Source organism: Macrobrachium rosenbergii, chromosome 55 (genome assembly GCF_040412425.1).
Source record: "Macrobrachium rosenbergii isolate ZJJX-2024 chromosome 55, ASM4041242v1, whole genome shotgun sequence".
Classification (NCBI taxonomy): Eukaryota; Metazoa; Arthropoda; class Malacostraca; order Decapoda; family Palaemonidae; genus Macrobrachium; species Macrobrachium rosenbergii.
Genome location: NC_089795.1, coordinates 44,710,539 through 44,782,627, shown reverse-complemented (window position 1 = coordinate 44,782,627; position 72,089 = coordinate 44,710,539).

Here is a 72,089-nt window from a genome sequence, read left to right as displayed (position 1 = left end):
TCTTCGCTTGAACTTCTGAGGTTGCAATTGCACAACCTCTTCAGGGAGACGGTTCCACAGTCCAACGGCCCAAGGAATACTAAGCAAGGGATCACTAGACAATACTTCAGTTAAATAGGCATTTCAGTGCATTAACGACAGAGGCTGCCATACACAATAAATCTGGCCACTCCAGTTTATACACCGTTCTTATTCGACTTTTTGACCTTGTTCCATATTCCTGAAATGTCAAGCAAAATGAGGAGGAATTTTTTAGGAAAACAACTATAAAAGCAAAAGCAATTTTATAGCTGCACTTGTTTTCACGCGTAAAAACAAATGACGGAATAAGAGCATACTGCAAAGTAAGTAAATAAATAAATAAGTACATAAATAAATAGATAAATTAATTAATTTTTTTATTTATCTATTTGAATAACTAAATAAATTAATAAATACACAAATAAATAATTAAATGAATAATTTATTAATTAATTACGTGAGTAAATAAATAAGTAAATGAACAAATTAATAGATATGGAAAATGGCGACCTCAGTTATCATTCTATGCAGATGCCAAATGGACTGGCACCGTCATGCCTGTATGTGACCCATAACCGATGGCACTCAATGAAACCTGGGTTGGGAGTGTGGGAATTTTATTTTTTTTTGGGGAGTTCAAGGTAGGGCTGGGGAAGAAAGTAAGAAAAAAAAAAATCCAAATCTATCAGAGATGACTCAAAAAACTGAATTGAAAGGGAATGATAACAAAATTATTGCAAATACAGACCACGAAATGAGAATGCAGTTTTTCATATTTTTTTATTATTTATTTATCATATCTTTTTCATTCTGCATACATTATTGTTGAGCAGTTAAGAAGAATAGATAAGAAAAAATCTCAGTGAAAGACGGAAACAGCCCTGGAAGAAACGTTTTCTCGTAGAAATTATTGTTATTATTATTCAGAAGATGAACCCTCAGTCATATGGAACAAGCCCACCAAAGGGACCATTGACTTGAAATTCAAGCTTCAAAGAATATGGTGTTCGTTAGAGAGAAGTAACAGAAGGTAATGGGAAATACAAAAGTACAGAAAATGGCAATTTCCACAAATATCGAAACTTTTAACGAATCTCTAAAATCGGAATACCAGTTTCCATGCAAACCGACTCGTTCGCAACGAACGTGACCAGACATGGAACCCTTGGCTAAGAGCACTTGTTGTCTGAGCGAAGGATTAGTGATATTCCATTCTGGAAATCTAGTTTTAATGCTTATTCACTGTCCCAGTGCTATACTCACTTGCTGTGAATGAGATTGAAAGGTTTGATTTGTCTAAAATATTTCTCTTATTATTATAATCGTAGTGCTAAGAATTACGTGGAGTAAATGGATGATAAACATTTTAAAATAGCACATTCGAAACTTATAAACATTTACAGATTTTTAAACACAATTTAAAACTATTGATGGATATACCCACCGTTGCCATACCAAAGATTATTGACGGTCAAGTGGATTATAAATATGATAACGAAAATGGTCTTGCAAAACCAAGTGTCTTGTTCATTCAGATTGACTAAAAATTGATTGATGTTTTGTGAATTCTTTAAATTTGGGTAGATCATCTTAGGCGTCACTCACGAATTTTGATTTCCTAAAGGCTTGGACGCTGGGAAGGAGAGAGAGAGAGAGAGAGAGAGAGAGAGAGAGAGAGAGAGAGAGAGAGAGAGAGAGAGAGTATCTAGGAATTTTTTTACCTGGGTAGGCTGAGGGCATTCTAGATAGTCATGGCTGCCCCATTTTTAATCGTATTGTTGTGTGATTTTTGCTAAACAGTGATCACTACCGTCTGTTCATTTTTATTCTCCGTCTCCTTTTCCCCCTCAGCTACGATAACAGTTCACATAAGTAAGAAAACTAAATAAAAACTAGTTATTAAAAAGAAAGAAAAGTTCTCTATTTGTAAAAGACGCACAAGTTAGCTGCGCTGAAATATCTGAAAGAGAATTGAGCTGAGAAGTGAGGCTGAGAGAGGAAGGCTATTTCAGTAACGCAGATCTTCAGCGGTGAAAATGCAAGGTGAGGTGGAGTTGCAAAGGTCGTTGGAAGTAAAGGTATAATGGTATGTCTGCCAGTTGCGCTCTCTCTCTCTCACTCTCTCTAAATAGAATTTATGTATATATATATATATATATATATATATATATATATATATATATATATATATTATATATATATATATATATATATATATATATATATATATAATATAGACAGATAGATAGATAGAGAATTTCCATTTCACTCTTTTGGTTACAAAATCATGATACTGAACGCTAGACAACTAATGCCTCACAGAGCAAAATGACTCATTAGTTCCCTCATGGAAACTAAGAGAAACGGACAAGTGAAAACAACTTTTGACACAACCTTTGAAACCTTTAATGAGCAGGTAAAGGATATCATCCTGTCAGTTAACAAACTGACTCCATCTGTCGTTCTTCGAAACTAGTTATGTAGGAATATATTTGCTTATTTGATAGTTTTTAAACTCTGACTAATAGCTTAATTCCTGTGGTACTTGGAATTACGGAAGCCTTGCCAAGGTAAATGACATTTATATTAGATGGTGTTCTTACTGATGGCCCTGTCTCTTGATGAGGATGGCCAAACAGGTTATTAGATTTTACTCAGAAACACAGTAATTAAAGTTCCCGGTAATCTGGGACACATCACTTTAGAAATATGTGTCAGGTGGCCTCAGTATGTAATGATGTATTATGTATTAAAATATATATAAATAATAAAAATATTTATTTATATTTAATCTGTTGATAGTTACAAAGTGTTCCAAAGTATAAATAACTGACGTAGGTTGTTTACGCAAATTAGCTGCGCAATATGACGTGTGTGGTTTATTTAATCAACACATATTTTTTTAACGAATAGACAAAGATTTTATAAGGAAATATATACAATAATATTTCAAGACAGACAGACAGACAGAAAGACAGACAGACAGACAGACAGACAGACAAACAGACAGACAGACAGACAGACAGACAGACAGACACTTAAATACCTTACCAAACATTTATTGTCTCCACTAATGATGATAAAACTAATTTGTTTTTGACTTTCATAATTTATCATTTTTTATTTTTTTTTTTTGACTAAAAGATTTATTTACATTTACTGATAATTATTCGACAATATCATTTGTCCTTAAAACTTGCCAGTAAGAGTTTTTTTTTTCCTTTTGAAGAAATCACTTGAGAATAAAAAAAATTTTTATTTAGAATTAGGTCTCGAAATTTTGAATAAAAAAAATAGTGTTTGAGATCTTGAGAATTTTACTGTCTGAAATCACTTGACAATACCGTTGTAGAATGTCTCAGAAATCACTGGATTTGGCACTGTCTCAAAATCACTTGAGAAATTAGATAGTTTTTAGAGAAATCATTTCAGAATTCACTGTCTGAAAAGATTAGATAGTACTGTCTGAAATCACCTGAGAATTACTGGTAATTACGTTGTCTCGAAAGTCACTGTCGAAATATTTTGAGAATTAGGTAGTAATGTCTCGAAATCACTTCAGAAATAGGTAGTACTAAATCCGAGAAATGTACTGTCGAAATCACTTCATAATTAGACAAACAAAACAACGCATAGTACTGTCTCAAATAAAATTGGGTAGAAATCCTTCAGATTTGGTAGTACTGTCGGAATGACGATAGACCTAAAGATGCTTTTAATATCGTGTAGAAACGATTAGGTAAACTATTAGGTAAATACACGTGAATGAAGATTTTGCTATCACTGGCAAAATTCCTTTCATTTTTATATTTGTGTTTTTGACTTTCGTTAGCTCATTCATATCGTCAATCTGATTTACTGGCTGCGCTCTATGAGCAAGAGTCCGTGCTGTCAAAAGGCCAACTTAATTTAAACATATAGTTAATATGTTTGATGTTTTAATACAAACTGAACACAAAGAAACCATTCGTTATGATGTGCAGTAACGTAAATTTATATATAAAGGATTAGCTAATAAATACAAGATTATTTAAAAAAAAAAATCCTCGTACCTTACTACATCTATTAAATAAATATGATATATTCTCCCGTCGGAGGAACCAAAAGCCTTGGACCCTCCATAATCCGCACCTAAGCGGGGTGCTCCTCCGGAGGCCACATATCACACGGAAAGAAGATTATCATTCTTTTAGTATTCATAGGCACCGCCACAAGAAAAAAAGAATCCAAATATGACGGAGGAAGGTAATTTTCCAGAATCTGCAGCGACACGAATTCCTATTCGATTCAAAGTTATATTATGATATTTGCTTTTTCCTTCAAATCATAATAACATTTTTTGGTTTCTGCCTGAGCTTTCCTCCTTCAGAATATATCATTCGATATCCTAATTATTTGTATTATGCGCTAACAAAATGCTGAGCAAGGTTCCATAGCGTTCAAAGCTACGTAGAGAATCGTTTTAACTCTCTAATTCATATATTACAATGTGCTTCTTATTTACAGAAGGATCGTTTCACATATCCAGTAATGCACTTTTACCGCATAATTTAGAGATGAGTCATATTACGCGAACCCCTTTTCGATCCTAAAATCTTTCTGTGTCCTGTAGGATCGTTTTCCACTTGTATTGTATATTTCCGGAATAAATCCTTTTGTGTAACTCCCTCCTCGATCCTGGAATGATTCGTCTTGCACACACACACAAATTTTTCTATATATTTTTATTCTTTCTGTGACTTTTGACTTTTCATTTGTCATTTGTTAGGCATCATTTGATCTCCATGAAAATGGGCTCTGTGTGTCGTAAGAATTACTAAAAAACATTATGTTACCCTTTTGCTTTTGATAATGATTATCTAAAGAATCTGTCTATATGGATACGAAATACCAAGAAACAAGAGAATTATGTTACCCTTTTTATTTTTAGTTAATAGGTTAGTAGATCACGGGTTCTGATACCGTTGTGGATACGAAATGCAAAACAGTAGGGATTAGGCAAAAGGCCCTTTTCAGATTTTAGAAAGTTGCAAGGGGGTTATTGTAGATCACGTGTTTACTATTACCGTTTGATTATGATGTACAGTTAATGCAGCCTGGTAAAGGGTTGTATCAGAAAGAAGGCAAGTGGTTTTCCTGATTCAAGCAGATTTTACACACACGATATGTTTGCAAGGGAAATCGTTGTTGCCACTACTACGATTACCTAGTTGATTTGTATATTATATATACAATAAAAATTCCAAATGGATATTGAAATGAAAGAGGTAGAAGTCGGGCTGTTATGCATGCAGTGATATATATAAATTTATATATATATACACACATATATATATATATATATATATATATATATATATGTTATATATATATATATATATATATATATATATATATATATATAGATATATATATATATATATATACATATATATATATATATATATATATATATATATATATATATATATATATATATATGTGTGTGTGTGTGTGTGTGTGTGTGTGTCTTCGTGAAATCATGTAGACAACAATAAGATTGTAAAAGTAAAAGGATATTCTTACTTGGTTGATAAAAAAAAAGAACTTATAAGTAACAAACAAAACAAAAGTACACAAAAACAAATATGATTATCATTAAAAAAAAAAACAGTGCATGCGCATCAAGTACTGGATTTCATGCACAACCTTGAAACTGTACACGCAACCTCTGCTTACTCTCCAGTCACTGCGAGCCGCATTTACAGTGCCGAGCAGTTACCTGATACCATTAACGCTTTGGTCATACGACCTGTTAATTACTGTGATTTATGACACTCACTGTCTATGCTGAAGGACACGTGAAATTTCTCTCTCATTAGATAGTTTTGTCCCAGCGAAAAGTTAGGATTTTGATCAGTACCAGATAGGTTATATATATTATATATATATATATATATATATATATATATATATATATATATATATATATATATATATATATATATATATATATATATATATTTGTTGTGTTAGATGTGAGGGATAAATTTTTAATGACAGATATGGGTAAATGAAATTGGTAATACTATATCTCTCCTCTCTCTCTCTCTCTCTCTCTCTCTCTCTCTCTCTCTCTCTCTCTCTCTTTTTCTCAATTCCAAACCTTAAAAATGAAATGATTAAACTAGAACGAGAGGCAGAACATTTAAAGACGTTAAAGGCTCTCAATATTCAGGCAAATTGAAATGAGATCCGGAATAATGGAAATGCTTTAAGTTTAGAAAAACCATTTGATGCTTTTTAAGATCTCCTTTCTGTTTCTTCTTCGAAGTCTATTTATCCATCGGGTTTTTTATTTGTTTTCGTTCTACGCTAAACATGTCGGTTATTTGTATTATATTTGTACACACATTATACTGGGATCATATATGTATGTATATATATTTTATTTATATATATATATGAGTATGTGCTTATATGTATATAGATATAATAAAATAATATGATATGGTTTTAGTTTAAGAAAATAAATACACAAAAGTTTATTCGATTATATGTGTGTATACAAATTATATAAAATAATGTATATATATATTTATTTATACGAAAACAAATAATATATATGGATATATATATGTGTATATATATATATATATGTATATATATATATATGTATTGTATATATATATATATATATATATATATATATATATATATATATATATATATATATATATATATATATATATATGTATACATATATATCATCATTTGCAATCTCAGTTCACAACTGTTTCTGAATATGCTGTCCGGTCCAGTGCAAATTGAGATGTATGCTAGTTTTGCACCAGCCCGTTTTTTTTTTTTTTTTTTTTTGCCATGCCCTAGGTTAGGTTAGGTTAGGTTAGTTTAAATTCCCTTAAAAATTTGGGTGTGGGAAACACAATGAGATTATTTTCAAGAAAATTTTATGGTTAGTTTTTAAGATATGGCGTCAGCTTTTTCAGGGAAAGGTCTTGGTACTGTACTTGGTTACATCTCGGGAAAATGCGTCCCGGGTCCTTGGGATCCTGTTCCTTTTTGAGTTACTTAAAAGGAAGTTTTGCTGGAAGCAACATTATAAGTAATACGAAAAAATAATAACCCAAGTTTTCTTACCTGTATTTTTTCCAGTGTGCGTCGCTGTGTTACTTCTGAAATGTCATTAACATACAAAAATCTTAAAACGACGGTCAGAAAAATTCTTAGTCCAATATAAAGGTAAAGAGACAGTGAGAAAATTTTATTAAAGTGACTTTTTCGAGGCATAAAAGTTTAAAATTTAATTAAATTTAATTTAATTTTCAAGAATATATTATGTTACAAAAGGAGAACTTTCATGAAATTTATAAATGTTGCAAAAAACATACAAATAAACAGCCCAGGTTTGGGATCAATAATTGCAATATTTCTCCGCTTCTGTGATTACGGCTTATTTGCAATAGCTTTACCGTTGGACTCAATTTTCAATACCCGGGAACGATGCAGCATATTGAATGTTACTAAAAGAGTGTGGTTAAGGAATGCCATCCTTAGATATCCTATTGTCGTGAATAATTCCTTCTACCTGATATAACACCTACTTCTCTTGTATTCATAAATCATAAGGCTATAGTAGCAAGCGATGCTCCTGTATTACGGTAATTGCTGTTATTAGAAATTCCTTCCCAAATGATTAAACACGAACGGCATACTTATTGATATGAATGAAAGTAGAACAGTGTCAAATAAATAACTGATGACACTGAGTACGAGTAATATCTGAAGCTGAAATGCATTGCTTGGTTCCAAGTTGATAATTCATATAGGTATGAATCACTAGTCGTGTATGAGACCCATAGGGCAATTTGATAATTATAGGGCAACGTAAATAGACAGGAAAAGGCAGTAGAAACCTTATATATTCATCGTCATTAGAGCAGCCCAGTAAGAACCAACCTCAGTTCACTTTTCTATTTGCAATCAAGATTATTTTTCTCTCCAGGATACTTTTCCCCTTCCCTCTCTACTCTCTATTTCCCAAACAAGAGAAGGAAACCAGATAACAATTTAGCGTAAAGCAACAGCAGATTACCCGGGTGGTAAAAATGAAACGGAATAAAGATACCATAATTGGAAAGGGCAAGGGGAAAGCATTGGAAAGCAGACGCCGTGACAGCATTGGAAAAAAGTTGAGGCAATTTTGAGAAAGAGGGAATTTGCTGCGTGGTCTTCAATTGTTCAGTTTCTCCTGAGTAGCGAAAACTGACTCTCTTTCTTGAGCAAAACATTGTCTCCTCAAACTTACGGCTGATTCAGTCTTGACTCTCTAATTAAGGAAACAGCAACTTCCGTTATAATATCATTTCTCTCGAATTTCATGTTTAAAGGGTAAGTGAACTTACAGCTGGGAGATTCAGAACACTAAAATGCAGATTTGCTGTCCTACTATTTTTATTTCTTGTAATTACACTCAGAGGCATAAATTGTAATTCAAACGCTCACAGACACAACACTCCAGCATTCACACACACACACACACACATATATATATATATATATATATATATATATATATATATATATATATATATATATATATATATATATATATATATGTGTGTGTGTGTGTGTGTGTGTGTGCGTGCGTGTCTGTGCGCTTTGTGTGTGTGTATGTGTGTGTACAAGAACAAAATGTTTTTCTCACAGCGTTTCTTTCACATAAATACGAATATATTTTCCTTTCAGCACTACTGTATGTACCCTGCAGCAAATGCTATCCGACCTGTTCTCTGTCTGTCTGTCTGTCTGCTTGTCTGTGTGTCTGTCAGTCTCCTACAGCAAGGGTAGTGGTCCCCAGGGTAAATTGCCGCAACTACTACAACATTTTTCGAAAACTGAAAAGACGAATGGGCCGAAACAGAGAAAATTCTATTTGGGACGCTTCCTTCCACACAAGGCTCTAAAACTATTATTGTCTCCATAAAGCACTTCCTTCTTTTATGCGTGTTTCTGTGTTTTTTGTTTCTGGGGGTTTCGTTTGTGCAGACAGAACAAATTATTTCTCCTCTCAGACCTATCGAAGGACAAACTCGTTGTCCTGCTTGACAAACATAGAACTCCGGCATTATAACTATTGTGATGAAAAACGAGCAGTTGGCTTTTGGGTATTGTTGTGTACACTGTAAACGAACACAACCAAATTATTTGTAAATCAACCTCAGACCTAACGAAGTGTTCTAAATCGCCAAACTTATAAATGTCTCTCTTGTCATCAAAATGACTTGACAAACATAGAACTTCCGACATTATATTTATTTATATTTTAAAAGCAAAACGAGCGTTCCTAAACATGACAATTCTTACATTCAAGTCCAGTACAAATCTTGACTAAATTAGGGTTCAACACAACCAACGTCTATAATAATTGTAAATCAACGTCGCTCAAAGGTATAAAGAGGCTTTATTAACCTTCAGAATGGGCTTTAAAACTTATCAAAACGCATGGGTCATTTCACCAAAAATTTGTCATCAAAATGTCAATCGTTAAAGCAAAACGTTTCCATAAAAGTCGACTGATCATAACTTACTCAACACGCCAATATTTATTTATTTATTTATTTGTTAGATTTATCTGTTTTCCATTTAATAATGATCTCTTTTTCTGCATTTCCAAAAAGTTTTTATTACATTCAAAAGACCTTTCTAATGAACACCATATTCTTTGAAGCTTGAATTGCAAGTCAGGAAAGACTTTATTGTGATCTTGTTCTATTTGATTAGGGTTCATCATCTGAAAAATAATAATAATGAAAATAATGAAAATAATAAAAGAAAATTAAATAATAATAAAAATAATAATAATAATAATCTTGAAATTACAGTTCAGAAGAATTTTTCGAAAATCTGCAATGAAATGAAAAGCTTTAGTGAAAGTCTTCACAGCAAGATTAATGGGCAAAAATACAGAAGACTAAATGCTCGGATACAGAGACTGATGAAAAGACTGAGAAAGAGCCGTCCATTTGTCTCTCAGCGAAAAAAGCACGTGAATTAGGAAAGTGGTAAGGGAAGGAGAAGGTGAATTCCAGTGTTTCTCCACCATGGAGGGGAAAGTCAGATAACCAGGAAGAAACATGATTTAGGTACGTTGATCTGGGATTTAAGTATTCCTCCATTAAAAACTCAAACGTTTGATACAAGAACGGTGACTTTTTACGTTTACCCAGATATTTATCCACTGTCAGACAGACAGATATTCCTCCATCAGAACAAACAGGGAACCAAGACAGATATTCCTCCACAGGAAGGGACAAACAGACTCCATCAGACAGACAGACAGATTCCTCCATCAGGAAGGGAACAATCAGATATTCCTCCATCAGGAAGGGAACAGAGATCAGAGATTCCTAAGCTAAACCTAAGCACAAAATAAGGTGCGAAATTGGTCTTACTTGTGAAGATATCTCCTCAGAGAAGGTGAATTAACATCCGTGCGCGCTCTGTTTTTGTGACAGACAGACAGACAGATCCTGATACGTTAATCTGTGTTGGATCATTTCACACAAACATAAAATCTTCATGGGACTATTGTCAGATTAGGAATTGGTACTTTAATATAAATATATCCCTAATTTCCTGGAAGAAAACTCAAATCTCTGCGATAATTCTTCTTGTTTTGTTTGTATGACTTATATCTTATTTTCTTTGTTTGCGAAATGACACGTTATTGAGAGAAAAAGAAAAATACTTTTATATAATATATAATAATAGAAATACGTAAAACGATCAGCTTAAAGACGAAAGTGATGAAAAATGAACGGAATGGAGGGTGATCCAGCGTGTGAAAGGAGAGCACGCATGAGGTGGAAAGAACAGCGACAGGACATCGTACAATGAATGAAAGGGTTAATTATGAAAAAAACCAGACCCCAATTTCTCTCTTACTCATCTTTCGAATCGTCAGGAAGGATATGAAACTGGCATTCCAAAGAAGAGTAAGATAAAAAAAGAGTAAGAAAGAGAAAGAAAGAAGAAGAAATAATAAGAGTTCAAGGAAGAGATAACTATGCTCTTTGGCGGTATGAAAAATGAATAAATTTAATTTAGGATTAAGAGGCAGAATTTTATAAAATACGTAACCTAGAAATACAGAATACGGAAAATACATTCCAAAAGAAAGAAAGAATTATCTTCGTTGGTTTCTGCAGAAGAAAAAGAGAAACAAATGCGACATGTTTGAAACATGGATGACAGGTTTTATAAAGTAGGTATAATAAAATACGAAACCTAGACATGCGAAATTCGGAAGATACACTCCAAAAGAGAGAAAAAGAGTTATCTGCGTTGGTTTCTGAAGAAGAAAAAAAGAAACATAATGAGAAAACAGATTTAGAGTTACTAGAATGACGTAGTTTTTTTATAAGTAGATATTATAAAGGACATAGCTAAACGTAATACAGAATTCTGAAAATAACTAGGACAAACTCATGAATTTATGATTAAGTGACCTGCGGAATATTTATCTGTGGTCAGACCATGATAAGCTTTTCAATATATTTCGTGGTTGATTGAGAAATACTTCTTTTTTTCCAGATAAATAAGGAGTCATTTATTTACAAAAGACCTGGTTTCGAGTTTTCGCGTAAGATCTGTGCGTTTTATATTCAATTATTTCAATAATATTTTTTGTTGCATGTTCGGAAATACGTTTGAGGACGCCTCATTTACTATCGATGAAATGAGAAATATAATCGTTAAGATAATCTTCGTTGATAAGAAAGACAAGATATAATCGTTAAGATAATCTTCGTTGAGGAATAAAAACAAGATATCTTCTATAAGAAAAGACGAGATAGAGAGAGAGAGAGAGAGAGAGAGAAGAGTGCAATCTTCAAGATAAATCTTCGTTGATAAAGGAAAAGACAAAATACATTCTATTTAGACAGAGAGAGAGAGAGAGAGAAGAAGGGAGTAGAGGGTGCGATAGTTGAGATAATCTTCGTTGATGATAAGAAAAGACAAATATATTCTACACATTTAGAGAGAGAGAGAGGAGAGAGAGAGAGAGAGAGAGAGAGAGAGAGAGAGAGAGAGGTAAAAACGTGCCCCCTACTTAGGAATTGTCTTTTGTCACCAGTGTCCCTTCCCTTTAGTACTTGATCGAACTTTCCTTAAAATTCTTGAAGTTTTTATTCTAAAAGTTTTTTAGAAAATTATTTTTTTACTTGCAGAAAGTTCCGTTAATGATGCGTTGATGGGACTAAAAACTGTAATTACAGTCGTAATTATGGAGAGAGAGAGAGGGAGAGAGAGAGAGAGAGAGAGAGAGAGAGAGAGAGAGAGAGAGAGAGAGAGAGAGAGAGAGAGAGAGAGAGAGAGATTTGGTATTCACAGACTTACACTGACGCAATAAAATTCGAATTAGCAAGAAACTGCTTTGTTTACACAATTTTTTTTTTAGGGATGATTATTCGATCTGCATGTCTGTCTGTCTGATGATCTCATTTTATCTGTCATATTTCTCCTTTCATAAACAGTTTTTTTTGAGGTTTTGCGGTAATTGTTTCGTTATTTTCCCCATTATTGAGTTCATGGGGTTTTCGAAAACGTTGAACTTTAAAGGTTCCAAACTGCATTATGTGAAGTTAAACCACTGTTCATGGTTTTCGTACAAACCTAACCTCACATACTTAACAATAATTACCACCTCACCCATTCTAACGGTTTGTATCATTTTATCGGTTTGTCTTTCTGTCAGCACATCTATTTGGCTGTTTATCTATCTATCTATCTACCTATCTATCTATCTAAGATATTCCTTTTGAGCTCCTGATTTATCACAGGTAATCTAACAGTAAGGTATAGTCTGTGGTCTTACATAAAGAAGCAACCTTCTCTCTCTCTCTCTCTCTCTCTCTCTCTCTCTCTCTCTCTCTCTCTCTCAGTTCGTTCTCACTGTCCCCAGCGTACATATCAAATGTCAACGACAGCTGGAAAGGTATTGTCATATTTTTTGTGATGCAAAAAGTATTTTTGGTGGTGGTGGGAGGGGGTGGGGGGGTGGGACGTTATTGATGGAAGTCTTCAACTCCCTGGTCTTGGGGGCGCGGGGGTGGGGTGGCAGTGAAAGTCTTAAGACAACTTTCTAACCTTGAACTTTTAGAGTGACTCTCACTATAAAAGACAGAAATTTAAATCTAGTTATATTAAGTTCTGGCACGTGTCTTGTGTGTTTGAGAAAGAATGGTTAAATGATTTATCAGAGAAATAGCAGCTGAATGAAGATCATTTGTCCTCACATTTGAAACTATATGTTTGAATTGAGATCATTATCATCCCTTCGAAATGATATTGATGAAGAGCGATAATTGCACTCTCATTCCAGTTTTTATCACGAATAAAGATTACTATCCTGTCATTCTAAATTATATTTATGAATAGAGATAAGCTTCCTCCCTTCGAAATGATATTCATGAATAGAGATGATTATACTTTCTCTGAAATTATATTTATGAATGGGGATAATTACCCAGTCTTCGAAATGATATTTGAAGAGTGATGATTATCCTCTCATTAGAAATTATATTTATCCCGATATCACGAGATATGTCACCTGGGGTATGACTCTGCAAAAACCAAATGAAACTGAAATGAATATCAGTGTTCTTTCAAATTGTGAAATAGGCTAAGAATATGGAATGTTATATTATGCCCTTAACGAATGCGACATACTAGACTTACTAATAATTGATAAATCTGGTGATAAACCTTATTGTAAAAATGCATTCTTGGCCTAATTTCTCTGGCTTGGAAAACTCAGAAATGGGTACCTTCCTGAGACTGGTAGTGAGGATGGCATGTACATTCTTCCTGTGTTATTGGAGGTGGCATTTTGCACATTACATTGTAGGTGGCATTTTTAAATTCATTTCAAGCCAATCTCTTTGCAGATGAATGATTTTTACGTCAAAAGCCTTTTTGTAGAAGATGGAAGTGAATTATTTTTTACTTTTATCTAAGTCTTATTAGTGGTCCTTAGGCCTTCTTTTAATTCGAACTGGGTAAAAAATAATGATACTGGTATCAATGACCAATAATGTTGTGATGCCTGATGAACTCAAATGCATCAATAATGCATCAATATACAACATCTCTCCCTCTTTATTTTATTATTTATGAGTTTTGTTGTACTACATCATTCCTTCAACTTAGAATATTAATGCCTTTATAACTAACACAAAAGAACCAGCTACACCTTCATAGTTAGTATATTTGTAACTAGTACCAAATCGACTGGTAAAGTTCTTTTATATCCATCATAAATTTTAAATCATATTTGCCTTCGAAAAAAATTGTTCCTACCTTCATCTTTCTCGTTAAATAATTCAATCAAAACTTGCTTGACGACCTTATTTACGTCTCCGGAACTGATAGGCCTAACGCATGCAAATTGGGAATTGTGTTTCCCAAGACTGATAAGGCCTACCTCACATCAGATTGGAATTCTGTTGTCTGGCTTTTGGGGAGGGGGAGAATGATACCAAACGCCTCCGCTCTCAAGATTTATATATCCATGGAAAATCCAACTACAAACTACTGATAATAATTATGTTACTGTCGAAAATGTGAATTATAGGCATTGTGTGTATATTATAGGCATATATATATATATATATACATATATATATATATATATATATATATATATATATATATATATATATATATATATATATTATATATATATATATATATATATATTTATATATATATATATATATATATATATATATATATATATATATATATATATATATATATATATATATATATATATAGAGAGAGAGATATAGAGAGAGAGAGAGAGAGAGAGAGAGAGTTTTCAGGGCGCATTCATGACAGTTTCTTAGGCCTTAAGTTTTTATTAAAGGATAATTTCAGTGTATCTGTCACATATATGAGGATACAATAAGAAATATATGAGGGTTTTACGACAGACAGACAGACAGACAGACAGACAGACAGACAGACAGACAGACAGACAGACAGACAGACAGACAGAGGGTACAATGCTGGCGTGAATATAATTATCTTGTCAAATGAGGTTTAACAAGGGGTAATTATTAGTTGTGAGAACATAGAGAAAACAATAAATTATTTGTTCATTGCAACTGTCACTTTATGTAACGATAAACAAAAGTAGATAAAATATTCCTTATTAATTTATTTGATTTATACTCATAATTCCTTATTTTTCTTCACCATAAATTTCCAGTGTTGTTTTGTTGTTATTTTGGATCTGAGATTTTAATTATCTCAAAATTTTAAACCACAAATTCCCATCAAATGGGTGATTGATTTATGGTTACTAAAACTGGCATCAAAATTCCCATTAAAAAAAATTCCCAACTATAATAAAATTCTTAATGATATAGCATAATTCTATCCAAACTCTCAGCAAATTACTTAGAAATTGAATTAAGTCAAGTAAAACCAACTTCCTCTAACCTAACACGGTACATGTTATTGCAAAAGCTACCATTCAGTTAATGACTTATTATCAGGAGCTTATTAGCAATTGCCACAAGGAAGTGAATCAAAACGGGGGTTGGGGGGACTGGGGGAGGAGGGGGGGAGGTCATATCTTTCATTTTCGTCGGGGGTAGAATCCATTGATCGTCGCAGAATGACACAATTGCTCCGGCTCACTACATTGAAAAGCTATTAATAAAAAATTATCGTCACGGAACATTATCATTATTATCACCAATTAAACCCGCGTTCGTTTCATTTGGGGTAGATGGAGAGGAAGCATTCGTTAAACTGCTAGTTGATATTAAATTGCTAGTAGGAAGTGAATTGCTAATAGGCATTAAATTGCAATTAGGCACTGAATTGCTAGTGGGCATTAAATTGTTGGTAGGTAATAAATTGCTAACAGTTATTAAAATGCTAGTTGACATTAAATTGCTATTAGGTTTCAAATTGCTAGTAGTCATTAAATAGCCAGTGGGTATTAATTCCTAATACGCATTAAACTGTGAGGCATTATATTGCTAGTAGACATTGAACTGTAAGTAGACATTAGATTGCTAGTAGGAATTAAATTGCTAGTAGGCATTAAACTTCTGGTAGGCATTAAAATGCTAGTAGTTATTGAATTGCTGATAGGCATTAAATTTCTAGTAGGAATTAAATTGCTTGTAGGCATTAAATTGCCAATAGGCATTAAATTGCTAGTATTCATTGAATTGCTAGTTGGCATATGCTAAGTAGGATGAGAATGGAAGAGAAAAAGGGATATACAAATGTGTCTATATATATATATATATATATATATATATATATATATATATATATATATATATTATATATATATATATATATATATATATATATATATATATATATATATATATATATTATATTATAATGATAAGTCTTATGATATGTGTGTATTCTATAAAAGTAATATGTTTTCTGTATTTTTATATATTTTCTTTTATATTCCTCATGTGTTGTGAAATATAACGAGGTGAGTTTGTAATATGTGTTTTTTTGTCCAATGCTTATATATTTTCTCTTGTGTTTGTCATGTATTGACTGTAAGAACTTTGAAAATAGTATTTATGGGAGTGCTAAGTGTCAGGTCTTAAAAGGGTTGGCTGGTTGTGTGATAAGGTAAGATACGTCTTCCTGTAGGTATTGTGTACATCACTTAATGTTTATTCAGGTGGGTGACCACAGGAAATGCTGTATGCAGAGAGAGGTTGATAACCATGGCCAGTTTAAAAGTTTATTCTTTATACAAGTGTTAAGACAGGAAATACTCTATTAGCTAAAGAGTTGTGGGATGACAGGTTCAGATAGCTGCGATCCAGAAGCCTATGTGTTTATACAAATGTTCAAACAGGAAACTGTCAATCATTCAGATAAGAGGCAGGCCCATATAGTTCTCTGAGCCAGAGAATACTTTCCTTATCTTTTTCCCCTCTTCAGGGGAAGAAGCTGTGTTTATTCCTTTCTTTCCCAGCAGAAGAAACTCAGTTTATTCTGTTTCTTCCAGGGTGACCACTGTCTACAAATGCCTAATGATAAACCAGATTTAACCTCAGAGCAGATTTTGGTAGTATAAAGTCAGTTCAGGTAGAGACTTGGGAAAAGTTCAGGTCTCTCTCTCTCTCTCTCTCTCTCTCTCTCTCTCTCTCTTTCTCTCTCTCTCCATCTCTGTAGAAAAGTGTAAGATTGTGATCACTCTCCCAAACATATAAGTTGTTGGAAACTGTTAATAATATTTAATGCTCCCTTGGTAGAATCTGATATAAGAGAGAGTTAACAATAACAGGCCTTAGGTAAAAATGTTATTGCTGTAGCAAAAAGGAAAAAGGATAGTGTAATGGTAAGCAGAAACTTGTATAAGGTAAAGTGGTTTTTACTTAATTTTTATCATGGTCATGGTAAAAAGGTAGATATAATCTTTAAACAGATTTTGCCTTAGTGAAATTATTGTTGATAAACTTTTTGTGCATTTTTCATATGTTCTTGTTTTTACATTTCTTTGTGTGTTCTTGTGTTTACAATTTCATAGTGTTACCCAAATGTTTGTGTTGCTGATTTCACATATATTTAGTTAATACATTATATGGGTTGATACTTTAATATTGCATACTTGTTTTGATTTCATTTGTTAAGATTTCTTTTTCAAATCTGGAGTAAATCTTAATAGTTTGAATTTTGCTTAGTTAACGTAATTTCTTGATAAATTAAAGTTTTGTGAATTAATCTTATGTTGTTTTCAAGTAATGGTAAATTTATTCAGATTGTGAATTCTAATTATAACTTTTGAAGTTAGAAATAAATTTTTGTATTTAAAGTTTTAAAAGCACAGTGTTTAATTTTTGATCACCAGTGAATAGGGTTATTTGTGTAGCCTATGCAGAAGGCAAGTGACAGACATGTTTTGTTCTCCTTTCCTATATGGAAGTGAATGAAGACCAGGGAAACAATTATAGTTGTTTGATGGAGTGATGCCCTTTCCCCTCTAGTATATTCATTGTTTAACAGTTTTACCTCACTTATAACTGGATAAACTTAGATTGATTTTTCAAATGATAAACAAGTTTTATGGGATCACTGTTACCTTCAGAGTCTTCAGTCGTAATATTATTGTTATGAGGTTTCAGGTATCTGGCTGAAGTGAGGTAAATTTTTGGATTTAATAGTTATGTAATAACCAGGTGCTTGATCACTTCGTGACAATATATATATTTCTATATTTACACACACACATATACATATATATATATATATGTGTGTATATAATATATATGTGTGTGTGTGTGTGTGTGTGTGTGTGTATTTATATAATGTAGCTCCCTAAGATAAACAGTCTCCAGTCTTCCAGCCCTCTATACGTAAGTGTGTGTGTGTGATAAACAGACAGACAGAGACAGAGAGGAACAGAGCAAGTTTGCTTGGTCATAAAATCATTATTTTTAACTTTTCCTAACGACCATGCTCTCACTTATACCAGTAAATGCTACAGTAATAAATACGAGATTTCTTAAAGCATATCTAATAATAAATTAGGAAATCATGTCATGTCTCAATAAATGCAGTCCTGCAAAAAATAAATATAAAAAGATTTAAAAAATCAGGATATAACTCTTCAGTGGTTTCATGTTTCCGCCATTTCATTTCTCGTTTCATTTCCATTCTGGGACGTCCAGCCTTTTCAATCGAAAAAAAATAATTTCCGATTCATTGCGGAAATGTTTGAATAAAACCAACTGGATGCTACTGCGGATTGGGGATTGGGAGTGAAAGAGACAGAGAGAAAAATAAAATTCACTCATCACTGTTTAGTCCCTTTTGATTCAGGTACTGTTAAAAATTTAGGATACATACATATATATATATATATATATATATATATATATATATATATAATATATATATATATATATATATATTTATGTATATGTATATTATATATATATACATGTACATATACATATAGCATATACTGTATATCCCCTTTTTCAATTCCATTCTTGTCCTACTCAGTGATGCCTACTAGCAATTTAATGCCCACATGCAATTTAATAATTACTGGAAATTTGATCCTATTATCAGTTTAATACATACTAGCAATTCAGTACAGCTAGCAATTTAATTATTGGTAACAGTCAAATAACTACTAGCAGGTTAATGTCTACTAGCTATTTAATAACTACGAGCAATTTAATGCCTACTAGCAATTTAATAACTAATAGCAATGTATTACTTACAAGTAATTTAATACCTACCAGCTGTTTAATGCATACCAGCAAATAAATCCTACTAGCAATTTTAATAGCTACTAGCCATTTAAAGCCTACTAGCAATTTAATGCCTACTAGCAATTCAATAACTAAAAGCAATACCTACTACCAATTTAATGCCTACAAGCAATTTAATACCAGCTAGCAATTTAATGCCCAGAGCAATTTAATACCTATTATCAACTTAATGCCTATTAGCAATTTCTTAACTACTTTCAATTAATTGCCTACTAGCAATAAAGCCTACTGTTAATTTAATAGCTTCTGGACATGTAATATCTTCTAGCAATTTAATAACTACCAGCAATATAATACACACTTGCAACCTATTAACTACTTGCATTCCTACTAGCAATCTAACACCTACCAACAATATAATTACAACTAGCAATTCAATACCTACTAGCAATTTAATAACTTCTAGCGAGTTAATGCCTACTAGCAATTTCATACATAGTATCAATATAATGATTACTAATCATGTAACACCTTTTAGTAATTTAATAGCTATCAGCATTTTGATGCCTACTTGCAATTTAATATCCACTAGCAATTTCATACTTATTAGCAATTTAATACCTACAAATAATTTAATGCCCATTCACAAATTGATTACTTCTATCATTTTAAAGCTACTAGCAATTACCTATTAGCAGTTTAATTCTTAACGGAAATTTTATACTTACTAGCAATTTAATGCTAGCTGGCAATTTAATACCTACTACCAATTTCATTACCACTATTTTATAACTACCTGCTATTTAATACCTACTAGCCATTTAATACATGCTGGTAATGTAATGCCAACTAGCAATTATAATGTCAACTAGCAATTTATTAACAACTAGCAATTAAATAACCACTAGCATTTTAAAAACATAATAACAATTTAATAACTATTAGGAATTTAATGCCTAATTGCAATTTACTGCCTACAAGCAATTTAATAACTACTAGCAATTTTCTACCCACTAGCAATTAGTGCCCAATAGCAATTTAGTAACTATTAGCAATTTAATACCTACCAACGTTTTGATGCATAAAAGCAAATCAGTGCCTACCAGCAATTTAATAACAACTAGCAATTTATTGCCTACTGGCTATTTAATTCCTAATAGCAATTTATTGCCTGCTAGCAACGTAACAGTTGCCAGTAATTTAATACCTCCTAGCAATTTAATAACTATTAGTAATTCAATGTTTACCAGCAATTATAATGTCTACTAGCAATTTACTACTTACTAACAATTTAACACCAACCAACAATTTAATGCCTACTAGCACTTTAATACCAACTAACAGTTTAACGCCTTGCAATTGAATGCTTCCTCTCCCTCTACCCCCAAATTAAACTAACTCGGATTTAATTGGTGATATTAATGATAATGTTCCGTGATGGTCATTTTAAATTCCCAGCCTTCGAATGGAGTGAGCCGGAGCAATTATGTCATTCGCCGATGATCAATGGATTTTATCCCCGGTGAAAGTGAAAAGTATGGTCCCCCTCCCCCCAATCCCCATCCCACCCGGTTTTAATTTTATTCACTGTGGCAATTGCTAATGAGCTCCTAATATTAAGTCATTAAACGAATGGTAGATTTGTAATGTTGCTGTATTAGATTAGAGGGAGCTGGCTATACAGTAGTGACTTATTTAAATTTTTAATTCTATTACTGAGATGTAATACTGTTTCAGGAGTTTGTATAGAATTATTTTACATCAATAAGAATTTTATTATAGTTGGGAATTTTATATAATTCGGATGCCCGTTATTCCCAAGATATAGTGAATTCGATATTGAACATTATTCGGGGGTTAGTGGTAGTGAATATAGAAATTCAGGCTTCTATAAGTAAACGAAAAAGGAAAATATGCCTTTTTTGTGCTTGATAAACATTACGCTCGCTTCAGAACGTGAAAATTTATAGTGTTACGCCAATATTAAACAAAAGTAATACTGAGACAACTATGATTCTACCAAAAAAAAAAAAAATTCACCTCAACGAAGCCATTATCAGAGAATTGTAAATTAGATGATATTTCCTTTTGCCTTCGACACTGACAGATTGCTGAAAGTCGGCAGCAAACTCCTGGAAACCAAATGAAGGAGAAGAAAATTCGAGCCTAATTCTGCTCCCAGCAGATGATGTATCGCCTGGAACTCACCTGTCGGAGGAAAAATGAGAAAAACAACTGGAGGAGGGAAAATGACGACATTTTGGGGGATTTTTAAGTTGGTTTTGCATTTCAGATCAGAACGAAGTTGGAGTTAGATTCTAGTTACTGATGATAAGGAGTTTCCCTCTCTCTCTCTCTCTCGAAGTCTTCTGTTGGTCAGGAATGATGATGCTAAGCTAGAAAATTAGGAAGCTGGCAGATGTGACTCAACTAATAAGGGTCTCTCTCTCTCTCTCTCTCTCTCTCTCTCTCTCTCTCTCTCTCTCTCTCAAATTCTTCCATTGGTCAGGAATGTTAATGCTGAACCAGAAAATTAGAAATGTTAGAGGAAGTGGCTGGAATAATAGGAGCTTTTGTCATTCTCTCTCTCTCTCTCTCTCTCTCTCTCTCTCTCTCTCTCTCTCTCTCTCTCTCTCTCTCTCTCTCTCTCTCTCACTTGCACGCACACACGCGCGTGCATACTACACTCGATTATCTTTAGCTCAGGAATTTCCGTAAAATTCCCAGTGTTTTTATCTGGGTGACGTCTTCCGAATTCTTCAATTGGCCCAATAGGAAGAAAATGATGACAGGGAGTGGAAGTGATTGGACTGATAAGAGTCTTTGGGTCCTTCTGGGTCTTTATGTTTCATCTTCAGATCCTCCAGGTTGAAGAGGAAAATAATTATCTCCTTTTACCTTTTGCGAACGTTTAGTAGGTGTACGCTTTCTCTTTAATCTCTCTCTCTCTTCACACGAAGGTGTGGATTCATTAAGTGATAATGAAAGAATTAGGAGAGGAAAGGTAAATGTGAAGTCACTGAGAGATTTTTCAGTTAGGAAAAGGAATGATAGCGTTATAGATCTATAGAATTATAGAAGGGGACGAAGGTAGAATTAGTATAGGAAGCATAAATACATTAAAGTGAAAAAATTACTTCGAGAGGCTTCTGTCTTGTAAAGAGCCAAAGTTTTTTTTTTAATATTATTTAAAGCATAAATCTCAAGTGCAGGGGAAAAAGTAATAATCCCCTTGTTTTGAGGGAAGGTGCTAATCTCATGAGGGAACAGGAGAGATTTGACATAGATTTATTGTATGTAAAAGACTATGCACACTTTATGAATGATGGTATATGAGTGATAACAGAGGCTATAATATAAGTCAAGTTAATTATTTAGGCAATGTAGGGATGTGTTAACTAATTGAATAGGGAAACCGCCTTATCAGAGCTTTAAGAATTATTTTTTATAACAAAATTATTCAACATGGGGTGCAATTGATAACTGACTCCAAGTGTGCACATTTTACTTAATATCGTAAAGTTGAGTTTATCAATTTTCTATTCCAAGGAAACTGCAAAGTCACTCACCATTTTTTGTCGTTCAGAATCTCACCAATGATTTTACTGTTCCTGAATAAGGTCATTCCATTTCTAACAAGCAAGGTTCGCGTTTTCTGTAATGTAAGGGTAGAATTTCTTTCACCAGTTTGCTAAAACGTCATCTGTATTTTTTTCTGCTCTGTAAATTTATCTGAAAGAATGGCAGATAAGGGGGAATTCCCTTTGGGGATACAAAGCCTCTAGACCTAAGCAATTCAGAATAATCGTACCTTAAATTATTAAAGCCAAAAAGGGGAAAGGAGGGAAAACGGGAAATAAAAAGACACCATCAGAAAATTGATGGAAATTGACGGAAATTTGCAAAAAGTTGCGAAAATTTACTACTACATGAGCATAGATCCTTACTGGAATGTCCTTGTGACTGAGCGTTTCACTCAACCTCTGAAATCGCCCCCCTCCCCTCCCCTCCCCTCCCCAAAATATCGAGGGGTCCAGGCTGGGAGTTGGTCGAAGAGATGAATGACTTAGAAGATGGAAGCTGCGGGGCATTAGCATAAGAATGCAGCCACACAGTATCCTATAGGCCACTGGGTTTCCCTATAACTTTACATAGTGGCACAGAAAGACGCCAAAGGCACTCGAAAGCGTTCTTTGATTGAGGCACCTTCAGCCTTGAGAAAATATTTTGATGCTTCTTATATTCTGTCTCTTTCTTGTATAATTTATTACTCACTTATTTTCTGTTGTTACTTTTTTCAGTTTTCATTTGATCATTCATTAATTATTTGTCACGTATTATTTATTAATATTTATTGTTTATTCCTTCTCCTTTTCTCAGAAAATTAATGTTCTGTTCCTTATCCAACATTTTCTTTTACCTGGTCTTTCCTTTCACATAACTCTTCTTCTCTTCATTATCAATATATTTGTCCTCTTTTCTTGGCTCTTCTTAGAAATTCTTGTTCATCATTCTCTATCCCTCAACAATTCTCTTGCTGTTATAAATTCTCTCGGTCTGTCAGTAATTCTTCATAATTTTCTTTTACCATCCTGAGAAAAGCATTTCTCTCCTCACCACATTTCGTCGCTGTTGACTTTCTTTTGCCTCTGCTCGTCTTCTTCTTCTTCTTCTTCTTCTTCTTCTTCTTCTTCTTCTTCTTCTAAAGAAGACGCTGCGATCAAAGAGCCACTTCGTTTTCCTCATCATTCCTGACTTGTCACCGCCAACTGAAGGCGACGACAGCATCGTCTGTCTTCATCTTGACAGACAAGTAAGAGCACAAGGTGATTTAGCTTATAGTCAAGACATACTCTTGCAGATAAGTTTTGAGGTATGTTGGGGGGGGAGGGTTCTGTTATCTTCAGAGTGTGTTAAGTGTTAGAAATGGACAAGTCTATCCTCACTTGGAAAGAGGAAAAATGTTACATGTTAGAGTTTTAAATGTATATATATATGTTACATAATGTGTGGCGAGTTTTAAATATATTGATATATAGTCTTTATATTTATCTTATATATATATATATATATATATATATATATATATATATATATATATATATATATATATAATACCTTTGCTGCAGAGATTGAACCACGAAACACTTTTCCTCTGTGTATAAAAATAAACCTACCCAAGGTGTATGGTCGAGTCATTGTCATTAAAAGATACTTAAGATAAACCTGCCAGAGTTGAATTCCAAATTCAAGACACTTACTTATTCGTAGACCCGTCATTGCAGGCTTGGATTAAATTGCAATTGTGTGGTCTTACAATCAGGATATATGCACGCTTTAGTTAAACTTCATTTATATAAGTTTTGCATTTATTATTTCTAAAGAAAACTTTGGATTATGAATTCACTCTGTTAGCAGTAAAAAATTACAATTGTGAGGGAGAAAAATCACCCAGTGAAAATAACAAGTAACAACAATAACAGTAATAATGAGAAAATAACAAAGCAGTATTTCACACAAGGATGAGAAGCAAGTGAAAAAACCAACACAAGATAACACATTAGGTTTTAACACTTACTACTTTGGCTGTGGAGTAAGAAAGCCAAAAGGGAGTAAAACAGATAAATAAATAAATGAGAAATCAGTTAATAATAGATAAAATAAATAAATAAATAAAAGTGAATGAATAGATAAAATATATAAATAAAAAATGAGTGAATCAGTAGACAAAATAAACAAATGAATAAATAAAAAGTTTAATGAATAAATCAATCAATCAATCAATCAATCAATCAGTGAAATGAATAAACAGACAGACAGACAGACATCTATTAACAAAAAAGCGAACTCCAGACCTTCCATTTTCTGCACCTTATCGATTTTTTTGTTCCCGGAAGTCTTAATTCTTATCTCTTATACAGTAATTAGTGAATATTTATGTGCTCATCTCCGAAAAAGGTAAATATCCTCGCTAATTAACGATATCTTTTACTGGTTAGTGGAGAAATTGGAGTCAATTAAGCTCGCAGAGCTCATTATACCTCATTTACCTATTTACTGTCTTATCGCCGGGTTCATTATCGTTGTCAGAACCAACATTATTTGGAAATAATTCCTAATTTCCCCCATTTCCTTATTTCCCAGATATCCTTTGCTGTCTGTTCTTGTGATTGAGCCAACACCCAATAGGTGGCAGCATGATCGCGGTATAGAGAATATCATCCGGTAGGGTTAGGTTAACTCGGCCTTATGCCAGCCCGAGCTCTTAACCAAAGAATTTGTTCGTTACCATATGCTAAAAAGAATAACATACCCTTTTATACAAAAACAACTTCTCCCACTGTTACAGTTATTTTAATGTATGAGGTGCCTTAAAAACAAATTTAAAAACGTTTGCTTGGTATCATATGATACAAAAAAATTGATATATCCTTTTTCACAACAATAACTTTTTCCAGTGCTAAGTTATTTTTCAAAGTGATATACAAATATTTAGGCCACAATATACAGTATAAATGTTATGATAATAGGGCCATCACCTAAAGTCTATACAGGCTACAGTAAATAAATGTTATAATAACAGGGACATCACCTAAAGTCTAGATATACAGGTTACATATAGCAATGTTATATTAGTAGGGCCATCACCTTTAACGGTATAGAGTCTCAATAATTCTCAGTCCGCCCACTGTCATACAGAAGTGCAAAGATTTTCTTGCAGCGAGGGCGCATCAGATATTGCCTGAAGAAAAGACCCAACACAATATATTAAAGCCAATCCGCCATTTGCGTGACGAAGGCGCATTCTGTCGCCTGAGGACCTGAAAGAGAGAGAAAGTGCTTTTGATATCACGTCACGACTCCATTATCTGACAGGATGATATATGGTTATTATGCCTTTTATGCAGTCGGGTTTGTTATTATTTCTATACGTTCTTGTGCAGTATTCGGGTTTTTTTTTATCATGAAATCAATAAGTCATCACGGTCTAAGTGATAATTGTGGTTGTGAGTTATGGTTGTAGTTGTAGTACTAGATGTTGTTATTGCTTTTGTAGTAAAGCAGGCGAGTTGATATGCGAGCCTTTTGTGTTGGAAGTAATCAAACAAGGTCTTTAAAACCTTTAACTCCATTTTGATTTTCTCTAAAATTTTATGATTTTCCTAATGGCTGCTTTATGTTGACATTGTATGACCTTGAACAACTCTTGCAAACTTCAGAGAATTGCTTCATAATCAAAATCAACCTATTTAGAAAGCTATAAACAAAACGGATTAAGGACTTCTAAGAAAAGCCAAAGATCGGATAAATTAAGAACTGTTTTTCGTCATAGACGAAGACAGGAAAATCTTAAAGACGAAAACAAAAGACAAATGACATTGCTGGCGTTAGCGCGTCTATGTCTAGCAGACGAAGCTCTTTACTGGATGAGACAATATCAAGTTACTACCTGGTCAAGGGTAGGGCCCTGGGGCCTTGCTGAATACCTGTAGGAAGGGTGGGGGAGGGAAAGAGCATCCCTCTGATTTACTGTAGTCATTATGTGGCGTTTGGACTAACGTTAGTGAAGGAGGGATTAAAGATGCAAGGGGATCCTGGTAGAGCTCTGGTCATTATGTGAAGGTGATGGCGAAGTACTTCTAGGTTCATGTAACTTCATAAGGGTGGGAACGTGATAAAGTGTCTGCTTCTTCGGAGGTAAAACGACTGAGAGAGAGAGAGAGAGGGGGCGGGGAGGGTGCTTTGAAAACCACCGTCGTTCGAAAACCTCTGTTAAAAAACCACAGTAAATACACGATACTGTACACCAAAATGTACAACTGTCCCTGGCTTATGCAGAGAGAGAGAGAGAGAGAGAGAGAGCTTTGAGAACCAAGGTCGTTCGAAAACCTCTGTTAAAAACACAAACACACGACACTGTATACACCAACATGCTCAACCGTGTTCTCGACTTGTCAAGAAACTCACTAAAGAGGGTAGCTGGCAGTAATGCAGTTTGGTACTTACTGAGAAATACTTTTCAAGAACATTCTGAAATATGGTTTTTTATGGTTTGCATAATGAAAGTTTCAGTGACTTCAGGAACTCTCTGAAGTATTCGTGGCGGCTTGCTGCGGCAGAGAAAATAGAGCCACTTTTAGATTCGAACAATCATAACTTTTAATGATTCGACTATCCTTGCACTTATTTACCTTTTAGAAAACAGTTTTTAGAGCATTTTAAAGACAGTTTTTAAGATATTTTAAACACAATTTTCTGAGCATTTCAAAGACAATTCTTAGAGCTTCTTAGATTATGATTATGTGCGTACGTACTGTGTATTTTCCAGACGTAAAGACCAGAGGGAAAGGTGCTTTGAAGCCTTTGGGACATGATGAACAAGTCACCGGACAGATCAGTTAAATAACTTGAGAGATGAATCACCTTGAGCTCTTACCATTTTAGTAAATCACAAGGCACTTATTTATAAACTTCACAGTCTTGGAGTGGGTGGATATGTTTTAGGATTACTTCAAGATATCCTTACAGGTAGGCAGCAGTGAGTTGCTGTGGACGGGATCTTTAGTGAACCAAGACCTACTGTGTCTGGAGTTCCACAGGGCAGTGTTCTTGGTCCACTGTTATTTTCAGTGTATAAAGTGATATGGTTGTTGGCTTGGAAAACAAGATTGTTCAGTATGCTTATGATGCAACACTTGGGGGTGTAGTAAAGTCTCCACTCATGAGAAATGAAGCTGAGGGCAGCTTCATTTCTCATTTCTCAACCAGGACTTGGACCGGATCAGGGAATGGTGCAGTCGGCGGGGTATGAGGCTGAACACTATTGCTGAGTGAGTCTGAAGTTTTAACTTTCTAGGTGTAACTTTGACTCACATCTAACTTTTAAGAAACATCTAATGAAAATTTCATCAAATGCCGCACGAAAGTTAGGTATTGTTTGTAAGGCCTCATATATTTATAACAGTGATAAAATCAGTGCAGCCTGTTTTAGGTAATCTGTACTTTCTTTACTTGAATACTGCTATCCAGTGTGGATGTCTGCTTCTACCAGAGATTTATCTCTTTTAGATAGAGTGGTTCGTGGTAGTAGGTTTCTGTTTTCTAATAGTAGTAGTTATGACTTGGACCATCGACGGATGGTCTCTTGCTTGTCACTTTTTCGTTAAGTCGTATTTCAACAGAGATCTTTCACATTCACAATTGATCCCTGATCCCCTTTACCTGCCGAGAGCAACCAGATTCACTGAACAGCAGCACCAATATGCAGTAAATGTGCCTCGCTGTCGAACTTCTCAATTCCAGAGGTTCTTTATTCCTCACATCATTGGACTGTGGAACAGCCTCCCAGTGGATGTCGTTAAGCTGGAACTTCAGAGGTTCAAACGAAAATGCCATGCATTACTACCCTAACACTATTCTTATTGCATTTTAATAGATTTTTGTCTATTTATCTATCTATTAATTTACTTTTTTTTCTTTTTTAATAAGTTGTATCTCTGCTTTCTGTATCTCCCATTACTTCCTCTTACTTCTTCCAAATAAACACCATATTCTTTGGAAGGCTGAATTTCAAGTTAGTGGCCCCTGTGGGCTTGTTACATATGAATAGGTTTCATCTACTGAATAATAATAATAATAATAATAATAATAATAATAATAATAATAATAATAATAATAATAATAATAATAATAATAATAATAGGAGGCGAGGAAAGCTTTAGCGATCTCGGTACAGAAGATTCTGGCGACTAAGCCCTGTAAATTTTCCAAAATGTTTGAATGGCTTGACCTCTTTCGTATATTAAAAATCCACAATTATATAAACAGACTGTATTATCTGTGAAACTTATAAACAAGGACTTTCGAACACCTGAACGGTGATCCTCCTCAATGTTTATGTTTAACATGAACACTTTTGTGTTTAACTTATGAATTCCCTATCTCTTATAGTTCAAAAGTTTGGCCAAGGTTAACAGTGTATATGCATAGTCAGACAAACAAACCCACAGACAGACAAAAGGCAATGTAGGATGATGTGCTAACAGAGAAACAGACTCAACATCATCCTTCATGCAACTCTGTTGTAGGATGTTCTACAGTACATTCATATCAACTGTAGTTTCATTGACATCCTATCAGTCATGTAGGAGACTTTGCGATGACAAGGGAAGCGCGACAGAGTTCGAAGTTCTCCCTTAGATCACATCTATGAATAATCCTGTACCTTTGTAACATGGTTGATTGAAGGCCCTTTCATCTTGTAGCAGGTTTTGGGATGACAAGGTTAAATGGGAAGGATCCATGACGGACATACAGACAGACAAACAGAGGGAAGAGATGGGCATGCCGACAGATTAGCAAATAAATAGAAGTAAAACTGTAGCTCCCAAGACTTTGCAAATAGAGAACTAAACTCCTCATGAACAGATTAGATAAATACGAATGGAAACTAGATTCTTGGTTGCCAAGGATTTCAATAAACACAAGTATGATTCAGGGAGTGCTTTGTATACCCGTGGCTACATCGGTGTATGAATTATGTATATTAATGAATACTGTAGGGCAAATACGAGCCTTGTTTGTTAAAATATATTGGTTTCTTTATGGGAAACAGCTTTAACCACAGGGCTAGAAAGGAGAGAGGGAGAGAGAGAGAGAGAGAGAGGGGAGGTGAGAGTGAAATTAGGAGTAATTTCGATGTCAGGTTTTAAACTAAATTTTTTGGTCTTTTTTTTTTGCCCTTCCAGAATCAAAAAGTTTAATATAGAAGTATGCAATTTCATTTTCCTTATTGAACATCTGTTCACAAAATTGTTAAACTAAGGAAAAAAGAAAATATTCAGCCTTACGTAGACGTCTCCCTTTCTACCATCTCCTTTCTGATATCAGCTCCATCACTCCTTCGTTCAACTCCCCCTATTCTTCTTCTTCTTCTTCTTCTTCTTCTTCTTCTTCTTCTTCTTCTTCTTCTTCTTCTTCTTCCCTTTCACCCACTACGTTCATCTCCCTGCTTCCCTCTGGCTTCCACATTTTTCTCGTTCCTTCTTATTCCAATTCACATCCTTCTCATTCTCCACTTCTCCCCTCCATATCCCTTTCGTTCCTTCTTATTCCAATCCACGTCTTTCTCATTTTCGAGTTCTCCCATCCTTGTTTATATCCTTCTCGTCTCTTCCTTCTCCCCTTCGCATCGTTGTTTATGTCCTTCTCCTTCCTCTCTTCTTCCCTCCACAATCTTCGAATTCCCCACTACTCCCCTCCACATCGTTATTTAAATCCTTCTCGTGTCTCTCCTCTCCCCTTTACATCCTTTTTATTCCCCACTTTTCCCTCCACATCCTTATTGATATCCTTTTCACCTCTCCCTTCTCCTCTCCACATCCTCGTTTATAGCCTCGTAGTTTCTCCCTTCTTCCCTCCACATCCTTCTCGTTCCTCCTTTCTTCCCTGCACCATCCTGTCATCCTTGCAGGTCAATGCCATATCCTCCACCCAAACAGCTCACTCCAAAGGCAGTGTGTTTGCTCGCTGGGTCCAGCGAAAACTCATCCCAACTATGGAATTGGTTCGCTCCTAAACGTACCTTTACACCCGCCTGTCCTTTTTTTTTCTGTTAGAAAACAAGTTTTCTTTCTGAGGAAAACGTTTTCTGGTGAAAGTACATTTTTGTAAATAAATTCTGGTTTGGAGGACGTATTTTTTTCAAATCTTAGATTGACAATATCCGTTACGATGAAAGTTTTAACTGAGGAAAGCAAGATTTCTTGCGGAATTGTGACATTTTGGGATTCTGAAAATGCTTTCGCATTCGTAGAAATTCATTTTATGGATATAGAGTTAATATTACAATTTGTTTCATGTATGATAACCCGTCATATATATGATAATTAGGTTAATAAAACAATTAATGACTGAATATATAGTTTCCTACTGCCAGTCTATCAATAACACAAGATAAGTTTCCACCAAACATTAAAAAAAATACATTGCACTAGATCACTACGTTCATCCAAAGACACTGCCAAAAAAGACATATATTAAATATAACAGAAGAAATAAATATAAAAACAGGCTTCCATCGACATCATTTCTGAGAAACTTTTTGACTCAAAAATGCATCTGCATTCAACCAGGGGAATTTATGTGAGCTCGCTTTTAGCTTCTGACTATTTCTTTGGGCACTTTTGTACCATTCCTTTTACTACTACTATTACTATTATCACTGCTACTAGTATTGTTTCTATTATAATTGAAAGAAACATTTTAAGATTATCATCAGCCGTAAGACTGCTTATAAAATCAACACTGATTTATTTAAGAACTGAACACAAACGTGAAAGTCAAAACTACTTCTTGAAGCTATCGATCAGTACTAAATGTATTCAAAATTGTAATCCCAAATGTTATTTCAAATTCCGTCAAATCAAAGAGATTAGGAAAGAAAATGTCCTTAAACAAAGAAATTCTGTTTTATAGATTATAGCTTTTAAAAAGCATTAAGATCTAGGAGAAGCTATAGTGTATGAGTGATGTGGTGGTGGTGAAATTCAGATTTTTTCAAAGCTTTGTTTTTCATATTTATTTTTACACGATTTTTTTTTTATTATACACTGGAAAAGAAACAATGAGGCAATGCGGAATGGGGTCGGTGGACGGGAAACGAGGACTCAGCACTGGGATTAAAACCTCGAAAAGTAAAAGAAGGAATTTAAGTCGTCTTTAAAAAAAAGTATAGGCTTACTTTTATAGTTGAAAGCGTAAGATGGAATCTTGAGGGATAAGGATGATACACAATGTCTGTAAATCAGAATAGATAAACAGAGAATATTTATTATGTTTAAAAGGCGGAGGAAGTCTCGGTGAATGTGTGTCACTGAAGCCAAAGGTCATTTGTGAAGAATCATAAGTTTAAATAAATCCTGATACCTGATGTAGGACTCAATTCGAGATGAGAAGATTTCATTTATTTATGGTCTGTTGATCTGTCCATGAAGGTTTTCAGTTGAAGATTTAAGGAAACAAAGAAAGAAAGAAAGGAAATTTAAGAATAAGAGGCAAGAAAATAATCTTAATAATATTGGAACTAGATAATCAAAAGCTTGAAAAGACTAAAACTTACAGCCATGGACAAAATATGAGAGAGAGAGAGAGAGAGATCAAAGATGCTGCATCATGAAAGACAGCGAAAGTGAGAAAGATTATTATTGTTTCCACATAATATTTTGACTGCCGCTAATAATACACACATTACATATTCTTATGTAACTTGCCATAATACTCTTAATACTTTTGATATAGAGGTTTGTTAAGAAAGAGAGAGAAAGAGATTATTATTAACTATCCATAACATTTTACTGCAGACTTATAATATATATATATATATATATATATATATATATATATATATATATATATATATATATGTGTATATATATATATATATATACATACATATTTATATGTAACTTGCCATCATACTTTTACAGAGGTTATGCAGAGGTTTAATAAAGAGAGAGAGAGAGAGAGAGAGAGAGAGAGAGAGAGAGAGAGAGGAGGTCAGTGAATACTAGAATCATGAGCACCAGCAATTTGAGAGGGTAAAGGAAGAAGAAGAAAGAAGAAGAAGAAGAAGAAGAAGAAGAAGAAGAAGAGGAGGGAATGTTTAGGAACAGGAAGGAGGCCGCGGTCCTTGATAAACGCGATGTGGTCGTGACATTGTCCATTAATTAACAAACCGCCTCATTTGTCTCGCGGTGAAAGAGAAAAAAAAAGAGTGAGGGAATTTTTGATGCGGGAAAAGGGGCAGCTGGTACAAAAGAACTTCTCGAAATGTTCTTTCCTTAATATTGTTTCGCCAAGAAAGTTAAAAGGAGATTCAAATACAGGCTAAAAACATAGCATCAGCATTTGTTAAAAAACTTTTCAAAGATCAATATTTCAAAGTCAGAATCATATAATGACGTTTTTCTTGAAATTATTCGGCGCACTTGGCTCGTAATGGATATTAAAACATACTAAAACATCACACTGAAATATATATATAGATATATATATATATATATATTATATATATATACTATTAATATATATACTGAAAATATATATATATATATATATATTTTTCTAAATATGTGTATATATATAATTTTTTTTCTAAATATCGTAGATTTCCTGATTTACATTACTCTTCTTGGGTGTAAGTTATTCCCAAAGCATGTTGAATTCGGCGTTAAGTGATAGGCCTATTCTGGTTTGGAAATTTGCGGATAATGCATAGTGATCTCATTTCCAATTATTTAATATTTGTTAACATATAATTTTTATTATCATAGGTTCATCAATCTGGTTTCATAAATGTTTACTTAGGAGAAAATCCATTGTAAAATGACGGTTTTAGTTCTATTCTTGTTTTATTCTTTTTTAATTCTTGTATTTTTATTCTTATTTTATTCAGCTTTTCTCCAACTTACTTTACAGTTTCTTATGTTTTGTAAGTCATTGACTTTGGAATGTCTGGTATTTTTGCCTGAAAGAAACAGCTACATCGTCGTGACCCTTTCCTTATCTAGATTAATTTCTCATTCATTTTAGTTAAGTATCTTCGAGAATACTTTCGCCAAATACTTTTGCATGTGCCTGATAATGTAAGCGGGATACCAATATCTTTTTTTTTTACTGCCTTGCAGATTTATGCCTAAAACAAAATAAATCTTTAATACATCCGCATCTTTATAAGAAGTTTTGCTTCGAACTTATAAAATCTTTATTATTATACCGAGAATGAACGTGAATATCTTAATTTTTTCATGTTGCTATGGGTACATATAACGAAAAAATTATTGTGATTCTTGTAAAGCTACTATATCCTCTTAACGCCATAACACATTTGCGGAGGTTCAATATACTTTGCTCCATAGGACGCGCGGCTGAAACAGAAATAAAAATCCTCTATAATTTACAAGTGACAAAAGGGTCAGATCTTAGGACACACCTAAGGGGCGAGTAAGACCCCAGGTTTTGATTCATTTACAAAGTTTTTCAATTAACGCCTCAGCGAAGAACTTTGCGAAGGAAACTTGTGTATTTAATTTTCCTCGTGCATTGGAAGAGTTCCTCAGACGCTACCAGGTCGCACACACACACACACACACGATTCCTAAAATTCCCGGTTCTAGGTAGACAATCTAGCTAGTAATACATACCTTCCCAACAGATATCACTTTATGAATGAGTGTAAATTATTAAGAGAAGTCAGGTGAAGTGCTTCGTAATGCCAAAATATTTTTCAGCCTCGAAAAGATTGTCTTAAATGCGATATTTCTTATTCAAGATACCATTAGCTACACGTAGTGCCTTATATCATTGACCTGATTATTTTTGGAGGGTTTGTATTAACTTGTTTGTTCTTAGTATAACTAAATTTGTACATCTCTCACAGCTTATTGAGCTCTCTCTCTCTCTTTCTCTCTCTCTCTCTCTCTCGCATTTAAACTCTGTTGTAAAAGTATGGCAAGTTACATGAAAACATGTATGTGCGTATTATAAGTAGGTAGTCAAAATATTATGGAAACTTAATAATAATCTCTCTCTCTCTCTCTCTCTCTGTTTTTAATGATGCATTACCTTTGATCTCTCTCTCTCTCTCTCTCTCTCTCTCTCTCTCTCTCTCTCTCTCATCAGGAAAACGACTTCAAATATTTGTCGTCCTGAAAACGACATTTGCCAATAACCTTTCCAGAAAATGACAGAACCAAAGACCTCCATTCTCAGTCTGGCCGAGTGTTTGACCTGGAAGCCAGTGACCTCATTTTTGGAATTATAAGAGAACTGTTGGCTGTCCTGGAAGGGATCAGTGAATGATGGATGTTAGCAGTCTAATGAGGCGAATATTCCTTTCTTTTGAGTGATTGTCAGGTTACTGTTAATGAATAAGGTATGCAACTTTTAATGATAGTCATAAAATATGGAACACATGATTACTTTCATTTGTGGTATTTACTTATATCAGGGTTCATCTAAGGCTTTTTCCGAGCGTTTGGTAACTATTGCTCCGGAGATCATAATCGGATATTCATGTTTAGCCATCATGTGACATTTGTTTCCTAATAGATTAATCAAAGTTCAACGCCCTAGGATTTAAAAACAGGTTAATCTTAAAATTGATGAGTAAAAAGCCACGATAATGTAAATGATAGACTGTATTTTTCCAAAATACAAAAAGGATAAAACAGGGGAGCTTTCGACCGTTTGCACAACGGTCTTCTTCAGCCAACTTAAAAGACAAATTGAGAAGAATTTTTGTGACAGCCCAGGAAAACATCGAACAATCTTTCGGCGTGAATATGGCAGTTATGCAATGGCTCACAGATACGGGGAAACAGCCATAACATAACTGCCATATTCACGCCGGAAGATTGTTCGATGTTTTCCTGGACTGTCACAAAAATTCTTTACAATTTGTCTTTTTAAGATAAACAAGTATTTTTATTCAGCTGGCTGAAGAGGACTGTTGTGCAAACGGTCGAAAACTCCACTGTTTTATCCTTTTTGTATTTTGGAAAAATACAGTTTATCATTTACATTATTATGGCTTTTTATTCATTATTTCCGATCACAAAATAGTGATGCACCATAGATAATCTTAAAATTACCTAAAATAATATTCAAATATTAAAATTTCAGGAAATATTTACAAGTCGTAGTAAAGCATATCTGTTATAAGTATTCATTATTTTCCAAAATGTAGAAGGTGTACTCAGCATTCAAAAGGAAATAAAAAAAAAGTTTTATTTCAACACGAAATACAGTTTTGGCATCGCTCAGGCTAAAACAAAAGAGTCTTTTGTTCGCATATTTCAATCACGTAACGAAGCTCAGAGAGGGGGGGGGCGGGCTTTAGGAAAGGCGCCCTCTCTATCTTTGATTCTTTATTGAGACAAACACCTGTACGCAGTGAAACCTTTTTATCCTGAAAAGAGGTTACCAATGCGATATCTAGCTAGCTTTATGGTTCTGGGACACAAACAATCAGGTTTGTGCTTCTTCTTCTTCTTCTTCTTCTTCTTCTTCTTCTTCTTCTTCTTCTTCTTCTTCTTCTTCTTCTCTTTATTTCTAAGATGAAGTGGTCGGAATGTTGGTGCGGAACTGTGAATACTGCCGATTGAGAGGTAAGTTAGCGGCCGAGGAATGAATGTGCAATATCTGGGGTCTTTCCATGTTATTATTTATATTGCTATGGAAAGAGCAGGAATATATATTGTGTATATATATATATATATATATATATATATATATATATATATATATATATATATATATATATATGTGTGTGTGTGTGTATGTATACAGATAGATAGATAGGTCATCGTTATAATGCTGCTTAAGAGTGAAAATTATCAAATGTTATCAATTCATGATTACTTCCTTTTACTTTTTTAAAGTTTTTAATAAAATGGGTCTCAGCTTTATTAAAAAAAGCGAGAGAGAGAGAGTTTCTTTCAACACTGCAGTGTTCAGCATCAGAATTCTTGCAATCTGCATAAAACAAAAAGTATTGAAATTCAAACTCAAATTGTTATCTCTCCTAGAAATAGAATTTTGTATTACTCTTACCGAAATAAGGTTTAGGGTATGACTATCCATTTGCGTTATAAGTTTCTGACTTTTGTGGTTACAGAATGCATCTTATATAACATTTTTGTTTACGAATTTCCTCATTTGAATACTGATTCTTGTATCGATAAAGTACAATGACGTTCATTGTTGATTTTTATGTCTTCAGCATGTTGAAAAACTAAATTATATTTCAAATGTTTGAACAGGAAAATACTGAAAGAATTATGGATGACTGTTAAGAGCAGAGTATAAGAGTGACAGCGATTTAAAGAAAAATTGCTAAATTATCCAGAGACTGCCTGTTTAAACTTGACCTGATGACAATCATATCTTATGATATTTAAAAATATTGGTAACCTAGAAACAAAAACTAGAATTAATTAGTGGGACATAATATCAAAACCGGTTTCCATTAGGAAACAAGATGGGGTTTCTGCAGTTAGAGAGAACTGAGTGATGATAATATCAGCTGAATTACTGATGTTCCTGAGTCATTTTCCCTTTTCTTTTACACTTATCGTACATGCGTCCATCATTCTTGAGTGCTAGATCCACAGGAGATTCAGTGAATCTCAATTTCTGAGTATTAAGTTATGTATTAAGTTATTCAAATTATTTTTCAGTTACTTTGGTTGGCGAAATAGCTACATACTTTTTTCCTTATCTATCAGGGAACGAAAATGCGTTTCACCTTACATTACTCCATTTTTCATGCCTTTAGATTTTGTGGTGATAAAATGGAATTATTTGTTTAGAAAGATGCCGTATATTAATTCCAAGTATTCACTAAAATCGCTATTATTATTATTATTATTATTATTATTATTATTATTATTATTATTATTATTATTATTATTATTATTATTATTCAGAAAATGAACCCTATTCATGTGGAACAAACACTCAAGGACCACTGTCTTGAAATTCAAGCTTCCAAAGAACATGGTGTTCATTAGAAAGAAGTAACAGACGGTAACGGTAAATACAGAGAGAAAGAAGAGATCACTTATTAAAAACAAAAAAAAAATAAATTGACAAATTGATAAATAGATAAAAGTGTAAGCAAATAATTAAATGTAAGGAGACTATATAAATTAAATATTGGAATTACTAATGCGTGTATCTACCAGTAACGTGTTCAAATTAGTATATAAAATAATTGCTCTGGTACTATTACACCAACACTTGAATTCAGGGAACCTGCTGTTCAGGGGACCTCGTGGAAATGGTTAAATAATGACTGTTCGTTCGCTGAATTTTGATTCCAGCAGACAATTATATTGATTTCAGTATTCTGGATTTTGCTGGTTTTAGTAATAAAATTGTTGGTTTAATTACTAATGGTTATATCAAAATTTTCCGGTGTTCATATTCTACTTAAAAAATACGTGGAATTAATATATAGGTCAAGGCGAGGATTAATAAGTATTGGACTCTCTCTCTCTCTCTCTCTCTCTCTCTCTCTCTCTCTCTCTCTCTCTCTCTCTCTCTCTCTCTCTCTCTCTCTCCAAAAATGGAATAAGAAAGTAAAGTTACAAAGAAATACATGTCACCCCATACCGTCAAAAATGGCGGTAATATAAGAGATAATCAAGACACCAAGTCACCCGAACGGAGGAACGTTGCGTATCTCGGACTACGATACCTTCACTCTGCACGAATTTGAAGTTTATATATTATGCAGTCTCCTTGAAATAAACTTCACGTCAGTACCTTCCTTCTTCCAATTCTTCAGTGACAGCATTACCCTTTTCTCTGCCTTTCTTTCTCCCTCTCTTTCTTTCTCTCTATCTTCCTCTCTTTCTCTCTCTTTTCCCTGCTGTCTTCCCTTCTTCCTTTCCCTCCCCTTCCACCTTCCTCCGAGAACGATAAAATTTCAGCGATATTGTTTTTCTCTCTTTCTCCTGCACTTGTTGCAAACAATGGCCGAATGGAAAGGAATCCTTTGTCCTTTGGAAAGCTCTCTCGCCCACTGCTTTGACATCCCCTTTTCTGAGGGGAGATTTATTGTGCTTCTCCCGAAGAAGTGTCTCGAAGATAAATGTTACAGAAGAAATAAAAAGGGTCAAAGTATGTTTTAAGTTGATTAACTAACTGGAAAAATGTTTTAAGAGAGAGTGCTGTGTATATATATATATATATATATATATATATATATATATATATATATATATATATATATATATATATATATATATATATATATACTGTATATATTTATATTATATATACAAATATATATACAGCATATATATATGTATATATAGTGTATCTGTATTATGATTCTCTTTTGAAAAATGTTACCAATTTGTTAACTAATTTTGAAAAGTTGTCTATTCCCCTTTATATATATATATATATATATATATATATATATATATATATATATATATATATATATATATATATATATATATATAATCATGAAACTACAAATGTCGTTTGTATCCAATTCATTTTAACTACTTTGAATTGGATATTAAACAACACCTGTCCTCATTATAATCTTGTGTAACTTCATGATTAATATATAAATCATGGTGTGATAAATATTTCATATATATATATATATATATATATATATATATATATATATATATATATATATATATATATATATATATACTATATATATATATATATATATATACATATATATACATATATAAATATATGTATATACATATATATACTATATCATGTGTGTATGTTTCTGTATATATATATGTGTGTGTGTGTGTGTAAACCCTATCAAGCATGGCTGTGCATTGTTGTTAAAAGAAAAACTCAAACGACGGTAGTTTCAAAGGACCAGCGATGTGATGCAGAAAACGAAACATAAATTAATAAACTAAAAATGTTAATATTTCCATTCTATAAGTTATCCCTCGACAAATGACTACTTAAAAAAACAAACTAACAAAGGATGCTGGACTAAGCCTCATAACTGCAAGGATCTCCATAGTAATCCTTGCATGCTTAAGCTCAGGGTTATGTTTATTAAAAATAAGGGTTTTATTTAGTTACCTACAACTGCTATAAGTCTCAGTACTTCTTCAAACTGTTACTATGTTTTGAATGTTGCTGAAATTGAACTAAATTCGTAATTGGAAATAAACTATAGTTTCCCAATTCAGAATTCTTTCTTTATATTAATCGTCATAGTTATAATGATGTTCTTGTAATTCATAAACCTTTGACATATATAATTACGCTTGTCATGTGTAGTGAGTTTTTCATTGCATTAGACATCATGGAATAGACTCTATTTCCATGTAACGATTCCATCGTATTTTTGATGTGCGATACTTTTTGTGTAAGCGGGTTCACTAACCGAAAAAAATACATATTGAAAAAAATTGTTAGCTGACAAAGCAACTAAAATTTAATCTTTTTGTGCAAGAATTATCCTAGAATTATTAGTCTACTAGACACGAATCCCAAGTGGAATGACTTTCAATTCTGTTTGAAAAACTAATCTGCTCTTCGTGCTGGAAAAGTAATTTCCTGGTTTCATCATTTTTTATTATTCTTACAGATTTCGTCGAGTCAAAATGATTTGAAGGTTTGGGAAAACTGTCTTACGAAAACTGGTGAATAAAACTGGTTAGCAAAATACGCTTTTCAGAAAAAGAAGGATCTGAGGTTTATGATGAGGTAAATAAAATTCATTTTATGTTTTCTTCTTACTCAGGCTCACAAGTATCCATCTATCAGTCTATCAGTCTATCTATTTATCTATTATTGTATCATACGCCTTCCTTGCTTTATTATGCTTTCAATACGCCTCTAGAGATGAGGTTGCAACCCTCATGACATTTCATTTTCATGACCTCCAAGTTGACGCTGGTACCCCTTTACAGTTGAGTCGACTGGTGGTCAGTGTCCTTGCAAACGCATGCCTAGTGGTTCTACCAATGAACCACAACTGGAGAAAGAGAGAGTGTGAGAAAGGTGATCCATTGTACATTCATCATCATTATTCATCCAAAGAAGTACAATTTAGTTGATGGTGATATTATTATTATTATTATTATTAGCTGACGATATTATTATTATTGGTAGTAGTATTATTATTATTATTACCAGCTGATGTATTATTATTATATTATTATTATTATTATTATTATTATTATCTCTACTTCTCGACTGCAATCACTGCTGTAGCCTAAGGCTAAATCTAAAAGTAATTGATCATTATTGATGTTATGCATTGCATACATATCAACTAAATGAAAAGGCAAAACAATAAAGCACCACTTGTGGATATTACCCTTTCAAATGTGGATAGAGGAAAAATTGGTGATTTATTCAAACTACTGAATATTGTTGACTATCGATTCTCATGCTGAATTCGGATTCAGAATTTTTAAATATATTATTACCGGTTCAGTGGCTAACACCTTTTTGGAATACGGAGATGTATTTACGCAATACTAAAGCATTGGTCATGAATTCTCATTCACTGACCTGTGATATCTTTTCGATAAACTGTGCGTTCTGATCTGATAAGAACAAAATTTCATTTTGTTTGAGAACAATCATGGCCTTCATATTGGAGAAAAAATGTATAAATTATGCTCTTAGAACTGTAGAATAGACTCTCTTGCGCGACACAAAATTGATTTGTTTCTCATAAAAAAACAAGTGGTTTCAGAACACAATTTTCGGCACTTGGGAGAATGTATAAATTACGACCTTAGAATATAAGTGAGTATATTCTCTTGCATAGAAAAAACGACCATAATAATTGAAACGGTTTCTCATTGAAAAAGTGATGTTTCTAAAAGAGCTTGTATTTTTCAGCAGTTGAAGTGTAATTCCCTACTCTTGTTTTTATTTTGTTAATATCACAATAAAATTCTTAAGGTACAGGAAAACATAAAATCCGTTTTGAGTCACCAGAAAATGGACACCGTTTACAAAAGTCATTTCGCTTTTTCAGTCCCAAACTTTACTGATAATCCGCAAGTGTTGGAATTTCTCACGTAATTACTTCTTCTTTCAGTATTTGTTCAGGACGTGTCAGTTTCATTCACGACTCTTTTGACTGAAGTTATTTTTCTTTTAACTCGGAAATTTGCGACATTTTAGAAAGAACAAAGTTTGCGTTATAGTTAGACAACTCTGCAAGATTGTAAGACAAAAACTTCATCAGGGAATGTGAAGTAAATAAATAAATGAAAAGTAAAATATACATATATATATATATATATATAAATATATATATATATATATATATATATATATATATATATATATATATATACATTATGTGTGTGTGTGTGTGTATGTATATATATACATACATATATATATATATATATATATATATATATATATATATATATATATATAATATTAATATAGTATATATAAAGTTAACTGAATTAACAGAAAAGTAATGGTCTTCCAGACCTGCCCACAGGGATTCTAAACGTTCTCGAACTTAATGACAGAAACATTCACATCGATGTTGAATCATAACTGGAAGCCAAAAGCAAACATCTCGACCTAAGAGAAAGCTCTAATGGTATACAGGCAATCGATTCCCTAATTACTTCAGAGGAATTGTATAAATGGAAAAAGCGTCGAGCCTTCAAAATTTACCTAAGACTTTTCTAAGCAGTTAATGATAAGACAGCAATAGTAAAGCTATGTCTAGCTAACGTAAAAATAGCTTTAAATTTCTTCTTTGGCTTTTCATAAAGAAACACGACATTGTTACTAAAGTTATTATAGTCAAGGTCAGGTCCCAACTCCTTCTTCCCTACTCCTCGAGGGCGCTTTCAGGACCTTGGTGGAAGTGGTCAGTCTCAGACAGCCAACGTCGTTGTTGTCATAATGAGGCTGTTACGAAGCATTATCTCAAGACCCGGCGGCTGTTTGTGGAGCGCTTGATTGTACCACAACTCTGGCTGCAGCTGTTGTGTTTGCGGAGAAGAAGATTTCAGTGGTCATACACACACACACATATTATATATATAAATATATATATATATATATATATATATATATATATATATATATATATATATATATATATGCTATATATATATATATATAGATAGATATAGATAGATAGATATATATATATAGTAGATAGATAGATAGATCTTAAAAGTCATAGAGTATTGCAGTAAATATATTAAAATAATTGTTAGCTGACAAGTCAACAATAACAAGACATTCAGGTAAACAAGGACTATTTTTGTGACAAATTACTTCCCAAAAGAAGTCGTTAGTCTACAATGCCATCTTGACATCAGAGATTGGGATTCATTTCAGTGGACCCCCTCCTTAGTGACAAATAAAAGAGAGAGGGGTTCACGCTGTCAGTTTCTGTTGAAAACAGCAAAGGTTTTTGTGATATTACGCGGGACTTTTCTCGTCTCTTCTTATTTTGATTGTCATGTGCGCTTTTGAAAGCTGTAATTTCTTGTGTCTTCTTTATTTTTATTTATTCTTCACCACAAAGTAATTTTATTAAATAAAATGATGGCTACGAATCAAACAAAATGGTGATACATAGTTAAACAGTAATACAAAGGCCTGTTATGCGTACGTTGCGGTTGCTAATATAAATTGTGTGTCTTCTGGAGATGACATGTAAATCAGAGCTTAAAATTGATACATATCTTATTTATGGTAATTCTGGAGAGAGAGAGATGATGTTCTTTTACTGAAACTTTTCCTTTCATTTCAAAGTGAAAGCAATCTTTCTATTCACTTATCTGCAGTATTTATTATTATATTTGCGACTTTTTTAGTTTTCTGTAAAAACTGTGTGCAATGCCAACTTTGTCTGTCCGTCCACATCAGATCTTAAAAAATACTGAGGCTAGGGCTGCAAGTGTATGTTGATCATCCACCCTCCAATCACCAAACATACCAAATTGCAGCCTCAGCCTCAATAATTTATTTATTTAAGATTAAAATCAGCCATAATCGTACTCCTGGCAGCGCTGGGTACCAGAACATAGGCCCACCACCGGACCGTGATTTTGAGTTTCATGGGCCGCGGCTAAGAGTTTTATGGGCCGTGGCAGAGGCCATCACCGGGCAGAAAACTCGTGTTGCGCAGAAGAAACTCCGGCTTGTTTTGCTGTTCGATACAGAAAAAGAAGATTTCTCAGCATCCCAGTCTCGTATCCCAGCCATTAACGAACTGTTTCCTTAATTGGTATTTCAACCTCAAGGAAGAGAAAGTTTCAATTTACAGCTAAAGTTAACCGCAGGAACCTTCTTTCTTGAGACTTACTCTGACCCAATTTGTCCTTCTTCTACCTTTGTTCAACTCTTATTCCTTTTGTCCTTGGAATGTTTATCTTTTCTTAAGTAACTTTCAACACGCTACTTGTAGCTTTCCTGTGCTATGTAAAAGTAACAATCGCGTGTTACTGCTTTTACGTAGCACAGGAAAAGTTCCATTAATGAAACTCTGTTTCAAGATTTTTTGTAACCGAACATTTTACGTTTTAAAGTTACATGCTTCAACTTCATATCGTCTACCAGTCAAAATTCCGTTGTATAGGATTTTAACAAATTTTTAAAAATTATTATAGTCTATTTCTTTAATTCTGTGTTTCATGATATTAGGGTATTCAACTGAATTAATTGGGTAATATTTAGTTTTCACAACACGAATTCACGTTCATAGGGCGTTAATATAAAAAGATAGTAAAATATTCTAATTTACTATTCTTTCTTTCTTTCTAAATTGCAGGGTATATGACTGGATTAGTTGGGTAATATTCTGTTTTTACAAAAACATGAATTCAAGTTCACAGGACGTTAATTTAAAACAAATAATAATAGAATATTCTGAATTTGAAGTTCTCTCTTTCATAATTACAGGGTATTTACCTGAATTAATTAGGCTAGCTTTTGTTTTCGCAACCCATGAATTTGCCATTAGAAGATTCAGTGATGCATAAAACAATGTCTGTTGAATATTCGCTCAAACCATCGAATCTTTAATGACTTCATCTAATAAAAAATTATTCAAACCTTTCTCTCGTGTAATTGATGATTAAAAACTCTGTCCAATGTAACGAAAGGTTAAACAGGTAGGGAAGTATAACTTCTCAGTCAGAACTGCATTCCTTCAAATAAATTTTATCTATTGCAGATATACACAGCGCAGAGTTTCACAGAATGAATAAGATACTGAAAGGGTCAGCTGTTCATGCGCAGTTAAACATACAACACACACACACACACACACACACACACATATATATATATATATATATATATATATATATATATATATATATATATATATATATATATATATATATATATATATAAATATATATATATATATATGTATATATATAGCTATCTATCTATCTATCTATCTATCATCTATCTCACCCCCTCAGCAAAACTCATATCCGTCTTCCCAGTGCTATGGGAAGAATGTCCTACAAAATCCTGCAGGATACTTACGACGCCTGATGAGATTTCCGTCTGCAAATGTTCCATTCCCACGCTTCCTCCGTTCGTCACCCCGTCCTTTCCTTTCTCTTACGAGATCATTCTATTGATCTTGAACTTTGGTCCCGGTTCATTTGGGTGGCTCTGTCTTTTTTTATTATTATTTTTTTTTTTTGTCTGTGCGAGTTCGTACAGTTTCTGAAGGAACATTTCCCAGGGGTCTGAATTTTGAGGATATGTATTTGTCTATCTGTCTAATATATACCCACATATTTATATATATATATATATATATATATATATATATATATATTTAGACATAATAGACAGATATATATATATATATATATATATATATATATATATATAATATATATATATATATATGCATATATATTATGTATGTATATAGTATGTATAGGCATACACACACACACACACACATATATATATATATATATATATATATATATATATATAATCTATAATATGTATAGAGCATATGCACGTGTAAATACACAGGCACACACACATATGTATGTGTGTGTGCGTGTGTGTGTGTGTGTGTGTATGTGTGTGTGTACTGAATTATTATACAAACAGCCCTCTTGCTATTCCGAATAGGAAGCCTTGCCAAAGAAGTTAAGATGAATGGTAACCCTAAGATTTTCTTTACCAGCTGAGGAGAACCATCACTGAAATATATTTTCACGTCCATATGAACAAGATGTTGAGGATATAACTTATTTCCTTCTGTATTTTATTTTATCTTAAATGTGTCTGACCTTTTCTGTCATCTAATACGTCCCTCCTAAGTTAATTTTTTCCACCCTTTTCATATTATTCCAAATGCTTTTAAGAACATTTTAACTAATGTAAATGTTAAAGACATTCCGTGTTATCTATTATTCCATATGCTTATAAGAAAGTTTTAACTAATGCAAATGATTACGACGCTTCATTTTTCTAAAATTCCATATGCTTTCAGGAGCGTTTTGAAAAATAATGCAAATGATTATGAACCGTATCCACAAAGAGACGAAATTGACTCGACTATCTTGAATTTCTGAGATAAACAAAAGCTAAGGAACCACTGTACTTAAGAATGCAAATCCGAGGTCGATTTTCCTTTGCCTCCAGCGTAAACAACGGGTGCCGTGATGCACAATCCTTTTTCCCAACACCTTTGGGGATAATTCAGTTCCATTTCGTTCTGAATGACAGACACAGCAGGCGGTAACATAGTATAGTGGTAGAGTTATTACGTCACACCAGCACAGCACGCAATCTTCTCCATAATCTGAATGGAAAGGGCGAAGGATTTTCTTGGATTAACCTCCGTCTAGATTGGTTTGGCTTTTGTTGTTTTTATTTAGGTCTCATTATTTTTCATTTTATTTCGTTTATATCTTTTAAATTACTGTATATTTTTTATTCATTATTTTTCTGTCTTGTCTAGTAGACTCTAACTCGCCTTCACTGAAAGTAAGTTTTTATAATGATTGTTACCTAAGTGTTCATTCTTCTTCATCAGTATAATATCATTCCATTATTTGTTTTGCCCAAATCATTTCATTATCTATTTTGGCATAAAGGACTAAACGAAAGGAGGACACAAGATAGAAACATTTGGAAAAGGTCAGTCAAAAACAGCTACCCCTACTAAGGATTAAGCTAAGAAGAAGAGGAAGTAGGTTTATTACAGTCAAATTGATATTGATATTATTCGCTTTTTGTTGCAGTCTACTGTACATATCATACGCGGAAGTTTAACACCGTATTTCTTTTTGTTATTTTGTTGACTTTCCATCATAACAGGAATTGTTTGTTCCATATCAATTTCTGTTTTTTCTTTTTTTTTTGTAAAAGAATTTATCTTATTTTAAGACCTCCATGAGTTTCTAACATAATTGACAGTTAACAGGAATGACAAACTCTACCAGAAGTTGAGCTAATTCCCTCATATCATTTCGGAAATTATGAATAACAAATTAAATGATTGCAGACATATTAGAGCTGAATTCAAGTTTTCTTATAATGCTATAAGAAACGTGAATGGATACAGAATGAGGATCAATAAAATAGTCTCAAATTTGTAATGAAAACAAAGACTGAACCTAGTTGCAAAAAGTCTGAAGCAAAAGATTTCTCGTCATTTCGAAACCCCACCCGCTCGTGGCAACCATTTGATGCGCCAGAGTTAAAATGGGACGATTTTATTCGTGAGAGGAATCTCTCATTTAAGGGACGTGTTACTCTGGTGGCCGTATCCTCTCGTACGTCGATTGGAGTAAATTGTCGCGAGAAACCAGGTGATTGGCGCAATGGAATTCTACAATTTTAGAGTTTTATTGAGTGGAATTTGTAATGTACCGAAAGAAATTAGTAAGATTCATTCAGTGAAATATATAATTTCTTTTAATACCAATCTGGCAGACATACTAATGGACTGATTGTGGGTACATTATGTTTATGTCAATTTTCAATTATTTATTTCAATAAATTGTGTGTATTCTTTTTCATAAATCATTATTAATCCGTTTATCTGTTACCAATGCTTGTGTTGATATTACTTATTGTATTTTTTTTTAAATTATGTATATTCATTTGTATAGCAGAATAATCCTTTATTTCTATGGAACATTCTTGAAATAATGAAGATCCCCTTGCTTTAGACTTTCCAACTATGGTTCATTATTTTTGTTTCATTTCCTGCGTAGTTTCTTTTCATATGGTTGATCAGGTATTACAGGATTTACTGTTGTCTACATAGTTTCTTCCATATGGTTTACCACACATTTTCCCTTTGCATGTTCTTGAATACGGAAATTCCAGTAGATTAGAAATCTCAGAAAGCATCATAAAATGAATAGAAAAAAGGAAACAGTAACAACAAGGGAACCGACCGCACTGAAAAATCTTTGCTAGATATTATTCTAGATGAATTTCCAGCCGTCATTAAAATATGCGTAACAAATTTGCCTGTGCAGAATATCTAAAATCAAAATCATTCTTTTTTATAATAAGAAAAAAACCTTCTCCCTCATGTCCTTTGTTTGCCAATTCAGAAATAAAAAGTCGACTGATTTTATTTGTTCCTGAACTTGAAGTCAAGAATGAGGTGGAAATTCTTGTCAAGGGAGGAGGTCTTCGATACAAGACCTGTCCCATGGTGGTAAGGCCTCTGCTGCGTGTTAAGAAATGAGAGAAATGAGATTCTTGGAGACAAGGATACGATATCATAAGGAAAGACAATTTCTCGGAGAGAAATTATCAGTGGAAATGGAAAGGAGCCTTGGCCCGTAGGTAAAGGGGGTCTTCAATTGTAAATAAGGAATGCTGGAGAACTGTGAAAGAAATTGGTGATGTCGATTTTGTGTGGGAAAGAAAATTACCCTTTTTCCTAAAAATGGAATAGAATGGGTTTTATTGGATTCTCTTGGACAACTGTTTAGGAGCAAAATAGACACAAGAGGACATTAAATGTTAAAATGTGGATGGAATTTACGATACGATTTTGTGATAAATGGTTGTTAAATGGTATTATAATTTTCTTTCTTAATCCAAATACATATACTATATATATATATATATATATATATATATATATATATATATATATATATATATATATATATGTGTGTGTGTGTGTATGTGTGTGTGTGTGTGTGTGTCTGCGTGTGTGTCTGTGTAGAATCTACTGATCACTTTTTACCGGATACATATGTAATTGTAATAGCCACAATGCACTCTTAACTTCTCGAATTCTTCGCGCTTTTTGGGTACGTTTGTCACTACAAAGCCTTGAGATCCAAGTGCAAGAAATTGAAGTTGTTGTGACCGGACATCACAACCACTTCAATTTCTTGTACTTGGATCATAAAACTTTGTGTGCTTCAACATATCAAAGCATAATCGAAGATAGAAGAGTACATTGTATTCTCTTGCTAATTACACACACATCCCCATATATACATGTGTGCGTGTGTTTGTGTATATATATATATATATATATATATATATATATATATATATATATATATATATATATATATATATATATATATATATATATATATATATGTATATATATATATATATATATATATATATATATATAACTCATCATATATATATACTGATTGGATATATATATATATATATATATATGATTCATATATTAATGATTAAAAGTGATTCATTATTAATGTATTTTATTAGACTTTAAAGCGATATTTCTTAATAAAGGATTGTTTGATGATATACATGAAATAGATTCCTCTTTATGTATATATGTATGTACGTTTAAGTAAGAGCAAAAGCAAAGGAACATTCTCAAATGAACGTCAGCAATTCAAATAATTAACACTGCAGCTTTATTTAACACAAAAATGATATTTTAATATTTTATGTACAAGCAAGTTCAGTTGTGCATTATATATATTATCACTACAACTGCTTATTCAAACGTGTGTGCTCATTGAATATTCAATTAAAATTTATATTGTTCATTTCAGACTGTTGTGATTAAATTATTTAAGTGGGTCAATTATTTCTGAAATGATAACAGGAGATAAACCAAATTATCAGCAGTGGTTGATTACACAAAATATATGAAATATTTCCAATCAATTACCAGCTGTAGGAACTGTTAATCAACCTGAAGGTGTTAAATATTTAAAAAATATGAATAGTTACAACCGAACTGATTTTTTCTTTTGGTTTTACAAAAGGATGCTAAATACTTAAAACTGAATAGCTACAGTCGAATTAAACGGACTGGTTTCTGTCAACAAATCAAGATTATTTATTAAACCCCAACATCTAAATGATAAATGAATAATAAATGTAGGAGTACTTGCTTGTAATGGTATCATTTGTTTCATAAAATGCCAGTTCTTTTATAAGCGCTGAATATAACGAACACATTCAAAACAAAGTCTGCTATGATGTTTATTCCAATCAGGTTCTTTCGAAATTAGGGGAATATACCTGACGCGTGTAGTGGCGAAATGAAATTGGCTTTTATCCCAGTAAAACCGGCTGGATGGAGGGAAGACAAAATTGAAACCTTTATTTGCCAAAAAAAAAAAAAGCTTTGCCCAGAAAATTGATCTCAAGTCGGTTTCGAAATTTAGAAAGTCTTTTTGAACGGTTACATAGTTTTTTTGGTGCAAGAGTCAACTTCATCTCCTCTTTGTATTCGTTTCTAGAAAATGAAAAATTAATTGATTAATTAATTTATGTATTTATTTATTTACTTTCTTCTAAAATACAGCAAGAAACATTTTATGCCTTTGTTCCAGAATATTACTTTGTTCTCTTTGTTTTGTTGGTTAGCGGACCTGCTGTAAAGAAATGTGAGTGGATTTCTTTTGAAAATATTTTCAAAGGTCAGACTCCAGTAGCTAGATTTTGCGAGAGAGGTAAGTATAATTTGACCAAATGTTGGGAGAGATACAGATGCAACTATTGGAGAAGACATACAGTAGGCTAGGAACATCATCCCAAATCACTTTCAGAACTGGAAAGTAAACACTATCTGGAGCCAGTCCCTCTAAGATATAGATATATATATATATATATATATATATATATATATATATATATATATATATATATATATATATATATATATATATGTATATGTATATATATATATATATATATATATATATGTGTATATATATATATATATATATATATATATATATATATATATATATATATATATATATTATATATATATATGTGAATATATATGTATGTACTACTATATATATATATATATATATATATATATATATATATATATATATATATATACATATATATATACATATATATATATATATATATATATATATATATATATGTGTGTGTGTGTGTGTGTGTGTGTGTGTGTGTGTTGTGTGTGTATGTGTGTGAGTGTAAATATATGTAATTATATATGTGTGTGCAAATGTATGTGAATTTTTAATTTGTCCTTTAATATGAAAGGAGAAAAATAAAAGGCACTGAAACTGCCATAGTATTATATGGAAGGCAATGAAAGTGAGGTGATTCGTAAAACCAGTTTGTAAACATTTGATTTGCTCATAATTTCGTTTTTGATCATTTAATCCACAAAGAGAAATGCTGAATAGTGCTTGTTTACATTCCAAACCAGATAAACGAACTAATTATTCAACGATAGCACAATAAACGTCGTATTAATGATAATTTTTTTTAATTAGGGACCTTTTCCTTTTTTTCAGGTACTACAACCGGATAATATCAAGGATCTTTACGAATGGGTTAATGACACTAAGTCTTTGTTTCTCATCCGACATTTTATTTAAGTGAATTTTGTTTCCATATTTAGACTCTCTCTCTCTCTCTCTCTCTCTCTCTCTCTCTCTCTCTCTCTCTCTCTATGTAATCTATTTGTTTTATATATTTGCTCTATGTATGTATATATATATATATATATATATATATATATATATTATATATATATATATATATATATATATATATATATATATATATGCATATATATATATATATATATATATATATATGCAGTGTGTTTGTGTGTGTATAAGTATCTCAGCAAACTGTAGCAGTTACTAGTTGATGTGAATAGAGATATTACTATTACCAAGAAAACAATATCTCGACATTTCGAAAAGTTGCGTTATCCGTTTTCATTTTATAAATATTCAGTAAATCTGCATTGCTGGGTTTCAAAAGAGGATGATTTCATAACTCTGAAATCAGTATATTAACAATAAATTGTCGATATCACAACGATGAATATGCATTGTTAGTGGGACTGATTAATTGCTATAATTTCGTCAAAAAACCAGGTCACTATTCGATGACGTATTAATTGTACTAATGATGAATGTAATGAATAGAAAATATGATTATTTTTTTTAATTCAGACCTCATCGTTTATCAAAGGAAGGTGGTGAAAAAAAAAGAATGTAATATCTTTAAAAAGGAAGAATGAATAAATTTATAACCACATAACATGTTTCAAGCACTGATATAATTGCACTTCGTATTAAAAGAATGATGACCATTGTCACTATTTAGAATTCCTTATTCTCTAATGGAATAACCTCCGGGGATGAATCGTTCATGAAGTGTCAAGATATATAGAATACACCTGAAGAGATTTTGCACAAATGAAATTAAACATATACTGCAAAAGCATTTAATGAATTTCTTGGTTTTCCCTAAACTATTCTTCATCAAGATAAATAATTCTAGCATTGTTTGATACTGTATTACAGCTGCCGTTACACAAAGTACAGAAGTTGAAAGCTAGAATATGAGTTCATATATCCTATCAGTCAACTGTTTAAATAATACTTGAAAATTTTAAAACGTTTGGATTGAGCATGGTTTCATCTTCTGTGTCTATTTTGGCCTTCAAAGTAATTAGATATTAAAACGAATACCTTCCTTTAAAAGCCCGAAGGTTACGAGTAATATTCATTTGAATTTAATTTTCATTTATAAAATCTTCAAATTATAAAACGCTTTACCTTCACGTAATTCAATATAAGAGCAGATTGCCGATTACATGAGAGTTCCAGTCGATTTAATCTCAGTATACACTGACAAGATTAGATACCCCGTTAAACTACGAAAGAAGATACAGAATACCAAAAACCCTTTCTGATACAACTTATAACATCTCCCCGATTGCATAGGGGATCGGATCTCTTTTGAGTCTCAGTAATAAATACTTGAAACCCTTATTTGCTGGATGGGTTCTCTCGTTGACGTCATCGGGCAAGCTATATTCAGACTCGCCTTCCAATCGGTTTATTATTTTTTTTTTAGAGGGGGGAGAAATAGTTTTTTTCTAGATGCAAAGGGAGTTCCGTAAGTGAAGCTTTTTTAAGCTTGAGGCTATATTTGCGTGAGCAACAGTCGTTGCATCATTCAGGTTGCAAAATGCAATGTCAAAGGAAAATAGAACTAAAATGTTGCTCAGTTTGTAGTGTTCTCTCTCTCTCTCTCTCTCTCTCTCTCTCTCTCTCTCTCTCTCTCTAGCGAGAGAACAATGTAAACGTAGCTAAATCCTTCATCTCGGTATGAGATCGTAAGAGGATTATACTTCGTCCAAGTTTTCCAGGTGGACGTTTAATCCAAGTCAGAAACTCCGTTATCTAAAGTCATGGTCTTTCAGCAAGAGTCCTTCTTTTTCGTATATGCACTCACACACGCACACATACATACACACAGATATATATGTGTATATGTATATATATATATATATATATATATATATATATATATATATATATATATATATATATATTATATATATAATACGGATATATATATATATATATATATATATCTTTTAATCACGGATATATACATATATATATATGCTATTTGGGCATATTTGCTTTGTTATGCAATGTCTATTGAAGTTAATGGCATTGTTCGCCGATACTATCTTTTTATTAAGACTTTGAATCAGTCTATACTTCTGTTTCTCTTCATGCAAGCTTCTCATGAATAAGGAAAAATTACTCAATATTCTTTCCATTTACTTTTTCTAGTCGACAGACCGCTTCCCCACCTCTCGGTAGCGACTTCAGAACTGGATTACAAATTAACATACAGGGTTTTAATTACTGCATATGGATGTTTAAATTTCATACATGACATTCTTGGGGTGCTGAATTTCTATTGGTCAGCGGGCCTCATTCTCTTCCTGGTGGTCTGGGGCGGCAGCATAGACATTACTGGCGCTTTGTAGGACACATCCTATGCCGCGGCTTGCAGCAAAGGGCGTAGGCAAGGGGGTGATTCCCATCTCTGACCGATAGTCTTGATTTACTTCGTTGTCGGTAGTCGTGTCCAGGTGTGTTTCGTCGCTCGTGTCTCCCCTCGGATTCTCACGGATGTCTTGTTGTTTCCTTGGGGAAGGGAGGATGAGGTCCTTGTTCCTCTGTATATTTAACGCTGGCCGTTGTTGACTTATACTGACAGCTTCTGCTATTTGCAGTCAGTGGAACTGGGCTTCTCTATGCTTTCTAATAATTCTTCTAGTGTCGGTTTACGGTGCACTGTAGGCATTACTTAAGGTTCTTTGCAGCATCCCTTCGACCCCTAGCTGGAACCCCTTTCATTCCTTTTACTGTACCTCCATTCATATTCTCTTTCTTCGACCTTACTTTCCTCAACCCTCTCCTAGCTGCGAGATTTTCCTCTTGTTATGCCTTTAAACCTTTTTACTTTCAATTTCCCTTTCAATGCTGAATGACCTTATAGGTCCGAAAGCTTGGACTTCGGCCTAAATTTTGTATTCTATTAAGTTCTAGTAAATTATGCAACAGTTGTTGTATTATTAAAGACCGTATGCCTCAGTAATATTTGCCAAATTTGATTACATTAATTGCACGTTTATAAATTCGAAAAACTCCTTCATAACATGAAATAAAGCGAAATTACAATTAAAAAGATATTCCGAAGATCATACGTGTCCTTGAAATCTTCTCACAAGGAGCTAACGATGAACAGCTTCGTAACGACCGCCGCAGCGTCAAGTCGTTATTTCCATCGCTGGTTCCGAGGGAAAGGGCTAAAAGTTGAGAGACGTCGTTGTAAAGGCGAGATGAATAGTGCAGAAACACATTTCCTCGCAAGACAAACTTCAGCTTTCAAAACAACGGCCAATGTTTACTCACGGACAGCTTTTGATAAACTTTCTCCACTTTTATCTTCGTTACGCTTCGTGGTGAAAGTTGGGGAAAGTGATTTATGCTTTTGTCATTATGAGAAATGACGATTTTTCTGAAGTGGGTCTCATTTTTATTTGTTCACATGATTTTTTCAATTATCCAGATGAACAGAAATGCTTGTTTGCGGTAGTTAAAATCATTCTCCAATTTGAACATCATTAGGCCTCATACTGGATAGTCATATTTGACGTTGTTCAGCTTTGCTATTTGAAAACCTCTTGCCGCTATTTTGACTTTTGATTGGTTTGAATTAAAGCACCCGCAGTTTGAAAAGGCTACACTATGTAAAAAAATCAAATTAATTATATCTGCGTATTTTATACATAGGAACATAAACTAAAAAGTCTTTAACGAGTATATCAAACTGAAAGACTGGCTAAAAGCTGTTCATTAACAGTTGCCATAAAAATTACGATTAGTTTAAGAATATTCTTTGATAATAACCATGTCATTACATCTTATTTTTAATCACAGAAAGGTGTATATATAATACAGACCAAATGAACTGGAAAATTATGTTTATTGCTGGAAGTAGAAATGATTAAATGCCTGATTTTCATAAAAAGGTCATTAATAATTTATACTCATCATTTTGTTCCCGGAAATGGAATGCTTTTAAAGCATCGTTCTCACTCCTCATTTTCGATTCTAAATGGATGAGTATTTTAGGGCGCTTATTTCGGAACTTGTCTCTTGTAATTAAGACCAGTTTTCCCTCGTTCACAGTTTTCTTTCTTTCCCCGAGATGAATAATGGGTGTCAACGTGACCGTAACAAGCTCGTTAAAGAATTCGTTTTTTCATCTGGTTTAACAACACGACCATAAAAAATTCGTAAAAGATTGCACCTCTCTCTCTCTCTCTCTCTCTCTCTCTCTCTCTCTCTCTCTCTCTCTCTCTCTCTTTTAACATGTTATTTCTTCTCTGGCTTAAAATTAATTAATTATCAGCTACGTCAAGAAAATTCTATTTTCCTACTACAGTTGTTAATGCTTTTAATAAAGAATTAAAATTTACTAACATTGCAGAAAAATTTTATTGCGTTTTCTAAATGCCGCAAGTATGGACAAACTGAGCGTTTTGTTCTCCTTTTTTAGTTTTCTTTAAAAGAAAATTATTGAGATAGCTGTTTGTCTGTCCGTCCGCACTTTCTCTGTCCGCCCTCAGATCTTAAAAACTACTGAGGCTAGAGGGCTGCAAATTGGTATGTTGATCATCCACCTTCCAATCATCAAACATACCAAATTGCAGCCCTCTAGCCTCAGTAGTTTTTTTATTTTGTATAAGGTTAAAGTTAGCCATGATCGTGCGTCTGGCACCGCTATAGATGCCAACAACACATGCCACCACCGGGCCGTGGCAGAGAGTTTCATACAGCATTCTATGCTGTACAGAAAACTCGGTTGCACCGAAGAAACTTCGGCGCATTTTGTACTTATTTATTTCTAGAAATCAGAATCCAAATGAAATGTGTAAATTCTTTTCTGTTCTCGAATACATGATGTCTATTTTTTGTCAAGTATTTTCATCACGAACTGCAAACTTATTCATCTTACAAAGACTTTTATTAGACATGTTAAAAAATATCTTTTATAAAAATAAATTAGTAAAAGATATCCTTTACAACGATAAATAAACTCATACGAATAATTTTACGTGTTTCTATATAGACGAGTTACGTTGTGTTCAGTAACCCAACAGTTTCGCTCATCAAGAAAGACGGACAAGCAAAAAACAGTCTGATGTAGAACTGTAACGTATGTAACTACACCGGACGAGAAATTGGTGGTATAGTTATATTGAAAGAGGTATAAACGGCGCATAAATATGATTAATGGCCGGAGAAAAGGGTCATTATCCTGACCTAATATCCTGCGCAGAAGCCATCAAAGGAAGGGATTAGCCTTACAGAGCGAAGTTATTTTAATAAATAGTCTTTTTTCGTGAAATTAATTTTCCATATTGCTCTCTTGGTTTAACAGCAGCTGACATTGCTTGAGGACGATTTATTGCCAAGGGATACAGAGGTAATATTTTTATTTTAGGTGTGGTCTATGTGACCTGAATAATAATAATAATAATAATAATAATAATAATAATAATAATAATAATAATAATAATAATAATATAATAATAATAATAACTGGTTTAACAGCAGCTGACATTGCATGTTTGGGCCCAGTATGCCGATGATGCAACGCATGTGGGTGTAGTAGTCTCCACTTATGAGAAATGAAGCTGCCCTTAGCCTCAAACGGGACATGGACCGGATCAGGGAATGGTGTAGTCAGTGGGATATGAGGCTGAACTCCATTAGAAGAAAATCACTATTGATTAGCAGATGTCGGACAGATTTCCCACCCTTCAGGTGGATGGAACTCTGCTGATTGAGTTAGAAGCTTTAACTAGTCTAGATGTAAGTTTTGACTCACATCCAACATTTGAGAAACATCCAATGTAAGTTTCAGGAAATGCCGCGCGAAAGTTCGGTATTGTTCGTAAGGCCTCATATATTTATAAGAGTGATAAAATAAGTGCAATCTGTTTTAAGTCATTTGTACTTTCTTGACTGGAATACTGCTCTCCGGGGTGGATGTCTGCTTCTGCCAGAGATTAATCTCTTTTAGACAGAGTGGTTCGTGGTGGTAGGTTTCTGTTTCCTAATAGTAGCAGTTATGATTTGGACCATCGACGGATGATCTCTTATTTGTCTCTTTTTCATAAGTTGTATTTCAACAGAGATCTTTCACATTCACAAGTGATCCCTGATCCCCTTTATCTGCCGAGAGCAACCAGATTCGCTGAACAGCAGCACCAATATGCAGTAAATGTGCCTCGCTCTCGAACTTCTCAGTTCCAGCCAACCTTTATTCCTCACACCATTGGATTGTGGAACAGCCTCCGAGAGAACTTCAGAAGTTCAAGCGAAATGCAGTGCATTGCTACCCTAATATTATTCTTCTTGCATTTTATTACATTTTTATCTATTTATCTATTTATTATTTTTTTTAATAAGTAGGATCTCTTCGTTCTGAATTTCCCTCTACTTCCTCTTACTTCTTCCTAATGAGCACCATATTCTTTGGAAGCTTGAATTTCAAGTTCGCGGCCCCTGTGGGCTTGTCCCATATGAATCGGTTTCATCTATTGAATAATAATAATTCATTGTCAAAGGAATTTGGGGTAATATTTCTTTCTCTTAAGCTTGGTCTACTGTAAGTAACCTGAATAATAATAATCATAATAATAACTTCCTGATAATTAATGATAATTTCCAAGATAATTATTGGTTACTATTGACGCTGGATGTCACTTTTATCGTAATATTTAACATGTTTTAAAGGTTTGTATTTTGTCTATTCCTCTGTATTTAACACTACACACACACACACACACACACATAATAATATATAATAATAACTTCCTGATATATTAATGATAATTTCAATATAATTGTTTTTATCACACCGTGATTTATATACAATCTGGATGTCACTTTTATCGAAATATTTAACGGTATATCCGTTGGAGAAAGTCGAAAGAAATTTATTAAGTGATAAATTTGGAATCGTGGGGACACGAACCCGCGACGAAAGCCTATTCAGCGACTCCAGTTGACGTCTCTCTTGATGGCTCAATGGTTTACGTCAGCACACACACACACACACACAATTCATTTATCACACACACACACACACACACATTATATATATATATATATATAATACATTTTATATTCATATATATATATATATATATATATATATATATATATATATATATATATATATATATATATATATGTATATATATATATATATATATATATATATATATGTTTATATATATATATATATATATATATATATATATTACTTATTTATTTATTTATGTATTTATTTAGTTATTTGTGTGTGTGTGTGTGTATGTGTGTAAATGCTAAAAGGTCATATAATGAGAACATTAATATCCTAATAAATCTGGACATGTTCCTAGCTGAAATCTTTTGAAGGTCCATCCAGAAATAATTTTTTTTTTTTTTTTTACTTTCCAGCTCCTGTCTTTCAACCAGTCTTCGAATATAACACATTCAGTGATTCCACCTCGGTCCTCAGTCCCCGACCTTAGGCCTCGGTCCTCGGGGCCCGGGCCTCGGGAGGCCTCGGGGCCTAGGGAGGCCTCGGGGCCTAGGGAGGCCTCGGGCCTCGGGTCTCGGGACCTCGGGTCTCAGTCCTCCGGGGCTTCGGGGCCTCAGCTTCTCGGGCAAACGGGGCCTCGGGTCTCAGTCCTCGGGGCCTCAGCTTCTCGGGCCTCGGGGGCCTCAGGTTCTCGGACTTCGGGGCCTCAGGTTTCTTGGGCCTCGAGGCCTCAGGTTTCTTGGGCCTCGGGGCCTCAGGTTCTCGGACCTCGGGGCCTCGGGTCTCAGTCCTCCGGGCCTCGGGGCCTCAGGTTCTCGGGCCTCTGGCCTTGGGCTTTGGGACTCGGTCCTCGATCTCGGTTATTGTGACCCAGGGCTCTCTAACATGTATTTGCAACAGATATTAGGTAATTGTGAACTGTTACATAAGCAATACTCATATTCCATACAGTCGATGAAAAATCACTGGTTGTTGTATCATGATCATTATGTATGTATATATGTATATATATATATATATATATATATATATATATATATATATATATATATATATACATACACACATATCTATATACATATATACTGTATATATGTATATTATATATATACACACACACCTTTTTTATATATATATATATAGTATATATATCTATTTATATATACATCATACTTTCATCATACAACAACAACAACAACAACAACAAATGGAAATCATCCAACATTTCATATATATTAAAACTGACGCTGTCTTGGAAAAGGGTGGGCGGGTGAAGGGGAAATTGAGAATTGAAGGTAGCGAGGGGGGGGACGGGGTCCGAGGGGAATGCAAAAACAGAATGTTATGCGACTTATTATTTAGACCTCTCCATGTCATTGGCAACATCAAAGGGCAATTCTTGTAGTAAGACGAATGAACGCTGAAGCTTCAAAGGGAATGCTGGAGTAAGTCAGAATAGGCAACCTTTCACTTTTATTCTTCGTTTTTTATTACCCTTATATTATTATTATTATTATTATTATTATTATTATTATTATTATTATTATTATTATTTATTATTATAACAATAATAATAATAATAATAATAATAATAATAATAATAATAATAATAAATGCGTTATTTCCCATAAAATACACTAGAGTGAATTTCACACATAAAGTGCAACAAATACTAAAATCCCTCTGAAATTATGAAACAATACAGGTGTTTAATGAAAATACAGGTGTATAACTATTATCATTCAATATTCTTTCTTTTACTTTCCAGACAAAAGATCTATTGGCGTGTTCCTCTCTTTTACTTAATGAAAATATTTTCCTTAGTGAAATTTATTCCTCATTGTCACCCATTGCTTTTCACACTTTATTTCTAAGTTTTGTAGCGAGTTTCAGAAGCTCTTTATTATACACTTGATCTCCCCTATATTATCCAGAACTTCTCTTATCAGCCGTAGATAGTAACTTTTCTTCTTGCATAGCTATGGAAGAAGAGCCACCTCCAGAGAGTGAAAGTTGCTTACCTTCTCCGATTTCTGGAGCCTCGAACTGGCGTCCTATGATACCAGAGTCGACCAAATTAGGTAATTAGTCACGGAAGGCATCTTGATACAGAAGTGAATTGAAAGAATGAGAACAATTTCACCTTTCTTCCTCATCCACTCTTGGTCTATATAGTTATCATCAGTTCATCTTATTTGCCTTAGTAGTTTTCTTATTATTTTGCGTGGTGTTATGATAATGAGTTTTGTCCAAGAACTTATAAATGCGACAGTGTCTCTAAACCAAATTTGTACTAATATTGCCCGCCACTCCTCAGCAACCAAGATAATCAAATCCTCAATAACCAATCTTACGTTAAGCAGGAGGAAATGAGAATTCGATTGAAGACAGATTCGATTACCTTAATTCATTCAAGATTTGGTCTAATCACCAGGACATGTGAAAGTAATTAAGCCAGATTTTTTAAATTTTGGAAGAAATGACCCAACTTGAAATTCTTGTCGTTAAAGGATATTAGTTACTTTTAATATAAGAAAAGACTTCAAAGACTGTTGCCTTCCGAAGAAGTCAGAATTCAGGTTCTATAATATCAGGAATATGAGATTTGTCATATGAATTCAGAACCTTTTGTTGTGTTTATAGACATTGCCAAAATAGATTTCCGTTTATGTTATATTACAGGGACATATTATCGGTTCGAAACTGAATGGTTGGTTGACCTTTTCTCTCTCTCTCTCTCTCTCTCTCTCTCTCTCTCTCTCTCTCTCTCTCTCTCTATATATATATATATATATATATATATATATATATATATATATATATATATATATATATATATATATATATATATATATATATATATCAACACAAGACATTAGCATAACACTATCAAATTGTAGTCATATTCACAATTACAAGCGAATTCCATTTTTCCATTTATTTTGACGTTTCGTCGAAAGGTCTCACTTACGAAACCTTGAGAATAATTATGGAATAATTATTCTCAAGGAAATATCCACCAGAGTTGAAAGTCAGAAAAAAGTATTTTCATATGCTCTTATAAAGGAAAGTTATTAAGAACTTTAATTAACGAGAGACCAACTTTGAAGGAGAAAGTTAGGAGGGCTGTAAAGGATAATTTGCGGCTGTAGGTCATCCCTCTCTCTCTCTCTCTCCAGTAATATTAACCTAGACAAAGCTTTAAAGCCAATATTCTTCTACAATTTTTATGAGATATCTTCATAATATGAAGCTCATTTCATTCTCTCTTTCCCTCTCTTAATTTTATGCTCATCTTTCGACAGCTTTGATCCGAACGACTGGTTTTATTCCGCCTAATGCGGTGAAAGGAAGCAGAGAATGCTCCCTAAAATATTCAATTTTCAACGAAGGAACCATCATATCTTGAGAGAGAGAGAGAGAGAGAGAGAGAGAGAGAGAGAGAGAGAGAGAGGAGCAACATCAGAGGATATCAACAGATTTGCTTCCATGTAAAAGTAGACAGAAATATAACAGAGGATGATAACATCAAACTGAAATTTTTTTGGATGTCAGTCACTTAAAAACTGTATCCAGAATAAAGCTTTTAGAAAAGGAGCTGAAAAAAAAGTGGTAATAAGAAATATACAAGAGAAAATGCAAGAAAACTGAAAGAGGCTACGAGCTATATGTACCCTTATCAAACAGAGCTTCATCACTAAGGTTTCCAACGTAATACTTATCTGTAAACAGTTTTAGGAAGAAAAGAAGACCCAAAAAATGATTAAGATAAAATAGATTTCAATAAGGAGCTATACACAGGAACATAATTAGTTTATCATAATTAGGTTTATAATTAAAGCAGTGACTTCACATTTTCACGTTACGTAAAGGCTTACCATTTTTTGAAAGAAATATTTTTCAGCTGACGTATTTCGCCTTCGTCAAATATCAAGAAATATTTTGGTAGCTGTTTCGTTCATGGTCACACGACACTAATCTACGAGTATTACGAATATCTCGTCATATTTAAGAGATTATGACGAGATATTTACGACATCGAATATCATGACCTAAGGTATAACACCTCACAAAAGCAAACAAGACTATTATTTCTTATTATACAGTGTATCGTATTATGGCATATTTTTCAAATATGCATCGGGTATAAGGACATATTTTTTGAGAGCTTGTTAACACTAACAAGTTACGAACCGGAAAACACACTGAAGCTTACAAATTGAAAAATAGAAGTGAAAAAGTAAAAAAGGGAAATATAACATTTCTAAGATTTAATATTTTTAACATGAGCTTACTCCACTGTTAAACGTTGAAAAAAAGATCAGACAGTCAATAGCTTCTATAACATTTAATCTTCATTCACTTCACGAAAACATCGGTAGTTATTAATGCTCGGAAAATTACATTGTTTGAGATATTCGTTGGCCATCACTGTTATCAGTCACGAGACTTTCGAGAGGAGAGACATGCAGACTGAGACAGAAAAAACAGAGAGAGAGAGAGAGAGAGAGAGAGAGAGAGAGAGAGAGAGAGAGAGAGAGAGTAGCGTCAACTTCCATGGAAAAGTAGAAATATAAAAATATAATGAGGGAATAGTGAAGTCAAAAATGAACATTTTTGTGAGTTACTGGCCACATCTGAAATATAACCAGGATAGTGCTATTAGAAGAAGAACTGAAAAATAGAGATGAAAATCGGAAGAGGTTGCGAGTTATAAATACGGTTTATCCAACAGGGTTTAATATTACGATCTTCCTCTTTCCGATTATTTCGAAATAACATAAATACCTCCTCTTGAGAGAGTATTGTCTAACCTATATCAATCTTTCTCTGCATAGACTTCATTTTTTGCTAATCCTCTGCATTCGAAAACCGAAAACAGGAAAAGAAAGAAAAATAACCTCTCAAAGACATATTCTTTTTCCTCTTCACTCGTTACGGATATCAAGTCAACAGCCGCGTTCATGCACAGTTCAAAGCTAAAACTTTTAAAGGCTCATCTTTGGCGTTTCTGTCGATTCACAGGCTTGCCTTTCAGTCTTCTTTCCTTCCTCCATTTAACCGCAAATTCGTCTTCGTTAGCCTCTGCTTATCTAAGGAAAGATCCCACTTTTAAAAGCGTCTCAATCAAGCTTGGCCCAGTTACTAGCCACCGCCACCCACCATTTGCTACCCCCACCTCACCAAGAGGACACCCAGGGGACCCCAGAACTATCCCACCCTCTCTTCAGAAGACGTTAATTTTCAGAGATGAATCTCCGATGCTGTCTGGGATCTCTGGAATAGGTCATTTGCCCGTCGGACTTTTTATATATATTACTCTTACTTTGATCTCCTGTGGAATTTTTTTTATGATAGAAATTCCCTGTGGAGTAATTTTCTAATGAACGTTTCTTTTACATTTGCCCCGTATTTAATTGCCTTACAGAGAGCAATAAAAACAAAAGTAGGTAGCTACCAAGCTGCGATAATTAAAGGCGTAATGGAAAAAAGCTAGCGAGTCTCGGATAAGAGGGAAGTTTTTTTATTAAAGAATATTTCCCTCTTACACAAGCAATAATTCTTACAGAAAAGAAGGAAGAAAATACTTTTGAAGATTAATATCTCGTAATGTTGTCATTTCCCTCTTTCTCTTTTGTAAGAGTCGTTTTCTCTTTCCAAAATTTCCTGCCTTTTTTTTACAGCGGTGATTTTTTTTCATAGCCTTGAGTAATTCTCCTGATGTTTTTTTTCTTGGTATCCAACTACCAGTCCCAGTATAAGAATATTGTAATTTTGTTTTGTTCTTGTTGTTAGATTAGTTTGTCAGATTAGTAATGCAGTCAATATACACACACATATATTTGAAGTATATATAAATATATATATATATATATAAGTATATATATGTGTGTGTGTGTTTGTGTATAAATATATATATATATGTGTGTGTGTGTGCGCGTTCTAAATGATGGTGTTCTAAATGATGCTGAAGAACCTTCTGTACAGTTATATGAAGAAGCTGATATTTTGGAATTGTTCATCCGCGATGCAGCAGTTGAAATAAAAATGTAATTGCGTAATGACATTAATACCATAAAAAATTAATAACAAAAAAATAACAGATATGAGTAGTAGAAATCATGGTAAAAATTCTCTAATTAAGCAATTACTTTCTTCTAATTTTTAAAACCGTTTATGAAGGCTAATAATGTGTCTATTGTGCTAGAAGTCCTAATTCCAAGAAGATAGAAAATAACAATAATAATAGCAGTAATTATAATTAATTATGGAATAAAGTTCGAATTATATTTGTAGTTCCAATGGGTTGAACACAACCCTAAATTGTATTACGATTAACTATGGACGTTTCTTAAAGGCGTTTTACTTCCTGCTTCTGGAACTCGCCCCCCCCCCACCCCTTGAAACGTTATCTCTCTCTCTCTCTCTCTCTCTCTCTCTCTCTCTCTCTCTCTCTCTCTCTCTGACACACCAGTGTCAGCAGTCTATTTGAGACATCCTTAACAGACGATAATTCTTCTTTAGAACAAAAATAAAGAAGGATGAGTCGATAAAGCGAGGTCAAGAATTCCTGGCAACGAAGTCCAACGGTTGAGGACTCCTTCCAGCGTTATCCTTCCAGAGCATAATAATCCTGCCGGATTCTATAGCATGGCCTTCGCGTCACCAGCCTGACGACGAAACTTTTTGGAGGAAACTCGAATCTTCCTCCGACTGGAATATAATTTTTTCGACCTTTGTGTTTGACTGTACAGTTCTCTGGAAATCTGGAACCCAGGAAATCAATGGAAATCTGAGCTGGATCACTGGGCTCTGGAGACAGATGACTATAAGTCTCTCTTTAATTCCTTTGATACTTATCGTTATGTTGGATTTGCTTATTTCCAGTTATGTTCTCTCTCTCTCTCTCTCTCTCTCTCTCTCTCTCTCTCTCTCTCTCTCTCTCTCTCTCTTCGTTTTATTCCTTAAACATAGCTTTTGAAGGTGGTAATATGGTTGTAGAAAGGTTGTAGAAAAGTGACTGGAGCAATTCTAATGCGCTTCTAATGTAGATAATTGAGAGGAAAGTTCATTGCAAGAGTTTCATAATCAGAACGAATGTGGAATTCTCTCTCTCTCTCTCTCTCTCTCTCTCTCTCTCTCTCTCTCTCTCTCTCTCTCTTTTATTCTGTATTATTTCTTACAACTTATCATTATCAAGTATTTGCTCATTTCCAGTTGTAATCATTATCAAGTATTTGCTCATTTCCAGGTGTACCTTTCTTCCCCTTCTCTCTCTCTCTCTCTCTCTCTCTCTCTATCTCTCTCTCTCTCTCTCTCTGTTTTATTCCTTACAACATATCATTGTCAAGTATTTGCTCATTTCCAGTTGTACCTCTCTCTCTCTCTCTCTCTCTCTCTCTCTCTCTCTCTCTCTCTCTCTCTCTCTCTCTGTTTTATTCCTTACAACTTATCATTATCAAGTATTTGCTCATTTCCAGTTGTACCTTTCTTTTCCCCCTTTGTATTCTCTCTCTCTCTCTCTCTCTCTCTCTGTTTTATTCCTTACAACTTATCATTATCAAGTATTTGCTCATTTCCAGTTGTACCTCTCTCTCTCTCTCTCTCTCTCTCTCTCTCTCTCTCTCTCTCTCTCTCTCTCTCTCTCTCTCTCTGTTTTATTCATACAACTTATCATTATCAAATTTGCTCATTTCCAGTTGTACCTTTCTATACCTTTGTATTCTCTCTCTCTCTCTCTCTCTCTCTCTCTCTCTCCTCTCTCTCTCTCTCTCTCTCTCTCTCTCTCTCTCTCTCTCTTGTCCCCATGTCTACCCTTTGTATTCTCTCTCTCTCTCTCTCTGTTTTATTCTTCACAACTCATCATAATCAAGTATACCTTTCTTTACCCCCTTGTATTCTCTCTCTCTCTCTCTCTCTCTCTCTCTCTCTCTCTCTCTCTCTCTCTCTGGTTTACTCTTATAACTTATCATTTTCAAGTATTTGCTCATTCCCAATGTACCTTTCTTTTACCTTTGTATTCTCTCTCTCTCTCTCTCTCTCTCTCTCTCTCTCTCTCTCTCTCTGTTTTATTCCTCACAACTCATCATTTTCAAGTATTTGCTCATTCCCAGTTGTCTCTCTCTCTCTCTCTCTCTCTCTCTCTCTCTCTCTCTCTCTCTCTCTCTCTCTCTCTCTCTCTCTCTCTCTCTCTCTCTCTCTCTCTCTCTCTCTCTCTCTCTCTCTCTCTCTCTAAGTAATTTGTTTCTCGAAGGACGTGAGGACTACATCAAGCACTAATGAAAGCATGACAGTCAAAACTTTCCTCGCAAGTGAATTCAGAGTCAGTTAATTATCGAAGTCCTGTAACATATACGTAAAAAAGTACAGAGATGGAGAACTAACGGAGAGTGTATGCCATCGCAAGAGACGCGTTCAGTCCTTCAAAACACGAGACCAAAAACCATTTCTCTCTTCAGTTCAGAGAACGTTTGCTTTTGAAAGGTGCTTTACCTTCCTTTCTTTTCCAGTAAACTTAGGGAAAGCTTCAAAGGAATTCTTAGCTGTAGAGCAACAACAGGTTCCCTAGGAAGAAAAATTTTTGCAGGTTGAAAGAACAGTAAATGGAAATATTAAAGGGAATGCGCTGGGTAACAGAAGGGTTATACAAGGGTTATAATATGGTTGAAGAAGGGTTTTAGTAAAGTTAGCGAGGCAGCTCTAATGCGTTTCTAATGCAGATAATTGACAGGAAAGTTTATCGCATGACTTTCATAATGAAAGAATGAGAATTCTCTCTCTCTCTCTCTGTCTCCAACTGCTGAAGCTAGCCTTACTGCTGGGATTTAAAAAAAAAAAGACTTTCCTTTTATGGGGGCAATTCTTTTCCGTTTTTCATATTAATTGCCATTGAGATATTCAGCTGAGGATCACATGCATACATATACACATATATATATATATATATATATATATATATATATATATATATATATATATATATATATATAATTATGCCCTTACTTGATAATGTCGACCATTTATCACTTTCTAAACTATAGGTCCAGATTCAAGCCCTGGACGGGCAGAGGCATTTACAATTTACAATTCAATTCCCCCATGAAAGCTATTTCAAAATTGAATTCAACGTTAAGTGATATTTGCGTCTTGATATATGTGAGAAGGCTGTTCTTTTCAGCAGACATTTTATTGGCGAGATGCCAACGGAGAGAGTTATCTCTCTCTCTCTCTCTCTCTCTCTCTCTCTCTCTCTCTCTCTCTCTCTCTCTCTCTCTCTCTCTCTCTCTCTCTGTTTTTCCACCGATGTAATAACTGGTAACATTTTCCATTTCTTCTTTCCGTGAAGACACAATTTGCTGTCCAGCTCTTTCCTTTTGTCTTTATTTTTGACAAAAACGGTTTGCAGTGTCAAGGCTAAATAACTATCACGGTTTCTTCAGTTTCCCATTTATTTGTGTTATTCACATTACCGACAGAAAAACAAGCCATAAAATTTTGGTATTCGTCAAATTCCCAAGAAAATCGCTCTTGTGTACACAGGCGCTTTTACACTGAAACACACACACACACAACACCACCACCAAGATTGCACCTTCAGGGAAACGAGGTTCTGCCAGTGGAACGTCTGGTGGCAATGTTTAATCAAGGCAGAAAATGCCTTCTCGTGAACCTGGAAATTTATTGCCTTTTGTCTTTATTCCTTCTTTCTCTCTTTCATAGGTAACATAACAAGGGTATTGTTTACTCTGTTGATCAAGATCGTGTTGATAATATGCTAAGAAAGCTTGAAGGGGTTTTCTGGGCCTAAATTCTCCTGACAGCAGATGGTCTCATAACTCATCAAGTTGTTTCGTAAGTTGTATTTTTTACAGAGATTTTTCACATTCACAATTGATCCTAGATCCCTTTTTTCCTGCCGAGGGACGACCAGATTCGCTGAACAGCAGCACCAGTATCAGTAAATGTGCCTCGCTGTCGAACTTCTCAGTTCCAGAGGTCCTTTATTCCTCCACCGTTGGACTGTGGAACAACCTGAGGATGTCGTGCAATTGCAGCTTGAAGTTCAAGCGAAGATGCAATGCATTTCACAACCTAATACAATTTTCCTTACATTTTAATCATTTACTTACATTTTTTCTGTTATTTATCAAGCTTGTTAATTTATTTTCTTTTTAATAAGTGGTCTCTTTTTTTTGTATTTCCCATTGCCTTCTGCTACTTCTTTCTAATGAGCAGCATGTTCTTCCAGGCTTGAATTTCAAGTTTAACGGTCCTTGTGGAGCTTGTTCCATACGAATGGGGTTGTCTTAATAATAATAATAATAATAATAATAATAATAATAATAATAATAATAATAATAATAATAATGAGACAATTACCAGTGATGTCTAGTGTGTAATAATATACATTATTTCATTGTTGAAATAATATATAATAAATAACAGGAATATTTACCATAATAATACTTTTCATATTTTTGCTGTGCTTTAAAGATTAACTTCACATCAGACTTGCTAACAGCAAGCACCGGACTTTACATACTTTCCGTAACACTTAATAAGGATTTTCTTGTTTAAAACTGTATCTGTATAGCTAAGTACCTATTATCAATGTTTATTAATTATAGTCGTGTTATTAAGTACAATCTTGTGGTGTAATTCCTACTTCCAAGTTTCTCCGTTTTTTTGACGATCAATATCACAGACGAATTTTTTTTTGATCTATCAGTGATGATGAAATTTCACGGTGATGCCGTCTTAATAACTTTATTAATAGACTGTTTTCGATAGCTAAAAAACCCTACTTTGTTTATACATTCCTTTCATTAATTGTTATTATTTAGAAGATGAACACTATGCATATGGAACAAGCCCATCAAATGGGCCATTGGCTTGAAATTCAGCTTCAAAGAATAAGTGCTCATTATAAAGTAAGTAGAAGAAGGTAATGGAAATGCAGGACAGAAGAGATCATTATGAAGAAGAAAAGAAAATAAAAAATTAATAAATAGATAGAGAAGAATTGTAAGCAAATTATTAAAATACAAGGATAATTGTATCAGGACAGTATTACATTGCATCTTCGCTTGAACTGAAGTTCCAATTACACACATCCTCGTGAGACTGTTCCAATGTCCCAGCGGTTTGAATAAGGACCTCTGGAACTAGAAATTCGGCGACGAGATACATTTACTACATAGAAATAAAGCAAATGCAGTGCTAAGAAAAAATCATTTGATTCTTTCACAGTGAATTTTGCTGGATCCTGTATCTCGTCCCCCAACTCTGCGATTCTTATCCTCCCTTTTAACTCAACTTTGGCCTCCTCCTCCTCCTCCTCCTCCTCCTCCTCCTCCTCCTCCTCCTCCTCCTCCTCCTCCTCCCTCCCTCCTCCTCCTCCTCCTTCCCTCCCATGCCACTGCAGTATCCTTCTTCCTTTATCTTTTTCCACAGGACTGCGTTCTCTCCTCGACGCTAGGAGATGGGACCCTGTTCCTTTCCTTTTCTCTTTTGAGACAAACACGAAAGTTTGCAATAAAAAAATTCTTATTTTCTTGGGGCTTCAGATGTTTTTTTCGTTTGAAAAAAGTGATAATGAAGGCATTATGCTTTCGATTAAAGTTTTCTTTTTAAGAAATAGACGTGAGAATGAGTGTGCATACACACACACACACACACACACACACACACACATATATATGTATATATATATATATATATATATATATATATATATATATATATATATATATATATATATATATAATATATATATATATATATATATATATATATATATATATATATATATATATATACTTATATATATATATATATATATCTATACATACATATATAATCTCTCTCTCTCTCTCTCTCTCTCTCTCTCTCTCTCTCTCTCTCTCTCTCTCTCTCTCTCTCTCTCTTTCTTTTCTCTCTCTCTCTCTCTCTCTCTCTCTCTCTCTCAAAGCATTTTTTCACGTTAATAAAACATTCCCAAAAAACATCCTTATGAATGTGTTTATATATGAACAATTTTCCTTATGAAAAGTCTCTTTTTTACACTGACTTCTCTTCACAATTTTTCAATGGAAGTGTATTCTTATATAATTAATTATCATGAATATTACAACTGGAGTATTATATTAACGATCTTTTGAACTTTATAATAAATACTTATTCATTCAGCCGGGCCGTATACTAACATTATGAAATACTTAAAACATTTGCTTTCCGTTCTACTATGGGGACGTCTTTCATTTACATGGCTGAATAACCTTACTTTTCCTTACGTCTGTCATTCAAACAAAATCCTACACCAACATTTCAGCCGTTTTGTAATAATCCCGTGTGCATTCTTATTTTTCCTAACGTCTCATTTCTGAAGCGTTGTGTGTGTGTGTGTGTGTGTGTGTGTGTGTGTAAGTGTAACTAACATTTCCTTCAAATTTTTTATCTGTTTTTGGCATAACCTTTCCTAGATATTCTGAAATCATTTCCCTGTAGCTGAATTTGCAAAATTTTCGCTTTTGGATGACCCGTTTCTTTCTGTATTATCTTATCTGATTCTCTTTTATAAAAGATGGAAGGGCACTAAGCCTACAACTGGACCATCTCCATAAATGAAAATGAAGTCTAATCTTTAAATGAGATATGAAGAAAGATGAGTTATGTAGATTTAGTGATCAGTTGTAAAAGGAAAAAAAGTGAATTTATTAAAATGCATCGGAAAATGAGATGATAAAAATAATATTTATTATAGATGATAGGTATTTTATACCTGTTAATGAAGAGATAGATACGAAAACAAAATGAACTAGAAACAGGAATTAGATACAAAGAAAGTTACAAACTTGGCGAATGAAAACTAGAAACCTGTTACTTAATTGCAGAAAAGTTTCAATATTCTTCCTTCAGCCCTTTCAAACTACTTTTTTTTACCCCATAAACGAAAGAAGTAACGAAAGTTACGAGAGAAACTTTCCCGAAGTAAACTCACCGCGAGGCATTACGCGCCATGTTCCCAGACAGAGTCATTTCATTCGATCGATTCTGAAGCTTTAAAGACTTCTGCCCCGACGCAAAATAAAAGATAAATCCGGTAAAAGATGGCGTAATCTCTGTCAATGTTGCTGATACGCTCTGCTGACAATAAGCGAGTCTTGACCGAAAATGTAATTTGATTTTGATCTGAAGAATGATGTTTCATGTCTTTAGCTATAAGTAAATTTTTTCAACTCGTTAGTATGGGGAAGTTATGCACATTGCATAGTCTACATGGATTTTTCTTGTTATAAGTAAACGTCTCCAGTCTTTTCATATGGAGCAGTTCCA